We start from the raw sequence: 72089 nt of genomic DNA on the forward strand, positions 1-72089 counted from the left end.
TGAACATATATGTTCAATTCGTATTTCAAATTCTCTTATCATATTGCATTATAAATTGAGGATGTGTCCCAAACTATGGATTACTTATCCACATGTTATAATTTCTAGTCGTGATTTATGTGAAAGTTATTATGCCAAGTTGTGTAGATATTGCGATTGTGATACACCTCCACCCGCATACATTGGAGTGAGGCGGCATGACCGCTTTGTGTGAGAATTATGGTATAGAGATTGTGATTGTGACACACCTCCACCCGCATATATATTGGGGTGAGGCGGCATGACTGCTTTGTGTAGGGATTATGATATTGTGGGAATGCACCTCCACCCGCTTACATTGGGGTGAGGCGGTACGACCGCTTTGTGTATAGTTTTGGTATTGTTGTGGCACCGCCACCCACATATATATATTGGGGTGAGGCGGCATACCCGCTTTGTGTTGGTATTGGTATTGTTGATGCATTTCCACCCGCATATATTGGGGTGAGGCAGCATAGCCGCTTTGTGTAGGTTCTTGGTACTGTGGTTATATATTCACCCGCATACATTAAGGTGAGGCGGTAGGGCCACTTTATTAGAGTTGTGGTATTGTCCGTACACCTCCACATGCATATATCGGGTGAGGCGGCGGGGCCGCTTTGTGTGAAGATGGTCATAGAGGATCTCATCTTAAATCCTATAAATGTTGTTGATAGCTTTTAATAAGCTTGCTATGGTTGAGACAGTTATCTATATTATTCTATTTCCGCACTGGTTCATCATAATTATCTTATATTTCTAAATTCTTAAATTGGTGTTTAGTTTTCATACTAGTACTATTCGACGGTACTAACGTCCCTTTTGCCGAGGGCGCTGCATCTTTAAATAGACGCAGGTGGTTCCACAACAGGAGACATTGATCAGTGATAGCAGTACACCTTCTTCTCTGCTGACTTGGTGAGCCCCACTTCATCCCGAGGTCATGTATCTTTTGTTCTTTATGTATTATGGTTGAGGTATAGTCGTGGCCTTGTTGCTAGCATTATCATTATACTCTTCTTTATCTATAGAGGCTCCGTAGACATATTGTGGGTTGTGTATTGGTACTGGAAAAGACAAACTATGCTATGTTGTGGTTGTATTACTTGTCTATTTGAGACTTTAAAAATGGTGAAACTTATGGTAAGAAATTAGTAATTGCAGACACGACCACTTTATTATTTAATTAAGAAAAACATATATTCCCTTTATTCATGAATGAGTTTGGGTAGAAGAAATCTAATAGGCTTGCTCGGGCGAGTTCACTCGGTTGAGCGCCAATCGCGCTCCACGATTTTGGGGCGTGACAAGCTTGGTATTCAGAGCCTAAGGTTTAAAAGTGTCCTAGGATGTCTCAAAGCCGTGTCTAGTAGAGTCTTTATTATCGGTGTATTGTCGACCATATCTATAATTAGGATGCTACATGGGAATTTAGGAATAATACCCTTCTTTCATGTTCTTGATCGTGCGATAAAAGCTTGTTGTAAGATTGTTCCTCCTTTAACTCCTGAGTTGCTCTAATTTTTAGTACATGGCACCTAAGAAGAAGGCAATACCAAAGAGCCAATGTCACCCTAGGAGTGACAGTTAATCCTATAATTAATGATGCGGCTGAGCACCCGAGGAGTGAGAATATTTCTCCAGCTACTACACTGCCTGACTCTACTACAACTGATCAGGCCGTACCTGTCCCTACCCCTACAAAAGGTGCAACTATTCCTCCAACTGATATTCCAGTTCCACCTCCACCTCCAGCTTCTGATTCTGGTGTGTTTGATATTGATATTAGGGGAGCCATACAAATATTGACACAGGTAGTGGCTTCTCAGGCCCAGATTTCGAGTGTTGGGCCTACTCCTTCCAGTCATCCAGGAGAATCTGCTAGTTCCAGGGTGAACAAGTTTCTTCAGTTAGATCCTCCAGTGTTTACGGGTACTGATCCCGAGGAGGACCCCCGGGACTTCATTGATGAGATGCACAAAACTCTCTGGGTTATGCATGCTACAAAGACGGAGGGAGTAGAGTTGGCCTCCTACCACCTGAAACGGGTGGCCTATTCTTGGTTTGAGTTGTGGGAGGAATCCCGTGAGGAGGGAAGCCCTCCGGCAAGGTGGGGTGAGTTCACATATGCCTTTATGGATCATTTCTTGCCTGTCGAAACTAAGACAGCTCGTGCCGCTAAATTTGAAAGCCTGAAGTAGGGTAGTATGAATGTATGGGAGTACCATATGGAGTTTGCGCGCCTGTCCAAGTATGCTATTCACATGTTGCCCACTATGGAGGCTAGAGTGCGCCGGTTTGTACAGGGCCTTAGCCACTTGGTTATAAATGAGGCCTCTACAGCTGCCTTGAATTCCTATATGAACTATGGTAAGATGGTGGCATTTGATCAAGCCACAGAGACCCGCAAATTGAAGAATAGAATGGAGCGTCAGAGTAGTAACAAGGCCCAGTCCGCGGGCAACTTTGGTGGTTCTTCTGGTGGTAGTGGTGGTAGGTCGGCATTTAGGGAAGGGTCATCAGGACCATCCCAATCATTCGCCCAGTCTTCGATGGGTGCACAGTCATCTAGACCCAGTCAGGGCAACATGGGACCCCATCAGCAGGGTCGACCTGACAGAAAGTTTCAGTAGTGGAGGCTTCTATGCCCTAAGTGTGGGAGGATACACTTTGGGTCCTGTTTCGTGGACCTACTAGTATGCTATGGGTGTGGTTTGCGGGGTCATATTCAGAGAGATTGCTGCTCGTCCCGCCGAAATATGGGTAGAGGCATGGCACAACCAGCTAATTCTGCAGCTACTACATCTACATCACCTCAGCTCGAGGCACCCCAGGGCGTGGTGCAGCTAGAGGTGGTGCACAAAATTCGGGAGGACCCAGCAGATTTTATGCTATACGGAGATGTCGGGAATCAGAGGCTTCTCCAGATGTTGTCACAGGTATATTGACTGTCCAATCTCATGATGTATATGCTCTTATTGATCCCGGTTCCACTTTGTCATATGTCACTCATTATGTTGCTATGGAATTTGGGATAGAACCAGAACAGCTTTATGAGCCGTTCTCTGTATCTACTCCACTTGGTGAGTCTATTTTGGCTGCGCGGGTTTATAGGGATTGTGTTGTCACATTGCGTGGTCGGGACACCGTGGCCGATCTTATTGAATTGAGAATGATCGATTTTGATGTGATAATGGGGATGGATTGGCTTTATTCTTGTTTTGCCAAGCTTGATTGCCGAACCAGAACTGTTAGGTTTGAATTTCCAAATGAGACAGTTATTGAGTGGAAAGGTGATGACGTAGTGCAGAAGGGTAGGTTTATTTCTTACCTAAAGGCCACAAAAATGATCAATAAGGGATGTCTTTACCATTTGGTCCTGGTTACCGACACCGATGCTGAGGCACCTACACTTGAGTCTGTGCCTGTTGTGAATGAATTTCCGGGAGTCTTTCCGGATGAACTCCCTGGGATCCCACGAGACAAGGAGATTGATTTTGGGATTGATGTGATGCCAGGCACACATCCTATATCCATTCCACCCTATAGAATGGCACCGGTAGAATTGAAGGAGCTAAAGGAACAAATGAGAGATTTGTTAGAAAAGGGTTTTATCTGGCCAAGTGTGTCGCCTTGGGGCACACCGGTCCTTTTTGTAAGAAAGAAAGATAGGTCACTGAGAATGTGTATTGACTATCGACAACTTAATAAGGTAACAGTCAAAAATAAGTACCCACTACCAATGATAGATGACTTGTTTGATCAATTGCAAGGTGCCATGTACTTCTCCAAAATCGATTTACGATCCGGGTATCACCAATTGAAGATCAGGGAGCGGGATATTCCGAAAATAACTTTTAGAAACCGGTATGGGCATTTTGAATTTCTGGTGATGTCTTTTGGGCTAACAAATGCCCTAGCCGCCTTCATGGATCTTATGAATCGCGTTTTCAAGCCATTCCTCGACTCTTTTGTGATAGTGTTTATTGACGATATTCTTGTATATTCATGAAGTCAAGAAGACCATGCCGATCATCTCAGGGTAGTTCTGCAGACCCTGCATCAGCACCAGTTATATGCAAAGTTTTCAAAGTGTAAATTTTAGCTTGAATTAGTCATATTCTTGGGTCATATAGTTTCTAGTGAGGGAATTAAGGTTGATCCTCAGAAAATTTCAGCGGTGAAGAATTGGCCGAGGCCTACAACTCCAACAGAGATTCGCAGTTTCTTAGGCTTAGCTGGACATTATAGAAATTTTATGGATGGGTTTTCTACTCTTACCTCTCCATTGACTAAATTGACGCAAAAGGCAATTAAGTTCCAATGGTCAGATGCTTGTGAAAAGAGTTTCCAGAAATTGAAAGCAAGACTGACTACAGCGACGGTATTGACTCTACCAGAGAGTATGGATGGATTTGTGGTATATTGTGATGCTTCAAGAATCGGGCTTGGGTGTGTATTAATGCAACATGGGAAGGTGATAGCTTATGCTTCTAGGCAACTAAAGAATCATGAAAAGAACTATCCAACACATGATTTAGAACTTGCGGGGAGTGATATTTGCATTAAAAATTTGGCGTCATTATTTATATGGGGTCCATGTTGATATATTCACGGACCATAAGAGCCTTCAATATATTTTCAAGTAGAAGGAATTGAATCTCAGGCAAAGAAGATGGCTTGAGTTACTCAAGGACTACGACATCGACATTCTATATCATCCGGGAAAGGCCAATGTTATGGCTGATGCTCTTAACCGGAAATCTATGGATAGTTTGGCTCACTTGGAGGCATATCAGAAGCCATTAGCCAAGGAAGTTCACCGATTGGCTAGTTTGGGAGTTTGTCTTACGGATTCTAGTGAAGGAGGGGTAATTGTGCAAAATAGGGCTGAATCATCGCTTGTTGTGAAAGTTAAAGAGAAGAAATACAACGATCCATTGTTGGTGCAATTGAAAGAGGGGATTCATAAACATAAGACCATGGTCTTTTCTCTTGGCATGGGTGATGGTACACTAAGGTACCAAGGGCGACTATGTATTCCAAATGTGGATGGTCTTCGGGAAAGAATTATGACTGAAGCTCACACTTCTAGGTATTCCGTGTACCCAGGTTCTACGAAAATGTATCATGATCTTAAGGAAGTTTATTGGTGGAATGATATGAAGAGGAATGTGGCGGACTTTGTAGCAAGATGTCCGAACTGTCAGCAAGTGAAGGTCGAACACCAAAGGCCCGGTGGGTTGGCACAGAACATAAAAATTCCAATGTGAAAATGGGAAATGATTAATATGGACTTTGTGGTAGGATTACCGCGCACTCCGTGCAAGTTTAACTCAATTTGGGTGATTGTGGATCGACTCACGAAATCAGCACACTTTTTGCCGGTTAAGTCTATCGATACAGCGGAGGAGTATGCTCAATTGTATATCAAAGAAATAGTCAGATTGCATGGCACCCCAATTTCCATCATTTCTGATCGGGGGCACAATTCACTGCTAATTTTTGGAGGAAATTTCAGCAAGGTTTGGGTACTTAAGTGAATCTTAGTACAACCTTTAACCCGCAGACTGACGGGCAGGCAGAGCGGACTGTTCCGACGCTTGAGGATATGTTGCGTGCTTGTGTTATAGACTTCAAAGGTAGCTGGGATGATCATTTACCACTCATAGAATTTGCATATAACAATAGCTATCATGCTAGCATTCAAATGGCACCGTTCGAGGATTTATATGGTAGGAGATGTAGATGATAGGGCCAGACCTCATGCATTAGGCTATAAAAAAAGTTAAAATCATTAAGGAGCGGTTGAAGATTGCTCAGAGTCGTCTGAAATCCTATTCGGATGTTCGTCGTAGAGATTTAGAATTCAAAGAAGATGAATGAGTATTTTTGAAAGTTTTCCCCATGAAAGGTGTAATGCGATTTGGTAAGAAAGGAAAATTGAGTTCGAGGTATATCGGACCGTACAAAATCATTCAGAGGATCGGTGAGGTAGCATACAAGCTTAAGCTATCACCTAAGATGTCATTAGTACACCCGGTATTTCATGTGTCTATGTTAAAGAAAGTAGTTGGAGACCCGACAGTCATTGTTCCGGTTGAGACTATTTTGGTAAATGAAGAATTGACTTATAAAGAGATTCCAGTTTCTATTATTGATCGGCAAGTCCGAAAGTTGAGAAACAAAGAAATTGCATCCGTGAAAGTGCTATGGCGAAACCAACAGGTTGAAGAGGCTACTTGGGAGGCCGAAGAAGAAATGAAGAAAAAGTATCCTTATTTATTTGAATAACCATGTAATTATGAGTTATGCCTTATGAAAATGCTAAGGGATATTCCTATGAAATATGTATGACTTGTACATTTGGTGTTAAGGGTGCTCCGTTCTGGTAATATAATTACTTGTGAGGCCATATTTGGTATTGTTTTGTATTATGTTACGTTGTTGGATTATGTATATGCTGTTAGGATGTGTTTCTGGGGCTCTCTGACAGGTGGATAGGCCTAATTACAAGGGAAACTCTGGCAAAATTTTTGAAAATTTAGGGAGTTAGTAAAATTTGGGGCTGCTAGTTTGTGGTATAAAACAAACTAAGTTGCATAAGATGCTAATGACGGATTTTACCCTCATTCGAGGACGAATGATCCTAAGTGAGGGAGAATGTAACACCTCGGAAAAATTTCGAAGTACTTAAGTGGTAAGCCCGGTAAATTTTGCAAAGAAAATAATATTTCATGGTGTCGGACTAGGCTTACGTGTTTGAGGATTGTAGAAATTCTTCGCGGCGAGTTTGCGAGCCGCGATTCGGACTTTTTGGGTTGAAAAATGCACCGAAAAGTAAAGAAATATTTTTGGCGGAAAAGTACATTTTGCGGTCCATTATGCGACCGCATAATCACTCTGCGGACCGCATAATGGCCGCAGAGTGAGGCAGTTAATTGGACCAATTGGAAGCAATTATGCGGTCGACTATGCGACCGCATAACTGTTATGTGGTGCATTAAGCGACTGCATAACGGTTATGCGGACCACATAGTGACCGCATACATAGGCAGTTCTTTTGGCTATTTTATAACCAACTATGCGACCGATATGCGGTCCGCATATAGGTTATGCGATCGCATACTTTGTTCCGGAGCTCCATTTTTGGGTTTTTAAAACCCGACCTTATTTCATTAAATATACTCTTTGGGTCATTTTTGAGCTATTATCTGACATTTTAGAGTGAGAGAGGGTGCCCTAAAGTGAGAAGGTGTTCTCCAATATTTGTCCTTCAAATCTTGTCCAAGTTTTGGAAGATTAAGAAGGGAAAACTCACTAGGTCTTCATCCTAGAGGTAAGATTCTACACCCTAACCCTCACTTTTGAATTTTGTGTAGAATTGGATAATTAGCAAGATAATTTCTCGGCAGTAGGGTTGTTTATTTACATGCATGTGATATCAAGGGGTGTAGGAAGATTTTTGAACTACGCATGGTAAATATTGGGTTGTGGGATGATGGAATTCTCCATAAAAAGGGCCTTGAAACCTTAATGCACACCTAGTGTTTGATAAAATGCTCTATGAGCTAGAACCATAATCATCTTCCTAATTTTGGTTAAATTTATTATATTTCTAAAATAGATTGAAGTTGCTAAGAATTCCGGAACATTTAGAGTGTAAGGAAGCTCAAGTGAGGTATGTTGGCTAAACTCTTCTTTAAGAATTGGAATTCTCATTATCCTTGTAAGTTTCGAGATGTTGATTATAAATCGAGTATTCCGATAATTTTTGTGATGAACATATATGTTCAATTCGTATTTCAAATGCTCTTATCATATTGAATTATAAATTGAGGATGTGTCCCAAACAATGAATTACGTATCCACATGTTATAATTTCTAGTCGTGATTTATGTGAAAGTTATTATGCCAAGTTATGTAGATATTGCGATTGTGATACACCTCCACCCGCATACATTGGAGTGAGATGACATGACCGCTTTGTGTGGGAATTATGGTATAGAGATTGTGATTGTGACACATCTCCACCCGCATATATATTGGGGTGAGGCGGCATGACCGCTTTGTGTAGGGATTATGATATTGTGGGAATGCACCTCCACCCGCTTACATTGGGGTGAGGCGGTACGACCACTTTATGTATGGTCTTGGTATTGCTGTGGCAACACCACCCACATATATTGGGGTGAGGCGGCATAGCCGCTTTGCGTTAGTATTGGTATTGTTGATACATTTCCACCCGCATATATTGGGGTGAGGCGGCGGGGCCGCTTTGTGTGAAGATGGTCATAGAGGATCTCATCTTAAATCCTATAAATGTTATTGATAGCTTTTAATAAGCTTGCTATGGTTGAGACAATTATCTATATTATTCTATTTTCGCACTGGTTCATCATATTTATCTTGTATTTTTAAATTCTTAAATTGGTGTTTAGTTTTCATACTAGTACTATTTCACGGTACTAACGTCCCTTTTGCCGGGGCGCTGCATCTTTAAATGGATGCAGGTGGTTCCACAACAAGAGACATTGATCAGTGATAGCAGTACACTTTCTTCCTTGCTGACTTGGTGAGCCCCACTTCATCCTGGGGTCATGTATCTTTTGTTCTTTATGTATTATGGTTGAGGTATAGCCGGAACCTTGTTGCCGGCATTATTATTGTACTCTTCTTTATCTATAGAGGCTCCGTAGACATAGTGTGGGTTGTGTATTGGTACTGGGAAAGACAAACTATGCTATGTTGTGGTTGTATTACTTGTCCATTTGAGACTTTAAAAATGGTGAAACTTATGATAAGAAATTGGTAATTGCAGACACGACCACTTTATTGTTTAATTAAGGAAAACATATATTCCATTTATTCATAAATGAGTTTGGGTAGAAGAAATCTAACAGGCTTGCTCGGTCGAGTTCACTCGGTTGAGCGCCGGTCGCGCTCTACGATTTTGGGGCGTGACAGCGAATACTCCAGATAGGTTAACTCTCTCTCTCTCTCCACTATTTACTTCTGACTGATGCTGGAAAACGAGAGCATTTTGTTGAAGCAATGCAGGTGATAAGCTCTGATAAGTGGAAGCTAGCCATGAAAGAAGAGATAAATTCTCTTCAAAAGAATAAAACATGGATACTTATAGAGTTACCAAAAGGAAAAAGGCATTGCAAAATAAGTGGGTGTACAGGGTCAAGGAAGAGCATGATGGTAAGAAGAGATACAAAACACGATTAGTAGTAAAAGGCTTTCAGCATAAGGAAGGGATTGACTACACCGAGATCTTCTCCCCTATAGTCAAATTAACTACTATCAGGTTGGTGCTAAGTATCGTAGCTGCAGAAAATTTGCATTTGGAGCAGCTAGATGTTAAAACTGCTTTCTTGTACGGTGACCTTGAAGAAGACATCTACATGAAGCAACCTGACGGTTTTCAAGTTTCTAGTAAAGAAAATCTTGTGTGTAAGTTGCAGAAGAGTTTGTATGGTTTGAAACAAGCACCTCGACGATGGTACAAGAAATTTGATGGATTCATGCATAATAATGGTTTCACACGATGCGAGATGGACCATTGTTGTTATATCAAAAATCTTGATAAATCCTATATCATTTTACTGTTGTACATTGATGATATGCTAATTGTAGGATCTAGCATAAATGAGATCAACATGGTTAAGCAATAACTAGCGGAGGAGTTTGAAATGAAAGATTTAGGACCAGCTAAGCAAATGCTTGGGATGAGGATTATCAGAAACAGGTCTGAAGGAACCTTAAAATTGTCTCAAGAAAAGTACATACAGAAGGTACTAAACAGGTTCAGTTTTCATGATGCAAAGACCTCGGAAGCTATCTTAATCTGTCGAAGGACCAATCACCTAAGACATATGAAGAAAGGAAGTACATGTCCAAAGTTTCATATGCTTCGGCAGTAGGAAGTTTGATGTATGCTATGGTTTGCACTAGACCTGACATAGCCCATGCAGTTGGAGTTGTCAGTAGATACATGTCAAATCTAGGAAATGAGCATTAGGAAGGTGTAAAATGGATATTGCGATATCTCAAAGGCACCTCAGGTATGACACTTTGTTTTAAAAAGAGCAATATTATCTTACAAGGTTTTGCTGATGCAAATTTAGGCGGCGATCTGGATAGTCGAAAAAGTACCACGGGCTACGTGTTCACCTTGGGTGGTACTGCTGTTAGTTGGATGTCCAGACTTCAGAAAAGTGTTGCTCTATCTACCACTGAAGCAGAGTACATGGCAATCTCAGAAGCTGGAAAAGAGATGATTTGGCTCAAGAATTTTCTTAAAGAGCTAGGTAAAGAGCAGGACAATTGTGAGCTTCTCTGCGATAGCTAGAGTGCAATTCATCTTGCCAAGAATCCTGTATTTCATGCAAGATCAAAACATATCCAGTTGAGGTATCATCATATCCGAGAGTTGATAAGTGAAAAACTCTTTCCCTGCAGAAGATACCAAGATCAAAGAACCCGTCATACATGTTGACCAAAGTTGTGGGTGTTGACAAACTGAGGCTGTGCACTGCCTCAGTTAGCCTTCAAGACTGATAGCGTGAGGGCGCCACCAGAGAATAGCAAATCTTTATTTTAATTTCTTTCTTGATGTAACATAAGTTTAAGGGGGAGATTGATAGTAGCAAACCTGTTGTTGTATGTGAAAGGAAGAAAAATGGACAAAACAAAAGAAAGAAAAATAAAAAAGAGATGAAATTATGATGTAAGCGCTTACATCGACATCCGTACGATTGAAATAGAAAAAATTGAAACAAAACTACTCTATTTCGTTTTTTTTTCTATTTCCTTCTTTATCCCTTTCTGCATTTTTTATTTAAGGAAGAAAGTGCACCTTTATTCCTTGTAAAATTTGATCTTTGTGATATTTTACGAAGTATATTATTAAAATGTGTAATTTTGGTCCCTTTATATGGAAAATTTGTTATATTTGAATAATTTTTATAATTATATTATCTGAAAATAGAGTAACGATACAATATTAATGTAACATAGTGGTTTACTAATTTAAATAATTCATTAAATTAGTAAAAATTCCTAAATAAAATACACATTTCAATTATCTTTTGAAGAATATCATCCGAACTAAATTCATTCTCCAATTTGGCAATATTTCCGGGAACAAAAGTGCAAGTTTCAATTTTTTCCTATAAAAGAAATTACTACTCCATAAATAAGCAAAAAGCACCAGGATCGCGATCCGCGTCAAAACTATAACCCCAATCGACATCGTTCATTTCCTCTAAAATCTGACGGCCCAATTCCACCCGCGCCGAAATTTCCCCAAAAAGTCTCAAAATTTCATTGTCCTCCCTCCAAACTCCACACACCCTCCTCTTCACCTATATATATTCATTCAATCTTCATCTCTACCTCACACAAAATCACCATTTTCACATCATTCTCAGCTTTTCCCACTCTTACAAAAAATCCTTAAAAAATGGCAAGAACCAAACAAACAGCACGTAAATCCACTGGAGGAAAGGCACCAAGGAAGCAACTAGCAACAAAAGCTGCCAGAAAATCAGCTCCGGCAACCGGAGGAGTGAAGAAGCCCCACCGTTTCCGTCCAGGTACGGTGGCGCTTCGAGAGATCCGTAAGTATCAGAAGAGCACTGAACTTCTGATCCGAAAACTCCCATTTCAGAGACTGGTAAGAGAAATAGCACAAGATTTTAAGACTGATTTGAGGTTCCAGAGCAGTGCTGTGGCGGCGCTTCAGGAAGCGGCGGAGGCGTACTTGGTGGGTTTATTTGAGGATACAAACTTGTGTGCTATCCATGCAAAGAGGGTTACTATTATGCCTAAGGATATTCAGTTGGCTAGGCGGATTAGGGGTGAAAGGGCTTAGTCGCTGTTTTCTTTGGGATTTTGGTTCGTGTTTTAAAGTCTCTCTTATGGTGGAGTTAATGTGTATTTTAGACTTGGGATCTGGGGTTTTAAGTTTTTTCCTTTTGTTTTAATGTAACGAAAGATCTGGAAATGAAAATCAATGTTCGTAAACTTTGGTCCATATTTTTGTTTTTGTTTTTTAAAGCATGGTTATTATCTACTTAAGAGTGTCTATTATAAATAACTTTTCTACTTTTGGATAGATGTAAGGTTTGTGTATACATTACTTTGTGTGATTTTATTGGATTGTTATTATTGTTTGTTATTAATTGCTCTATATCTGTGCATATAGAATGAAATAAATTGTTTCTTGATGGTAAGTGTTACTCCATTTTTTTTTTTAAAAAAATAAAAAATTAAATAAAAGGTTGCTACTCAATAAAATAAAAGGTTGTAACAGAAGGTGTTACTCAATTTGTCTTAATGATGTTGTTTGATTAGGTAGGAACTAGAACATATGGTTTTAAAATAAGTTAATAGATATAAATCATTTTATTTAGTTTAAATTAAGAAGTTTGAAGTTAAATTGTTTTAAAATATAGAAAGATAATTGTATTTGAGAATCACATAAGTTGGGATGATGGAGTACTAGTTTGTGCAGCTATCCATTTGGTCTTCCCTTGTTTTACTCTGAGTTTTGCTGGTGAGTACTGTAATATTGTATACCAAATTTGAATAGTTTTATCTGCTCTGCTAAATCGTAGACCAAATTCAAAAGTGTCCTTTCTATTTTAGGTTTTTGATAGTGTAATCTCAATATAAAGTGATGAACTCATGTTTTCCCTAGTGTATAGATAGTTTGAAATGGCTAAAGCTGTAGATATGCATTGCTCACAGATATGTGTAAATGCACAGAATACATTTAGAGTCTGTTTGGAAAGCCATGTGTAATTACTTGGTTGTGTAATTACTCAATCTGATAATTTCACAGTATAGTAATTACAGGGCTTGTTTGTTTGTCGTGATGAAATTACAATGTAATTAACAATGTCATATTTGGTTGTACTAGTGTAATAATGTAGTTAAATAATTTTTTCAGATTAACATGTAAATAAATTTTACGGTGAAAAAATACTTATGTAATAACAAATATTAAATATTATTTATTATTATGTATTAAATATACATATTTTTTGTAAGAAAATATATTAAATAATTATAAAATAGACTAAAATAATTGGTATTCTCCATATAAATAATTTTATAACTTGAAAGAGAACAATGAAAATATAGCATAATTTAGTAATAACGTATGTCAAATTTCAACAACAAATAAGATAAGCTCATTTGGTCTCTTAACGAAGGTTATTGTAGCAATTACAATGAAAGGAACAAAACTTGGAGAAGCTGTATAAAGCATGGCTGGTCTATTGAAGGATTACGTTCCATGGGAACTAGAATTGATATCCCAAATGAAATTAATGAATCATCTAGCAATAAACTAATTATATGCAACAGGACAACGTCAGATTACATGATGAAAAATGTCATTTGTTTCCTCATATGAAAAATATATTTGAAAGGAAAAAGAATTTGAAAGGTTGCCTTGTAATTACATTCAATTCTTTACTCCCCTTAGAATTGGAGAGTGTAATTATTCCCTCCCAGTTACACCCAATTCTCCACTAACCAAGTAATTACTTAGTCAAATAAATATACCAAGTTGTGTAATTACAACCAATTACACACGAATCCAATTCCCTTGTAGCTTTCCAAACATGCTCTTAATAAGTGCAAAGATAACAGCATACCATGACAAATCCAAAAAACTCTCTTCTGCTTTTGGTTATCTCAAAATATTGGATTTTGATGAGAAGGTAAAGATTTCATTAAAGAGTACCAAGAAAGTATTGGAATGATTGATACGAAGAGTGTTCTTCTCCTCTCTATATGTTGAAGGAGTACATGAGATCAATCGGTGAAGCAAAATCAGTTACAACCTTGTTCTCACTTCTCACACCAAAAGGAAAGATTTTTTTAGACATCTACAGATGACATGTGCTCTGCTAAGAAATCAGAATACTAAACTCTTACTAACCAAAACAATCATCTTCTACTGCAATAGCACTAGATAGATGTTTATAGCTCTAGGCAGTGGAGATTTACTTCTTTCAAGATCTTAAAAACGGAAAACAGGAGATTAAAATCCAATGGTCAACATCTAAACCTCATTTCTGGAACTCAAATTGTTGCTTGAAAGTTCTAATCCAAAGATAGATTCTAGCCAAAAGCTTTGTAAACTTGGTTGTAAGAGGACAAGGCTTGCATTTATGGCCATCAAAGTCTTACACTTTCTCCCTATTTCTGCCAAAAATGCAAATACCTTCAAGAGAAATATTCACAAAGCATCCACATGAACACGAAAAGTACATTAAACAACTGTATTAAGGGATGTCACTTTTTTATCATTTTCTAAGAAAAAAGAGACAATATCAATTATGCACGCATGACGCATCACTTTTGCTCCTTGGAAAAAAGTGTGTAGTTTTGGTTGCTGTAAAAGAAAAAAACACAGATATTTTTTTGATAAGAAATGAAAAATACAGACATGAAACTTAATTAATGTTCTCTGGCTGGAAAATGGAGGATCAGCTCAACCTGCATGCCAAGTTCCCTGGTTAAAGAAATAAACAACACAAGCACAATAAGACGTACATATCCCAGAACCAATAGGCAATAGTAACAGGAAATGGATTAACCTGGCTAGGAATGGGCAGGATCGGAGGAGCTACAACCAATCTCCTTATCAGTTTAACCTTCTTTCCTCTTTCCATTTTATTCATGTATCATCAATTTGTAAATTTCTACAGTTCTAAGAAGACAAAAAACAGTCCTTTGACGGGAAATGCACATGATCTTGCTGGCAGGCAAGTCTAGTTTTTCAAGAAGAGATTCTGCTGAGCAACGATAAATGCCAAAATGGATCCATCCAGTAATACGGTAATTTCATTGTTCTTGATGCCTTGAAGAAGTAACAACTTTTTTGCAATGCAGTATGCTGCTACAACGCACTTTCAGGTGAGAAGGTCTAAGTCTAGAACTTTAAGAAGTGAAGCTCATGTTGCAATTGCAAAGCCTCCGTAGCTGGTCCCTAATTGGTCAGGCATACAGGGCACATAGAGTGTCTTTATCCCCCAAGCCACTGGGATGAGGATAAACTAGTTTGGGGTCTGACTGCCAATGGGTTGCTTTCCACCAAATCTGCTTATCATTACATTAGTGCACAAGCTAGGAAACATGCTGACATTGTTGATGCCAATTTCAACTGGATTTGTTAACTCCACACACCTAACAAGATTAAGTTAAGTTCTTCTTCTGGATGCTCTCACATTTCAGACTTCCCATTAGTCACTATCTCCACTCCATCGGGCTCAATGTCCATCTTGTCACTACTGCGTAAGTGCCAACCAAGATATCCCTCGTATCTTCTTTGAATGCACAAATGCACAAAAAATTTGGTGCCATTTGTACCAGCAGTGTACGAACAACTCTTGCTTTCCGACTGGCCTAACATTTGGGATAACATCAGAAAGAAGGCCTTTAATGACCTTATATGCTGGGAGAATCTACTTCCTTTCTGTTTCTGGAATTTATGGCTGACTAGGAACAATAACTTGTTTGAGAATAAGTATAATCCTACATCGGCCTCCAACACCATTGCCAAAGCTGTCAAATAAATCTTTGTAGCAGGCTAAACAGAGTAGTATTAGACAGCAAGTCACTATACCTGTGAAATGGGAGGCCCCGGAAACTAGTTGTTTTAAACTAAATACTGATGGATCCTCCCTGGGGAACCCAGGAGTGGGGAGTGTAGGTGGGGTTATCAGAAATAGTAGAGGGGATTGGTTAGTGGGATTAGTGAAAGGCATTCCTATTGCCACTAACAATCTTTCGGAGCTGCTAGCTCTCATGCAGGGACTGGAAATGGCAATGAAAAAGAACCTAATACCGCTGGAAGTCACCACTGACTCATTTGACATAATACAAATGCTGAACAATGGTAACCTTATTTACGATCCAATAATTTCCCAATGCAGGTTGCCACTGGAGAGGTTGGGGAAACCAGCTGTTAAGCATAGCTACAGAGCAGTAGTGGACCTCCTCGCAAAGAAAGGAAAAAGAAGGAAACAGGCCACACTTTTTGGTAGTTCCTCCTATGTTTGCTGCAAATGTTATATGGGCAGACATACTAGGAACTATTTTTGAAAGAACTACATCGGCTTGTAATAGTACTAGTAACTTGATTTACAATGCTACTCTACTAGGGAGCAATGCTCTCAGGCTACTATAATTTTGTTATGTATAATTATCCAGATAACCAAAAAAAAGTATAATAACTTTTTTCTTTTCTTTTCCCCCCTTTTTCTTTTTTCTAGTTTGATAACTCAATTAACAGAGATAACCTAAAACCATTTCAAATTAAGAAATACGAATTTTTTTTTGGGCGTTATGAAACTTTGAAGAAAAGTTAAAAGAATTCGTGCAAAGTGATTATAAGTGATAATTTTTTTCAGTTTTAATCTATATATTTGCTCAAACTACATACCAATATTTATATCTTGCTCAAAATAAACTCACGGGCAAGGAGGGAAATCTTGGTTTTTTAATTTGCCTTCCCTTACTGCTTTAGTTTTATAATTATGCCCTTCAAAATATTCACATGTTATAGGCATGCTGGTTTTTAATATGATATGGCATTGCCAAATGGATACTTTTTATTTTTTGAGCAAAAAACCAATAGTTGAATGACTTTTGTTGTCCAAAAAGAAACAACAGTTACTTTAGTAGGTTATTTTCATAAGTTGGATGACCATCCAAGGAATTAACTCGAAAGAACGCAAATAGTTGAGGAGTTTAATTTGTTCTACTTACTTGGATAATGACTTCAAGACAGTCGAATCCCCCTAGCGCTTCGACTTCTTCCTTAATCTTGAGAGCTGAAGCCTTAGGGAAATCAGTCCTTAATCACCTTAATCTGTTTCAGTGCCTGAATATCTTTAACGCTAAACGGGATCTCCTCAAGATCATAACAACTTTTGATAACAAGTTTTTCAAGCACGGGAAATGATTCTGCTGACGCATGTCACCAAGTCAAGCGTACATTATGCAATCTCAACATTTCAAGTTTGTGGAACTCGATATCTCTACCCAGGCACCACTCATCCTGCTCAAAGTTGCTAGGGGTGCTTACTTTTTTTAAGTCATCAAAGGTACTTTTCTCTTCATTATAGTAGATTCCATTTATGGTTACCACCACTAATACTTATAGGGATTAGAGAAGCTATCCATGACAAGAGTATAAGTAGACGACAAAAGATTCCGAAACGAAGCATCATATCTCACCAGTTTCAAATAGCTAGAAACTTTGATAGATACAAAGAAAGTGTTTAACGCAGATTTTCCCACACGCATATTAGGTACAGTATTATATATAATTTGACAATGGAACACCATATTGATTTTACATGGAGTATGTTTTAACTTATTTTTGCACTTTTCAGCTTTTGATTCTCACTCAGCATAACAATTGGAGTATCATTTAATTATTAATATAGCCATATTGGTTCTTGCACTAGTACCAACGTGCACATATAGAGTAGAGCTGCTCTATGGCACCATATTTCCATGTTTCTGATATACTTATTACGTATAAGTAGTGCCAAGTAATATGACTGAAACAAGAAGTAGAATCTTTTGACACAAGCTTGGTTTCAAAGTGACTTGGGTACAAGAGAGTCGTGTTGAAGGCCTGTTGTATTGCAAAATTCCACAGTAGGATAGCTTCAGGATTTACATTCAAGAAGATAAGGGTAGAAAGCTCTTTGTAAAACTGAAACTGGCTACTCTTCAGCTATATTTCAAAAGGTGTTTAAAGCGGACCAAAAAGTGATCAGCCCGTGCCATTTTTACCTTTCTTTGAAGGGCTAAAAGTGGGAAGGGGCGGGGGCAGGGGAGGGAGTAAATTGCCTGCACCATAAGCAGTGCAGAACCAATCATTGTAAAAGAATGATTGCTTCTGCTCTCTTACTTGGATAATGACGTCAAGACAGTCGGATCCTGCTATGGCTTCCACTTCTTCCTTAATCTTGATAGCTGAATCCTCAAGGGATTTATTGCTTTGAAGCACCTTAATCTGCTTCAGTGTCTGAATATCTGCAAAGCTAAAAGGGATCTCCTCAAGATCGTAACAATATTTGATAACAAGTTTTTCAAGCAGGGGAAATGATTCATCTGCAGACGCATGCCACCTTGTCATGTATACATTATACAATTTCAAGATTTCAAGTTTGTGGAACTTGACATCTTCACCCAGGCACCACTCATCCTCCTCAAATCTCAAATCAACTAACTTGAGATATTCTAGATTGGGTAGTTTCGCAATCATGGAAACCGGCACTCTTCTACTTGTATTCCCTCTTAGTTTTAATATCTTGAGATTTGAAGGCAAGTGCAACTTGAAAATGCCACAAGGAAATTGTAGGTCAAGAAATTGAAGCTGGGTAAGAACTTCAAATTTTGGATTGCGAGTTCTCATTTGTGGAGTAAAATCGTACAAGCCACCATAGGTAATCTGAAGTTGTTGAAGATTAGGACACCTCCGCATTACCTCCTCCACACGATCAGCATCATACACAGATATGAAAACTTTCCCTAAGAACCTCAAATTTTCTAGTACAACAGATGATTCTGCAAAGTTCTCCTGCTTATTATTTCCCAAATAATGGAAATCAAATTCTGCCTCGCTGATATGGACATGCCTTAACTTTGCCAATTTCCAGAATGTAGTTGATAGCAATACAGTACCTTCAGAATGGTGCACTACCAAAGTCTCTAAATGGCACATACCTGATACCTGCTGGAAATCAAATCGATCTATACGAATTGATAAGTACCTTAGGTGATTTAGTGATTCTAATGAAGCCACGGACAAACCAAACACTCTAATACAGCTCATATCCAATACATTGAGAAGTCTAAATTCAGCAATCTGAGATGATGCATTCGGAACATAGCAAGTACCATCAAAAGGACAGAAAAATAGTAGTGACCTTAGGTGTTGGTCCAAAAGCTTCAGTGGCTCGTATCCTGGAGATGCACAATCGTAATGATCATTTTGTAGAAGACAGCTCAGCCTGATTTCCTTACAATCTGGTGGTGGAAACTTGGTAAGCTTATAGTTTGTGATATGGAAGCTCACCCCCTTCATCACTGCCATAAACTTTTCTTCTCTACTCCTCTTCAAGCAAAATTCAAGCACTAGATCATGAACCTGACAGTATTTGACCTTACCTTTATGTCCTCTCTTTGAAACCATTACCAGGCTACAACTAATTAGATCCATCAAATAACCTCCAGCAACCTCTTCAAATCTCCTCGATTCAATGCTTTGCACGATACCTTCTGCTTTCCATAAATTTATCAATCGAGACACTTCAATTTCATGGTCCTCTGGAAACATTCCCATGTAAAGAAGGCAAGGTCTTAATTGAACTGGCAAATTATCATAACTGAACTGTATGGTGGCCAGACCATATTCTCCCACCTTACCAACCAAGGAAAACAAAGCATTTGAAACCTCAAGCCACCAAGAGGCTTCCATTTTTTTCCTTGAGATAATTCCAGCCATTAAGATAATTACTAGAGGCAATCCTTTGCATTTTTCTGCTGCAGATTGACCCAATAGGTATAGTTCAGGTGGGCAGCTTTCCTTCGGAAATACTTTTTTCTGCAATAATTCCCAACTCTCTTCTGGTGTGAGAAATGGAAGAAAATAAGGATCAGTATGGTACTTGACCTGCTTAGCTAATTCCTCAAGTCGAGTTGTTAGTAGCATTCTACTTCCCATTTCATCATTTGGAAAAGATAATCTCAACTCATCCCATGCCATGACTTCCCACATATCATCTAAGACAATGAAGTATCTCTTGCCCATTAAACTTTTCCGCAACATATCAGCGAGGTTGCGTTTTTCTTTTAAATTTTCCTTGCGACCAGTTACTTGATTGGATTCCCCAAATAACAACTCTTCTAACGTGCCCTTGAAACCAGTAACTTGTCTGAAAATCTCGAAAAACACCTCTTCTAGGTCATATGTTTGTGAAATGCAGCACCAAGCTTGAGCGTCAAAGTGACGAACAATGATGTCGTCATTATACAACTTTCTAGCACAAGTTGTTTTACCTTGTCCCCCCATCCCAACAATTGGGATGACATCTAGCTCATTTGTTCCTTGAATTAGATGCCGAATTATTCTTTTCATGTCATTCTCAAAACCTACTATCTCCTCATCATTCATAGGATTGCTATGTTGAATTGATAGATGCTTAGGGGGCTTTAATGCAAGGCAGGACTTGGGAGCAGTAAAGTTCTTTGACCAGATCTCAGTCACCTCCACACTAATAAGTTTGATCTCTTTTATGATTGTAGGAAGTGAGCAGAAAAGATGCTGAAGTAAATTATATTGAACAAGAATAGAGTCAATAGCAACTTCAGCCTCATATGCCAGATTGATAATACGCATCTGCAGATCTTTAAGAATTTCATATTCATGTTCAAACTTTGCAACATCTCCAAGAAATGATCTTAGTAGTGAGAGCTCTTCCTTTAAAATACCAATATGAGGCTTCATCATGGTCGCTAAGCTAGATTTAGAACTCAACATCTCGTTGAGTTTATCTAGGAGAAAATCCATAAAGCCCAACCCACCAATTGCCGGAAACTGAGATGGAGAGAATTTCAACATTTTGCAGTGCCTTTCTTCCATTTCTGCCTTTAGATGTTCAATTTTCTCCAGTATCTGTGCCACGCCAATATTAATCTCGCTGGTCTTGCCCTGGATTGAAGAGCTTTCAAGAAGCTTTTCAGCAACAACAAATATATCACCCACAAGATCTACAACCTTTTCCATGACCTCATCCAATGTCTTACCATTAATAACACTATTCGGCACATTTGCAAGCAAAATCAACAAGAACTCTACTACCGCATCAATCTTTTGTGCAGAGACATTGGTCTGAAAATCCTTGAGCTTTTCATTTTTGAAATACTCCATCCAACTTTGGAGCAGATATGAAAAACGATTCAGATTGCCTGCATTCTTTAATCTTTTTAGGGACTCTAATGTATCATCAATCTCGTTTTGAGCCATCTCCCTTGGATAAGGTAAAAAGTTCCTGCAAGTCAGCAAACTCATGTATTACTCTTCACTAAAAGCATCATGTTTTCGTTTTCTTTTTGAATGTATCTTCAATTTGGAATATATGCCATTATTCTTATGGAGAAACAAGTTCTCTAAACATCAGTTTTAATTACAATATTGTCACTCTAAGTTGTAACTTACTTATTAAGAGGCTTTTCATGAAAATCTAAAAAGAAAACAAGTTCCCTTAAACCATGTAACTAGTTAACGTTTTATATATGTCAGAAAGCACTTGGAAATATGGACTTCAAAAATTATAAATGGGGAAGCTTCGTATATGGACCTTCTAAAGCAAGTCAAGTTTGTGGTGTTTTGGGGGAAAATTGCCACTTTACTACTGCAATTTGAAAATAAGCCACAGTTCCAAAAACTAACAGAAATTTAGCCCTTTTTTAACATTTGGATAAAAATACCCCTAACTAAAGCGAAGACCTGCTTCTTCGTCTTTTCTGTTTTTTCCGAACTCCAGGACGCTGTCTGGAATTGAGCTTTTGTAACTTAAAACTCCAGGACACGTCCTGTAAGTATAAGCTAAAATGGCACATGTCCTTGAGTTTAGTTTTTGTAACTTAAAACTCCAGGATTGTGTCCTGGAGTTCGCCTATTGACTGTCTAGATCAAACTCTTCCTAAATATTCAAGTTCAAAAGAGATTGCAAAACTTGAACTTGGCCTTTTGTCCCAAACCCTACCTAAAGTACCAGCCACTACCAAAAGTTAGAGGCCCAAAACCCCAGCCCTAATGATTAAATAAACCACTCCAAGTCAGGAAACACAATTACTCAAAGACCATTGCAGCTTATTAAATCATCAAACTTTACAGCATATCCATCAAACACCAGAAACCTCTCCTCAAACATTGATATAACACGCCGTAGAAAATGGCACAACGTAACATAGTAAAAAAATTACTGATGATATTGAAAGAAGCAAGGTCATTCCTGTTGAAGAATCCCACATATGTTGGTGAAGGCTCAAGGAATGGGTGGTCTCTTATACGACCTGGGTAAGCTTGCTTCTGGGATTGAGTTAGACCTAAGGTCTATTTTATTAACAATCTTCCCCCACGGCGGAAATAAATGCCATGGATATCAATGAGGTACAAAAATATTACCTGCAAGTAAGCAGCATGAATCCTGCCCTTACTAACCCCCGCAGCTTGAGCAGTATGGACACCATACCTGAAAATAAATCCCTGCACGCAAGGCAACAATCTAAATTGAAAAACAGGAAACATTCAGTTTACAACAAGAAAAGGACACACATTTAAGAGCATCGAATCCTACAAACAACAACCACAAAGGCCCGGAAAAACTATCAAATATAGTCTCAAGCACCAACTATCAAATATAGGTTACATAGTTTTACATTTAATGGAGTTTCGAACTAATTAGTAATTGTGCCAAAAGAGTACTTGATCCATAATTGCATAATTCTCTGTAGAAACAATGTTCTGGCTCTTTGTACTATATTGGGCAAAAACTCTAAAAGGAGTGGACTATACTGTCAGTGCATAAAAACATGTTTATCGTCATGCTTCGTATTTTCATCATGGAATAGAAACATACACTCACTAGACCAAATTTAATGTAATTATAAGGAATTGGCTAGGCATTCATCTCCTTATATATTGATTGATTTTTGTTTCATTACCCCATTGTTCATTATCTTCTGACTTCTAATATGCCAATGCTATTCAATGAGCTTGTGTGTCTCTCCTCTACCTTGGAAAAAAGTGAAGTTAGGTCGGCGACCTACTTCACTTTTGTACTTTTCATTCTTCTATATAAATAAAAGTTGGCATGTTTGCCTTTCTCTAAATGAAAAAACGAAGGTAATATGGTCCATAGTTGAGAAGAAAAACATTTTCACAACAAGATAGTCCATAGTTGTTAATCAAGGTGAAGGTACAATCACTTAAATGTCATATTCTAACTTATAAATACCAAGTGAATCAACTTAAATTTCAAAAAGAAGCTAAGTAAACGGAAGTTCTGCTTCAGGCTCACAATTAATTAAACAAGTGTGAAGAATAGTCGTCGTCTTTTTCGCCTATCTTGTATTTCCAACTTATCCTGTAAAGTAGCAACATAGATGATAATTATAATTAAAAATGCTTAGCAGATTCCTCCCAGAAAGGTTAATATTGCATTTAAACGAAGATGCACTAATAAACATAGCAAGAGTTTTGTCAAGAGAGACAGTGCTATTATAATTAACTGAAGGCAAATGGAACTTAAAATACAAGTACAATAGACATCATAAAATATGAATACACAAGATCTTACTAAGTTGAGGCTCAGACTACAGCTCCACTCTAACTCTAACTCAAGAATCTACATTCACTTGGATATCGCCATATCAATAGAAAGTTAGGTCAAATATAACTGAAAAAGATAATTAGGATCACTAGATTTAGCACATAAATAAATTGTTAGATCAAGAAAACGAACGATGAAAATATTCAAATCTGAGCAAAGAAGACTAATTGACAACTCTAGTAGGAAAATGGTGAAGAAGTTTTTCCTTAAGTATTCTTAAAAGACTTGAAAGAATGCCAAAAAACTATGGTCAAGCAAAAGCTCAAAAGTCACCTTCAATGATCAAAAATCGAATCTGCTATAGCGGATTGTGTTCGTATTAAGTGAAGAGGTTGATAATAATAGTAACTCGGAGTATATTCAACGGCGCAGAGAGAGAATGTATGAGCTCTTATTTAGTTGCTAATGGTGGAAAAATATCCATTTCCATTGGCCTTAATGAAAAACATACTGTATATTATATGGCTCCAAACTCCAAACTCAATGATTAATTAATATGCATTATTAAATTTAGTGCTACTTTAATTTACACATCCCACAAGTTATCTGCCCAACGGTTATTTTTGTAGAAAACGACAAATTACAGAAATGATTTCACTTTAGATGTCTAGAGTGACAAACATCTTTTATAGTATTCTTTTTTGGTATCTTATAATGATTTGCCATTTTTGAAACTAGAGAATAAAGATATTTTGTAGTGCTTCTGTCTGGATATATTGCCTTGCATGACAAATTTATATAGTACGTGTTATCAAATGTATATTTTAATTTGTAATACATATCACTGGAATAGTGCCCGATAGTGGAGTTTTCTGATTTTGGTCCCTTAAAGTAGGATATCTTTTTATATTTAAATTATTTTTAGAACTAGATTATCCTAAAAATGGATTAATCGTACAAATTTAACATAATACCAGTGACTGAATGATTCATTAAATTTGTAAAAATCCATAAGTAAAGATCAAAAGTACAGTATTTGATTAATTGAAGGTCAAGAATACTTATCCAAATATCACAAAGACTAAAATGAGTACTAGTATATTCTCCGGGACTAAAAGCACAAGCTTCCCTCGTTTAAAAGGAAAAACAAAATGCGTTAGAAAACCAAAAAGCACCCGGATCATGATCCGCGTCGAAAGTGTAACTCCAATCATTACCGTTCGTCCATTTCCTCTAAAATCCGACGGTCCAGTTCCACCCGCGCCGAAAATTTCCCCAAAAAGTCTCAAAATTTCATCTTCCTCCCTTCACATTCCACACATATATTCAGTCACCCTTCAACTCTTTCCCCACACAAAATCACAACTTTCACACCATTCTCAACCTTTTCCACTTTTACAAAAAATCCTTTAAAAATGGCAAGAACTAAACAAACAGCACGTAAATCCACTGGAGGAAAGGCACCAAGGAAGCAACTGGCAACAAAAGCTGCCAGAAAATCAGCTCCGGCAACCGGAGGAGTGAAGAAGCCCCACCGTTTCCGTCCAGGCACGGTGGCGCTTCGAGAGATCCGAAAGTACCAGAAGAGCACTGAACTTCTGATCCGAAAACTCCCATTTCAGAGATTGGTAAGAGAAATAGCACAAGATTTTAAGACTGATTTGAGATTCCAGAGCAGTGCTGTGGCGGCGCTTCAGGAAGCGGCAGAGGCGTACTTGGTGGGCTTGTTTGAAGATACAAACTTGTGTGCTATTCATGCTAAGAGGGTTACCATTATGCCTAAGGATATTCAGTTGGCTAGGCGAATTAGGGGTGAAAGGGCTTAGTGAATTTTTGTTTGGGTTTTGGGTAAATTTTGCTTAGTCTTTTGAAGAGGTTTTATGGTGGAATTAATGTGTAGGTTGGACTTGGGATCTGGTGTTTTAGGTTGTCTTTAATGTAATGAAAGATTTGGAAATGAAAATCAATATTGTGGTAAAAAGCCTGTCCATATTTTTGTTTCTTGAGCTATTCACTTGTCTCTTCCCTTTTTTAGTCTGAGTTTTAATGGCGACAACTGTAATTTAGAATTGCAATTTTATTTACAAGTCTAAGAGGCAGGTTTATTGTTATGTAAATGAAGCAAAACTTGGTTATATCAGAATGTCATTTTGAACAGAGTTCTTTCCAATATGGGAACATAACTTTATTTGCTCAAGTACAGGATTAGGAGGATAAGGATAGGTAACATAATCACAATGTAAAATATTCAAGATAAATTTAACAATGAAATGGGGGTTTCCAATAGAAAAAGGGCATATGGTCAAATATTGGACCACATACAGCTGTTCAGACTCTGCTAATAAATCATGTACTGAACTCTTACTAACCAAAACAATCATCTTCAATTGGAATAACACTGTCGAGATAATCTAAATTATGCATTCCTCTTGATGTTTATAGCACTAGGCAGAGGAGATTACTTTTTTTAAGAACTTGAAAGGGAGGTTGGAGATCAAAATCCAACGGTCAGCATCCAAACCTCATTTCTGGAATTCTATTTGTTGCTTCAACAGTGGCATCAAGATGTGATGAATATTCTAATCCAAGGATAGCTTATAGCCAATGGCTCTGTAAATTTGGGTAGAAGAGGATAAGGCTTTCATTAATGGCCAGCAATGTCAGCACTTCTATCTCAGACGAATTTCCAATCATTCAGAGCACATGTGACTTCCACTGGAGGCATATTTATCCCCGTTTTGGCCAAAAGATCAAACACCTTCAAGAGAAGATATTCACAAAGTATCCACATGTGAACATGAAAAGTACATCAAATTGACAAGTTTGAGAAATGAGAATGGTTTAATGTCTGAGAATTTGAAAGGATTGCCCTTGTCCAATATTGGAAGTGATACTCAAGGTGAACAGAAGTCTGGATAACAAGACTCAAAGGAGTCTTTTGTCGCGAATACAAGAAAACTCTAGCTTTCATTCCCTGTCTTTAACAAAATTTCACTTCGTCCAACCCTCTCCTTTCCCTGCACAACAAAGAAAGAGACAAAGTCAGGCTCCTAAGTTCCCCATACTTTCTAGGTCTCGACGAAAAAGTTCCTATTTATCACTATCTCTATACGTGTATAAGTCTGCTAGCATATGAAATACATAGACTCTATAGCAAGAAGCAAACAATTGAATGAAGGAAAAGGCGTCAAAGAGTTCAAATTCATTATAACCGCCTCACCTCTTTCCCGGTGCCCAGAGCCAAAACCCACTGGTTGGCACAGGAATGGGAGAGCGCTTGAGAGGATTAATGGGAAATGGTCAATCTTGCTAGGAATGGGCAGGAGGAGCTACAACCAAACCCCTTATCAGTTTAATCTTCTTTCTTCTTTCCATTCTATTCATGTATTGTCAATTTAAGAAGAGGAAAGCAGTCTTTTGACTGGACATGCACATGATCTTGCTGGCAGGCACGTCTAGCTTTTCAAGAGGAGGTTCAGATTCAACAATGATAAATGCTAAAATGGATCCATCCAGTAATGGTTATTTCATTGTTCTCAATGCCTCAAGTAAGAAATCTTATGCAATATGCTGCTACAACATACATAGTTAAGATAGTCTGAGGAGGATAAATAGCATAAATTCAGATATTATACTTCTATATTCAGGAAAAAGCATCATTAATGGATAGATTTCAAATAGCAAGGATATTTGATGCTAGCACAAGAAAGTTGCATCAATGTCTTTGACATTATTAGACTTAGGTCCTCTTGCCGCACTTGTGCCATCTTCTTTATGATTTAGGAGCTAGGATGTTTCAAGAAGAATCTTTTGATTGGAACTAAAGCACCAAACAACATTAAAATAACAACGTTCAAACCTATGCTTTTCTTTTAAAAGGAACTCTTTGAATAAATATACAAGATTATATCTACAACCTAACTAAACTGAGAGAAGTAACAAACTTTGAAACCCCCCAAAACAAACTCAACAGAAAAATACTTCAGCCCACAGTAATAGATCACATTTTCTGTTTGATCAGTAAAGTAGAACTTCTGGATAGTGTCTGTCATAGCCCTAGTTTTGGTAAATACAAAATTGAAAAGGCCTCAACTTTTACATCTAAAGGTGCTCAAGAATGCTGAAGTAGTGGAATCCTACATGAAGAATCCACAACAAATCACATGGCTATACCTTTGCTGTATATACCCACGTTTCAAAATTGATCCGAGTTTTTACTTAGAAAAAAAGAAGAAGATACGTTACATTAAGAATGACACGAAGAGTATACCATATGAAGATGGTGTGAAATGAACTATGTAAGTGGCATAATCTCTTTATCCCTCTGTTTCCTGAGAGGAGAGAATTCAGTCCTTAAGTCTCATGACCTTTCAACAGCAAAAAGACAGGTGTACAAAATAAATTGAGCAGAATTCTGCTGATATATATATCTTCAAGCAGAAGTGGCCAATCTTTATCCGAAAACAAATTAAAAAAGGAACGAAAGAAAGGAGTTGATGTTAACTGCTTATTTTGGGTCATCCTCTAAGCTTTTCTTGGGTAGGGCAACATGGAGAGACATAAGGAGATAAAATAATAATCTAGATTAATCAGTATATATGGAAAAAGCAAAGGAAATATAACTATAAATTTTGGTGCTCATAGCAACATACAACTCCCCAAGGCTCTATTGCCTATGGACATAATACGATCTGCATGTAATACTGATAAGCCTGTATCACTGATGTTAATATGGATATGTTTACTTCTTCTGTTGCTTACGGAGCATTGTCATCAAACAGAACTTTGTAAAACCGCTTCCTCTCTTCCGGATCAAATATGCCACCTAAATCTCCTCCTTCCTTATCTTGTTCTGATGAAATTTCGTCGCTTTGGCTCCTCCTTTTCTCTGGCTTTGGCATTATCATGCCTCTGTTCCTCTTCTTTTCTAAATTCAATAGATAATGTCTGCGATTATATTCATGGAGTCCCTCCTGCATTAATTCTCCAAACTTCTCCTTGACAACAACAAGAGGGTCCTTTTCGATCAGTTCTGACCCATTATATGCTTCCCTGAGGAGAACTGTATAGATCTGGTATCTGTTAGAAACATAGAATATTCCAGGATGTTTGAGCAGAAAAACATTTAATTTCTCTGGTAAACATAATTCCCTTCTAAAATGGCCCAATTTGAAAATTGATGCCTTTTTCCACAAGGTCAATGACAGTAACTCATGCACTACTCCCACTGTTCTCTTGTCCATTTCCTTTGAACCATCCACTAAACCATCAAGTCCAAGATAAGGTGAAATATATGGAGTAGAATTAAAATCTTCAAATCTTTCCCATGATTTGACCCAAGTCGGAGGCAAGGAGCACGGGAAACCTGGCTCTCGACCATCCTTTATGGCCTTTCTTTCGATTGCAGAAACTGCTAAATCAGGGTTCCAGGCTGTGAGCTCAATCTCCATCGAACTCCGCCTCCCGGTGTGGTTAACAACTCTAAATATTTGAGGGTACTTGGGTACAATCCTGAGCAAATAATCATCAGGAAATCCAAAATTCCTCCTCAATTCGTTAAGTTTCATAATATTCAGCCTTTGATCACAGCTCATCATCAACAACTTTGTTAATCGCTCAGCATATATCGGTTCCTGCATATCCTTAACAGACTCTTCCTCTTCAGTCAAAAACATCATTCTTTTAGTCAGACCACAATAGTACTCATCATTCTCAAGGTAGACTTCAAAGCAACAAGGATACTTTTTCAGCCAATTTAGAGCTTTGCCTTGAAGATCAAGAGTGTTGAACTTCTTCTGCAGGTATTTTACTGATGCAACCTGGTTAGGACATCTCATAATAATGTTCTTAATCTGATTATTCACTATCCATCGACGATTTCTATGTAATGCACCTTCAAGATCTGGATCTTTCTTCATTGACCAAAGAGAAAACCTTCGCCGAACACAAATATTAAACATTGTATCCCACAAACTCAAGTACCCATTTCTCTGGCTTTTCACATAAATCTGAGTTGCCATTCCTAATCACCACTTACATATATACCAACTAGCAGGGGCGGATGTACATATGCAGTATGAGCTATGAGTTTAGCAGAACCCAGTAACTTTGGCTCAGACTCTTATATGTACAAATATCAAATTTGGAACCCATTAACTCAAATGGACATAGGGTTCAGTGGGGTTCTCGAACCCATAAAGTTCAAATTTAAATCCGCCTCTGCCAATTAAGATGTAATTACTGCTTCAGACAAGTAAATAAAAGCTATTATTTGAGAACCTCATTACTTTAAATAGTAGAATAACATCAAAACATCAACCAAATACTCCGCCAGTACCGCCACGGAGAACATATGAAATCAAATAAGTTTCACTTAAGGGCTACTATCCTGAACCCAATTGCTTAAATTTGTAGAATCATAAGAAAATATGCAGCAAAGATGAATTCTTGCTTGCTAATAAGAAATGAGGATGTCAGTAGATTTATCAATCAACTGAAATTTTATAAAACGGACCTTTATAAGGAAGGAAAAGCACAAAAGCAATTTCTGTTCAATTTTCTTATGGGGCTAGCGGCTTTCAGTAACAGACATTTTCATTTATCTCTCTCTTTCTTGTTTTGCCTCACACACCTCGGACAACATCATAGTACGCCTTTTGACAAATTACAGATCACAGTTTTTCTTCTACTACTACTAATACTCAAAATCCCTTGTATTTCGGCCATCCTAATTCCTAATTTAGACGTATGGTTGGTAAACGAAGCGGGTCAAACCGGATATGATGACGTTTTACTGGGGCAAGTGCACAGATACCCATGGCCTCGTGAGTCGTGACCCCCTATTTAAGGCATAGCCAAAATTTATAAATTTTTGTAAGTTTAGCCATTTCAAATTCAACTATATGCATGCACAATCGAATTTGCAAAAAATCGGGTTGGAAATTACAAATTTGCCTAAGTTTGGCAAAAAGTCGTTTGTGCAAACAAATTTCTGACAGTTTTGCCTGAACTTCAAATATACACAACTGAAGTTGAACTACAATGTTTGACATTTATGTATGCCAAAGCCAAAAAAAATCCCCTAATTTGCTTTCTTATTTACGGTTACAGTGTGGGGTCCATCCCATGAATGTGAAAGACAAACTTCCTTTGTCATAAAGTACTACCAAATCTATAGAAAAAAAATGTGATTTGGGTTGACAGATTTTTATTGCTTTCAAAAGGTGAAAGTTTGACATTTCTATTATGATGATGTCATCTATGATGCAAGTAAAAAGAATTGGACGTCTATAAATAGATAGCTCCTGATTCAGTTAAAGATACACAAACAAAGAGAGAAAAAAGAGTGATGTTTCACAAACAAGGTATAAGAAAATAGTATGTGAGAAAAATAGAGAGTGAGCGATATTGTAGTGAGTTGGGAATATCAAAAGAGAATTATTTCTTTTGCGTATTGTTGTGATCTTTGAAGTATTTTACTTGAACCTATAAAGTGTAAAATTCCTTACTATAGTAATAACAGTTGCTCGTCTCGGGACCGTGGCTTTTTCCTTATTCAAAAGGATTTTTCACGTAAAAATCTTGGTGTCGTTGTCACTCTTTTATTCTTGCTAATGACCGTATCTCGGTGCTACGTTATTATTCCTCTTTTATTACTGTGAATATTATTTCTGTAGGGGGTTTATTCGCAACAACTGGTATCAGAGCACATGTTTTGCTCGTTCACAAAAATACTATTCACTGTCGATAGTACTATACTTAGTGAAAAATAAAAATGTCCGGAGTAAAGTACGAGGTAGCAAAATTTAACGGAGATAGCGGTTTGTTAATATGGCAAAGAAGGATGAGAAATCTGCTCATCCAATAAGGATTACACAAGATACTAGATGCTGATGCCAAAATGCCTGATACCATGAAAGCTGAGGATTGGGCTGATTGGATGAAAGGACTGCTAGTGCAATCAGGTTGCACTTATAAGATGATGTAGTAAATAACATCATTGATGAAGACACCGCACGTGGAATTTGGACAAGGTTGGAAAGCCTATATATGTCCAAAACGCTAACAAATAAATTGTACTTGAAGAAGCAGCTATACGCCCTACACATGGGTGAAGGTACGATTTTTTTGTCATATTTAAATGTGTTTAACGGATTAATCACACAGCTCACCAATCTCGGAGTGAAAATCGAGAAAGAAGATAAAAGCCATCTTGCTGTTGAACTCATTGCCATCTTCGTACGATAATTTGGCAATAACCATCCTGCACGGTAAGACTACCATTGAGTTGAAAGATGTCACATCGGCTCTTCTACTCAATGAGAAGATGAAAAAAAAGCCTAAAAATCAAGGACATGCTCTCATCACAGAAGGTAGAGGCAGGAGTTATCAAAGGAGTTCGAGCAACTATGGTAGATCTGAAGCTCGTGGGAAGTCTAAGAACCGATCCAAATCAAGAGCTAGAAATTGCTACAATTGTGATCAACCAGGTCACTTCAAAAGAGATTACCCAAATCCAAGGAAGGGCAAATGTGAAACTAGTGGCCAGAAGAATGACTACAACACAACCGCCATGGTGCAAAATAATGATAATGTTATCCTCTTTATAAATGAGGAAGAGGAATGCATGCACTTATCAGGTCCAGAGTAGGAATGGGTGGTTGATACAACAACATCTTACCATGCCACACCGATAAGAGATCTTTTTTGCAGATATGTAGCAGGTGATTAAGGCCTTGTGAGAATGGGTAACACAAGTTACTCAAAGATTACGGGGATTAGTGACATTTGTATCAAGACAAATGTCGGATGCACATTGGTTCTGAAGGACGTGCGACATGTACCTGATTTGCGGATGAATTTGATCTCGGGAATTGCTTTAGATCGAGATGGATACGAGAACTATTTTGCAAATCAAAAGTGAAGACTCACCAAGGGATCATTTGTGATTGCAAAGGGAGTTGCTCATGGCACGTTGTACATGACAAATGCAGAAATATGCCAAGGTGAATTGAACGCGACACAAGATGAGATTTTTGCAGATTCGTGGCACAAAAGAATGGGTCATATGAGCGAGAAAGGATTGCAGATTCTTATCAAGAAATCATCCACTTCTTATGCCAAAGGTACAATGGTAAAACCTTGTGACTACTGTTTATTTGGTAAGCAGCATAGAGTTTCATTTCAGACATCGTCTGAAAGAAAATTGAATATACTTAATTTGGTATATTCTGATGTTTGTGGTCCAATGAAAATTGAATCGATGGGCAGTAACAAATATTTTGTTACTTTTATTGATGATGCTTCACGAAAATTATAGGTTTATATTTTGAAAACCAAAGATCAGGTGTTTATGTTTTCCAGAAGTTTCATGCTATGGTGGAAAGGGAGACAGGCCAAAAGCTAAAGCGTCTCCGAAGTGACAATGAAGGTGAGTACACTTCAAGGGAGTTTGAAGAGTACTGTTCGAGCCATGGGATCAGACATGAAAAGACAGTTCCTGGAACCCCACGACACAATGGCGTAGCCGAAAGGATGAACCGCACCATTATGGAGAAGGTGAGAAGCATGCTCAGAATGGCTAAACTACCTAAGTCATTCTGGGGTGAAGTAGTTCAGCCAGCCTGCTACCTGATCAATAGGAGTCCATCAGTTCCGTTGGCGTTTGACATCCCAGAAAGAGTTTGGACCAACAAGGAGGTGTCCTACTCGCATCTGAAGGTGTTCGGTTGCAGAACTTTTGCACATGTACCAAAGGAGCAGAGAACAAATGTTACACCCCATGTTTTCGTACGTAAAAGTACACCATGAGTAAATTGATGAAAGCTCGAAAATGAGATATTACATCCCGCATTTTCGTACATTAAAGTTTCGTCGAAGTTTGACATTTTGGGATAAAATACGGGCCGAGCTAAAATACCCGATATTCATGGACTAGTACCATACAAGGTACCACATGGCCATGATGGTAAGGTGTATAAAGTGTGTTAAAAGTGAGTAGTATTTTAAATAATTTAAGATAATTCTTAATTATATGGATAATTAGTTAATTATTAGATTAGTGAGAGATTAAAAAGTTAATTAAGAAATTAGTGAATAATTAATGATAATCTTGGATACGTTTAAAGAGGGCAACGTGGCAGCAAGATATATCAAATTAGTGACTCTTAATGTTGTATGGTAAGGTGGCAAAATAAGAGAGTTAGGTGGCTAAGTCATTCTAAGTGGGTCCCACACCCACCAAAAGTTAAAAGCCCTCTCTAAATCACTTAAGAGATGCAACAAGTTCTCTTAAGAAAGAAGCTTCAGCAAGATCTTAAGAATTAAGAAAGAAGCCTTAGCAAGTTCTTAAGAATTATATGATGTGATAGCAACATACAAAGTTCATACAAGACCACATAATACAATAGTAACGTGAGTTACTTCAACAATTCATGCGAGATTGTGTCTTAACAACGTGAGATCACATATACATTTAACAAAGGAAAGCCACTGTAAGTCTTAGGAACGTGAGGGTCATATATCAAAACGTGAGATTTTGCAATTATAAGGGAGTACAATGCAATCTTTCTCAAGAATATCATACGGATATTTCCCTACTTCGATCCGCCATTACGCGTTATCGCAATCAACGATATTAAAGGAATTGTCAAGAGAATCAGTTCAGGTATGTTAAGGCTATCCCTTCTTTTTTTTGGCATGATCTATACGACACGAATGAAATGAGCAAATGCACAACTTCCATAAATGACTCTATTCATAGAAATACTACAAATGCTTATGTTCTTGATTTTTCATGTGAATTATTATTATATCTTCTATTCATGGGTCTCAGAAAAATACCTATTTGATAAAATTTATCCGACAGGCATATTATTTTTATGACATTCCTAGAAAATCTTATTAATGTATTTCTTAAGGCATATTATTTTTATGACATTCTGAGAAGATATTATTAACGTACTTCTTATGCATTTCATGCATTTATACATATACATTGACCCATGACCAGATGGCGTTATATACGCGTATATATGTATATTATATGTATATGGAATATGGGAAAAGGTTATGGCGTTATATACGCACCACCACCTGATCAGCTGGTATACGTTGATGATTTGCCCACAGTGGCCGAAATGATGTGATGGGATGCCCTCAGAGGCTTGATGATGTTATGAACGCATATACCTATGCATGGTATGACATTTATACGCATATTCATGACATTATAAAAATGAAATGATTCACAGAGCTTTGCAGACGTACATGTCGAGTCTTTTACTCCATGTTTCTCTCATGTCTATTATTTACTGATTTTCATTCCTTACATACTCGGTACATTATTTGTACTGACGTCCCTTTTGCCTGGGGGCACTGCATTTCATGCCTGCAGGTCTCGATAGACAGGTCGAGAGTCCTCCAAGTAGGGGATTAGCTCAACGGAAGATGTTGGTGTACTCCATTTGCTCCAGAGTTGCTTGTTTGGTTAGTATAATTTAGACATATGTTGTTTGGTATGGCGGGACTCTGTCCCGACCCTTATGAAGATTATGTATTCTTAGAGGCTTGTAGACAGATGTCATGTATGTAAAAGATTGTATGGCCTTGTCGGCCTATGTTTTGAGTTTATAAATGATCATGTTGGCCTATTAGGCCCGTATGTCATATGTATATGATGATGTAATAAGAAAGATACGTTACGTTGGTACTCGGCTGAGTAAAGTACTGGGTGACCGTCGCGGCCCATCGGTTTGGATCGTGACAACAAAGTTGGATGATAAATCTGTTCCGTGCATATTCATCATATATGGAGATGAAGAGTTCGGATACAGATTGTGGGATCCTGTAAAGAAGAAGGTCATCAGAAGCAGAGATGTAGTCTTCCGAGAAAGTGAAGTTGGAACTGCTGATGATATGCCATAGAAGGCCAAGAATGGTATAATTCCTAACCTTGTTACTATTCCTTCTACTTCTAACAATCCCACAAGTGCAGAAAGTAGGACCGACGAGGTTGCCGAGCAGGGAGAGCAACCCGGTGAGGTTATTGAGCAGGGGGAGCAACTTGATGATGATGTCGAGCAAGTAGAGCACTGTAACGACCCGACCAGTTATTTTAAAAGTTATACCCCCATTCCCTTAGTTACTGCTCATTCTGTAATCTATAATTGATATATGACTTGCCGGAGTAATTGGTTTAGGTCCGATGAGGTTTTGGAATGAATTGGAATACTTAGTTCCAAGTTTTAAAGCTTAAGTTCAAATAGTGACCGGATGCCGACTTATGTACAAATGACCCCAGAATAAAATTTGATGATTCCAACAGTTCCGTATGGTAATTTTGGGCTTAGGAGTGTGTTTAGATTTTTATTTGGAAGTCCGTGGTTAAATTAGGCTTGAAATGGCTAAAATAGAAAATTTAAGTTTGAAAGTTTGACTGGGGAGTTCACTTTTTTATATCGGGATTGTAATCCAGTTCTAAAAATTTTCATAGCTCCGTTATGTCATTTATGACTTGTGTGTAAAATTTAAGGTCAATCGGACTTGATTTGATAGGTTTCGACATCGAATATAGAAGTTAGAAATTCTTAAGTTTCATTAAGCTTGAATTGGGGTGTTAATTTTGATTTTATTGTTGTTGGACCTGATTTGAAGACTCGACTAAGTTCGTATGGTGTTTTAAGATTGGTTGGTATGTTTGGTTGAGGTCCCGGGGGCCTCAGGTGAGTTTCGGGGTGAGTTTTGAGTGAGTACGGGCTTTTCGACACTCTAATATTGTTCTGGGGTCTTTGGCAGTGCGGACCGCACATTTTGGGAATGCTGAGGCAAAAGGGAAGTGCGGACCTTAGGGGAATTGTGCGGACCGCACAATTTTATGTGCGGCCACACTTCAGTCCACAGATGATTGTGCGGACCGCATAATTTTGTGTGCGGCCGCACTCAGGAACTCTCATATTCGATGGTCCGACTTCGGAAGCTTATATCTTTTGATTCACAAGGAATTTTGAGATGATTCAAAAGAACAAAATTGTAGCCCTTCGTGTCTAGTTTCTAGAAAGGTAAAGAAGTCATCATTTGGACATATGTAGAGAACGTTATGGCCAAAATACTAAAGCCTGGCAGTGCAGTCACCAAGAGAGTGCGGCCGCACAAATTTTGTGCGACCGCAAGAGCTGGGATGTGCAGCCGCACTTGGAATTGTGCGGACCGCACATGGTGAGTTCAGAGAATGTACTATATAACCGAGGCCTAGGGTATTATTCCATTTTTGGGACCTAGAGTGCTCGGTTTGTGACGCTTTTTCGTGGGGTTTTCAAGAAATTCATCGGGGTAAGTGATTCTAACTCAGATTTGGTTAACATACATGAATATATCATTGTTTTCATCATCCAATTAGTATCTTGAGATGGAAATTTGGGGGAAATTATAGAAATTTCATAAAATGAATTTTTGGGATTTGAATATCGATTCGAAGTCAGATTTGAGTGGAACTAGTATGGTTGGACTCGTAATTGAATGAGTTATCGGATTTTGTGAGTTTCGCCGGATTCCGAGACGTGGGCCCCACATGCAACTTTTTGAGCTAATTTCGGGTTTTTATTGAAAAATATAGTATTTTCTTATGGAATTGATTCTATAATTTTTGTTGACTATATCAAATTAATTATGACTAGATTCGAGTCGATTAGAGTCGAAAAATTGAGGAAAAGGCATACTACTTGATTAAATTGGAGCAAGTCGAGGCAAGTGACTTGTCTAACCTTGTGTGGAAGAAATTTCCCCTAGTATTGATATTGATGTGATAATTGTAATGTGATAAAAGTCGTGTATACGAGGTGACGAGTGTGTACACGGGTTAAATGTGAAAGATTATATTTTTAAATTGTGTAGATCACTGTTGCATATTAATTAAATTATTAAATCTTGTTATATTCTCCATCATTGATCTGATTTATATACTTTAAATTTGCTTGACTTTCTCCTGATTATTGTTTTTACCTGTTTAGCTAAAATTTGGTTTCTTTTATTTTGTGCATTATTTGAAGGTGTAATTTCTTTAATTTAAATATTATTAATATGAAGTATTTGATATTTTAAATTTGGAACTGAGGCAACGTATTAAAATTTTTTAAATATTATTTTTGCTGAGTTATTTAATTTTCGAATATTTTGTGAGATTTTTGTACTCATTGTGATTGAGCCGTGAGCTCCCTGTTGTGGAAAATATTGTTGATGTTGTTTATTTTGGCAAATTGAAATATTTGGGCACTTGAGGAGCAAATTGTGATATATTGTGATATTGATACGCATGCGGTGGTATAAGGTCTTGTTGTTGAAACGCATGCGGTGAGATAAGGGTAGCTTAATACGCGTGGCTAGTAGGGGAACTACTAGAAGTTATGCGGTGTGATAAGGGTGGCTAAAACGCGGGATGCTATTTCGAAAAAATTGTTTTTCTTTAAAATTAAATGTGAAGGCTCCCGCTGTGATATAAGAAAATGAGATATTATGAATTTATTTATGATTTGGGACTACAAGGCAGTACCTCGGGAGTGCCCTTGTTGATATTGATTTATGGCCGCAGTTGCCTTTGATTATTGTTGTGATTTTCTTAAAGTTGAAAATAATTCTGTTTTGTTTCCACGAGGTATTATTTACCATTATTTTGCGTAGTTAATTGGTGACATACTACTTACTTGATTCATTTCCATTGTCATTTCATTTTTATTATATTGTTAAATATTTTACTTTGTCTTTTATTATTCCAGTAGGGCCTGACCTGACCTCGTCACTACTCTACCGAGGTTAGGCTTGGCACTTACTGGGTACCGCTGTGGTGTACTCATACTACGCTTCTGCACATCTTTTTTGTGCAGATCCAGGTATATCCTACCAGTCCAGACATCAGTGGGCTACCTGTGTACGGAGACTTCGAGGTATATCTGCCAGTGTCCGCAGACTCCGGAGTCCCCTTCTATCTTTATTATGTTGCTTCCTTATTTTCCTTAGACCCTGATATATATAGATACGTTGAGGATAAATTCTTAGAAGCTTGTGACTTAGTTCTACCGGGTTTTGGGAGTTGAAATGATGTAAATTTGAAGATTATTTATTTCAGATTTCTATTGTTATTTTGCATTGATAGGCTTACCTAGTCTTAGAGATTAGGTGCCATCAGTACATCCTACGGAGGGAATTTGGGGCCGTGACAAGTTGGTATCAGAGATCTAGGTTCATAGGTGTTATGAGTCACAAGCAGGTTTAGTAGAGTCTCGCGGATCGGTACAGAGACGTCTGTACTTATCTTCGGGAGGCTATGGAACTGTTAGGAAAATATTCTCTTCTTTGATTCCTTATCGTGCGCACCGTTGACTTCAAAGTTCTAAACCATTGTCTTTCTATTCTCTCACAGATAGTGAGGACACGCACAATAGGATCCGATGATCAGACACCCGTGCCCCCTATTTGAGCCGCAAGAGGTCGGGGTCGGGGTAGAGGCCGAGGAAGACCACGTGGTGCAGCCAGAGCACCCGCACGAGATGCTACAAAGGAACCACCAATAGCTCTAGTTGGAGAACATGCACCTGAGACGCCTGTTACCACTCCTGCACTTCAGGAGACTCTTGCCCAGTTTTTGAGCATGTTTGGCACTCTAGCTCAGGCAGGGTTAATTCCACTTGCTCCTGCCACATCTCAGGCCGGGGGAGGAGCACACACTCCCGCCGCCCGTACCCCAGAGCCACGAGCCCAAGTTGACCATGCCCCAGAGGTTATACCAGTGCAGCCAGTTGTCCCAGTTCGGCCTGAGGGTAGGACAACAGTTTCAGAGGGGGAGCAACTCAGGCTTGAGAGGTAGAAGAAGTACCACCCTCCCACATTCAGCGGTTTAGCTTCAGAGGATGCTCAGGGTTTTCTGGAGGAATGTCATCGTATCCTCCGTACTATGGGTATTGTGGATTCCAGTAGGGTTTCTTTCATGTCATTTCAGCTTAGAGGAGCAGTCTACCGGTGGTGGCAGGCATATGAGTTGGATAGTCCGGCTGAGGCAGCTTCACTTACTTGGACTCAATTTTCAGATATGTTCTTAAAGGAATATATTCCTCAGAGTCTTAGAGATGCATGGCGCGCAGAGTTTAAGCAGCTACGCCAGGGTTCTATAACCGTCTCGGAATATGCGGTCCGATTCAGTGATTTGGCCAGGCATGCACCATTCTTAGTTGCTACCGTTTGAGAGAGGGTTCGTAGATTTATTGAGGTTCTCCACCCTAGTATCAGATTTAGTATGGCCCGAGAGCTAGAGATGGACATCACATATTAACAGGTGGTGTCAATTGCTAGGAGATTGGAAGGTATGCGAATCCGGGAGAGGGAAGAGAGTGAAGCTAAGAGACTCCGAGATTCTGGCACATATAATAATTTTCGTGCCCCAGCTGTAGCCCGTCATGGTAGAGGTTATGTGATCCGTCCTATTCATTCAACACTTCCAGCTTCCAGTAGTATTCCGGCTACTCCCAGACCTCAGATTCTATATTATGCACCGCCAGTATCTTCTGTACCTCCTGTACGGGGTGCCTTCAGCAGGCAGTCTAGTTGATCAGGCCCGAGCCAGTCCCAACAGCCACGTCCTCCGAGGGCTTATTTTGAGTGTGGTGACACTCGTCATATCATGAGGGATTTCCCCAGACTTAGGAGGGGTGCACCTCCACAAATTTCTCAGGCCCCACCTATTCCACAGGGCCCTTGGGCTTCTCAGGCCATGATTACTGCACCAGTTGCCACTCCACCTGCACAACCAGCTAGAGGTGGAGGTCGGACAGGTAGAGGTCGCCCTAGAGGGGGAGGCCAGGCCAGATATTATGCCCTTCCTTCTAGGACTGTTATCACATGTATTATTACTGTTTGTCATAGAGATGCATCAGTCTTATTTGATCCAGACTCCACTTATTCTTATGTGTCATCTTGTTTTGCCCCGTATTTGGGCGTATCCAGTGATTCATTGAGATCTTCTATTTATGTATCTACACCCGTGGGTGAATCTATTATTGTGGACCACGTGTATCTGTCGTGTTTAATTGTTATAAGTGGTTTTGAGACCAGAGCTGATTTATTATTGCTCAGTATGGTGGATTTCGATATTATTTTGGGCATGGATTGGTTGTCGCCCTATCACGCTATTCTTGATTGTTACACCAAGACGGTGATGTTGGCTATGCCAGGTCTACCATGGCTAGAGTGGAGAGGTACCTCAGATCATGTTCCTAGCAGGGTTGCTTTATTTCTTAAAGCTCAACGAATGGTTGAGAAGGGGTGTGATGCGTATGTTGCCTATGTGAGAGATGTTAGTATTGATACTCCTACCGTGGAGTTAGTTCCTATAGTAAAGGATTTTCCTGATGTATTTCCAGCGGATCTTCTGGGTATGCCACCCTACAGGGATATTGACTTTGGCATTGATTTGTTACCGGGCACTCAACCCATTTCTATTCCACCATATCGTATGGCCCCAACAGAGTTGAAAGAATTAAAAGAACTGTTACAGGAGTTGCTTGATAAGGGCTTCATTCGGCCCAGTGTATCGCCTTGGGGTGCTCATGTCTTATTTGTGAAGAAGAAGGATGGTTCTATGCGGATGTGTGTTGATTACCGCCAGTTGAACAAGGTTACAGTGAAGAACATGTATCCATTGCCACATATTGATGACCTATTTGATTAGCTTCAGGGTACCAGAGTGTTCTCTAAGATTGATTTGCGTTCAAGCTATCATCAATTGAATATTCGGGAACCAGATATCCCGAAGACTGCTTTTAGGACTCGGTATGGTCATTATGAGTTCCTTGTAATGTCATTTGGGCTAACCAACGCCCCAGCAACATTTATGCACTTAATGAACAGTGTATTTTAGCCCTATCTTGACTCCTTCATCATTGTATTTATTGACGACATTCTGGTGTATTCCCGGAGTCAGGAGGATCATGAGCAGCACTTGAGAACTGTGCTTCAAACTTTGAGAGAAAAGAAGTTATATGCAAAATTTTCAAAGTGTGAATTCTAGCTTAATTCAGTGGGATTTTTGGGTCATATAGTTTCGTGCGAGGGGGATCAAAGTAGATCCAAAGAAGATTGAGGCAGTGCAGAGTTGGTCCAGACCGTCCTCAGCTATGGAGATTCGGAGTTTTCTTGGCTTGGCGGGGTATTATCGCCGATTTGTAGAGGGTTTCTCTTCTATTGCTGCACTTATGACCAAATTGACCCAGAAGGGTGCTCCGTTCAGGTGGACTGAGGAATGTGAGGAGGGATTCCAAAAGCTCAAGACAACTTTGACTACAACCCCAGTATTGGTATTACCTACAGGTTCAGGGTCTTATACTGTGTATTGTGATGCATCGTGTATTGGTCTCGACGTAGTGTTGATGCAAGACGGTAGGGTGGTTGCCTACATATCCATACAATTAAAGGTACATGAGAAAGAATTATCCGGTCCATGACCTTGAGTTAGCAGCTATTGTTCATGCCTTGAAGATTTGGCGGCATTATTTGTACAGTGTCCATTGTGAGGTCTACATCGATCGCCGGAATCTACACCATCTGTTTAAGCAGAAGGATCTTAATTTGCGCCAGCGGAGATGTTTGGAGGTGCTTAAGGATTATGATATCACCATTCTCTATCATCCCGGGAAGGCCAATGTAGTGGCCGATGCCTTGAGTCGTAAGGCAGAGAGTTTGGGCAGCTTAGCATATTTACCGGTAGCAGAGATGCCTTTAGCCTTGGATGTTCAAGCCTTAGTCAACCAGTTTGTCAGGTTGGATATTTCCGAGCCGAGCCGAGTTTTGGCTTGTGTAATTTCTCAGTCTTCTCTTTATGATCGTATTAGAGAGCGTCAGTACAATGACCCCATCTGCTTGTCCTTAAGGATACAGTTCAACATGGTGATGCCAAGGAAGTCACTATTGGAGATGACGGTGTATTACGGATGTAGGGTAGGCTATGTGTGCCTGATATAGATGGTTTGCGTGAGTTGATTCTCCAAGAGGTTCACAGTTCGTGATACTCTATTCATCCAGGTGCTACAAAGATGTATCAAGACCTGAGACAATACTATTAGCGGAGGTGAATGAAGAAAGACATAGTGGAGTATTCAGCTCAGTGTCTCAATTGTCAGTAGGTAAAATATGAGCATCAACGGCCAGGTAGATTGCTTCAGAAGTTAGAAATTCCGGAATGAAAATGGGAGCGGATCACTATGGATTTTGTTGTTGGGCTTCCACGGACTCAGCGAAAGTTTGATGCAGTTTGGGTGATTGTGGATAGGCTGACCAAGTCAGCTCATTTCATTCATGTGATGACTACCTATTCTTCTAAGTAGTTGGCTCAAGTCTATATTCGCGAGATTGTCAGACTTCATGGCGTACCGGTATCTATCATCTCTGACTGGGGTACGCAGTTTACCTCACGGTTTTGGAGGGCTGTACAACGAGAGTTGGGTACTCGTGTGGAGTTGGGTACAACATTTCACCCTCAGACAGACGGGTAGTCCGAACGCACTATTCAGATATTGAAGGATATGCTTCATGCGTGTGTGATATATTTTGGGGGTGCTTGGGATTAGTTCTTACCACTTGCGGAGTTTGCTTACAGCAACAATTACCAGTCGAGTATTCAGATGGCTCCGTATGAGGCCTTATATGGTAGGTAGTGCCGGTCTCCAAGGGGTTGGTTCGAGCCGGGCGAAGCTAGACTATTGGGTACAAACTTAGTTCAGGACGCCTTGGAAAAGGTTAAATTGATTCAGGATCAACTTCGTACAGCCCAATCTAGACAAAAGAGTTATGCGGATCGGAAGGTTCGTGATGTTACATTCATGGTTGGTGAGTGGGTCCTGCTCCGGGTTTCGCCTATGAAGGGGGTGATGAGGTTCGGGAAGAAGGGAAAGTTGATCCCTAGATATATTGGACCTTTTGATATTCTTGAGAGAGTTGGAGAGGTGGCTTACAGACTTGCACTACCATCTAGTCTCTCTACAGTTCATCCGGTATTTCATGTTTCTATGCTTCGGAAATATCACGGCGATCCGTCTCATGTGTTAGACTTTAATTCAGTTTAGTTGGACAAGGATCTATCTTATGTTGAGGAACTCGTGGCTGTTTTGGAAAGGCAGGTTCGAAAGCTGAGGTCAAAGAATATTGCTTCCGTGAAGGTGCAGTGGAGAGGCCAGCCAGAAGGAGAAGTAACTTGGGAGACCGAGTAGGATATGCGCAACCATTATCCTCATCTTTTCACCACTTCAGGTATGTCTCTATGCTAGTTCGAGGATGAATGATTGTTTTAAGAGGGGGAGGATCTAATGACCCGGCCAGTCATTTTAAAAGATGTAGCCCTATTCCCCTATTTACTGATCATTATGTACTTTATAACTGATATATGAATTGCCGGAGTAATTGGTTTAGGTCCGGTGAGGTTTTGGAATGAATTGGAACACTTAGTTCCAAGTTTTAAAGCTTAAGTCTAAATAGTGACTGGATGCCCACTTATGTGTAAACGACCCCGGAATAAAATTTTGATGATTCCAACAGCTCCGTATGATAATTTTGGGATTAGGAGTGTGTTCGGATTTTTATTTGGAAGTCCGTAGTTAAATTAAGCTTGAAATGGCTAAAATAGGAAATTTAAGTCTGGAAGTTTGACCGGGGAGTTGACTTTTTGATATTGGGATCGTAATCTAGTTCTGAAAATTTTCATAGCTCCGTTATGTCATTTATGACTTGTGTGCAAAATTTGAGGTCAATCGGACTTGATTTGATAGGTTTCGACATCGAATGTAGAAGTTAGAAATTCTTAAGTTTCATTAAGCTTGAATTGGGGTGTGAATTGTGATTTTAGTGTTGTTGGACGTGATTTGAAGACTCTACTAAGTTCGTATGGTATTTTAGGATTGGTTGGTATGTTTGGTTGAGGTCCCGGGGGCCTCGGGTGAGTTTCGGGGTGAGTTTTGAGCGAGTACGAGCTTTTCGACACTCTAATATTATTCTGGGGGTCTTTGGCAGTGCGGACCGCACATTTTGGGAATGCTGAGGCAAAAGGGAAGTGCGAACCTCAGGGGAATTGTGCGGACCACACAATTTTGTGTACGGCCGCACTTTAGTCCGCAGAGGATTGGGCGGGCCGCACAATTTTGTGTGCGGCCGCACTCAGGAACTCTCAGATTCGATAGTCCGACTTTGGAAGCTTAATATCTTTTGATCCACAAGGAATTTTGAGATGATTCAAAAAACAAAAATTATAGCCCTTCGCGTCTAGTTTCTAGAAAGGTAAAGAAGTCATCATTTGGACATCTGTAGAGAACTTTATGTCCAAAATACTAAAGCCTGGCAGTGCAGTCACGAAGAGAGTGCGGCTGCACAATTTTTGTGCGACCGCAAGAGCTGGGATGTGCCGCCGCACTTGGAATTGTGTGGCTGCACATGGTGAGTTCAGAGAATGTACTATATAACCGATGCCTAGGGTATTATTCCATTTTTGGGACCTAGAGAGCTCGGTTTGTGATGATATTTCGTGGGTTTTTTCAAGAAATTCATCGGGGTAAGTGATTCTAACTCAAATTTGGTTAACATACATGAATATATCATTGTTTTCATCATCCAATTAATATTTTGAGATGGAAATTTGGGGAAAATTATAGAAATTTTATAAAATGCATTTTTGGGATTTGAATGTCGATTCGAAGTCGGATTTGAGTGGCACTAATATGGGTGGACTCGTAATTGAATGTGTTGTCGAATAGTTCTGAGTTTCGCCGAATTCCGAGCCGTGGGCCTCACATGCGATTTTTTTGAGTCAATTTCAGATTTTTATCGAAAAATATAGAATTTTCTTATGGAATTGATTCTATAATTTTTGTTGACTATATTGAATTAATTATGACTAGATTCAAGTCGATTGGAGTCGGAAAATCGAGGAAAAGGCATACTACTTGATTAAATTGGAGCAAGTCGAGGTAAGTGACTTGTCTAACCCTGTGTGGGAGAAATTTCCCCTAGGATTGTTATTGATGTGATAATTATAATGTGATTAAAGTCATGTATACGAGGTGACGAGTGTGTACACGGGCTAAATATAAAAGATTATGTTTTTAAATTGTGTAGATCACTGTTGCATATTAATTAAATTATTAAATCTTCTTATATTCTCCATCATTGATCTGATTTATATACTTTAGATTTTCTTGACTTTCTCCTGCTAATTATTTTTACCTGTTTAGCTGAAACTTGGTTTCTTTTATTTTGTGCATTATTTGAAGATAGAATTTCTTTAATTTAAATATTATTAATATGAAGTAGGGCCTGACCTGACCTCGTCACTACTCTACCGAGGTTAGGCTTGGCACTTACTGGGTACCGCTGTGGTGTACTCATACTACGCTTCTGCATATCTTTTTGTGCAGATCCAGGTACATCTTATCAGACCACGCATCAGTAAACTAGTTGTGTACGGAGACTTCGAGGTATATCTGCCAACGTCCGCAGACTCCGGAGTCCCCTTCTATCATTATTATGTTGCTTCCTTATTTTCCTTAGACCCTGATATATATAGATACATTGAGGATAAATTCTTAGAAGCTTGTGACTTATTTCTACCGAGTTTTGGGAGTTGAAATTATGTGAATTTGAAGATTATTTATTTCAGATTTCTATTGTTATTCCGCATTAATAGGTTTACCTAGTCTTAGAGACTAGGTACCATCATGACATCCTACGGAGGGAATTTGGGGTCGTGGAAAGCACCCCGCTCAGGAAGTATAACAACTTCAACCTCTGAGGAGATCAGAGAGGCCAAGGGTAGAGTCATGTAGGTACCCTTTCACAGAGTATGTCCTTATCAGTGATGGAGGGGAGCCAGAAATTCTTAAGGAGGTGTTGTCTCATCCAGAAAAGAACAAGTGGATGAAAGCCATGCAAGAAGAGATTGAATCTCTACAGAAAAATTGCACGTACAAGCTGGTTGAACTTTCAAAGGGTAAAAGACCACACAAATGCAAATGGGTCTTTAAACTCAAGAAAGATGGAAATGGCAAGCTTGTCAGATACACAACTCGATTGGTGGTAAAAGGCTTCGAGCAGAAGAAAGGTATTGATTTTGACAAATTCTCACCTGTTGTCAAAATGACTTCTATTCGAACAATCTTGAGCTTAACAGTTAGCCTGGATCTTGAAGTGGTGCAGTTGGACGTGAAAACTGCATTTCTTCATGGAGATTTGGAAGAGGAGATCTATATGGAGCAACCAGAAGGATTTGAAGTAGCTGAAAGGAAACACATGGTGTGCAAACTGAATAAGAGTCTTTATGGGTTGAAGTAGGCAACAAGGCAATGGTACAAGAAGTTTGACTCATTAATGAAAAGTCAAACTTACACAAAGACATATTCTGATCTATGTGTATACTTCAAAAGGTTTTCTGACAACAACTTTATTATTTTGTTGTTGTATGTGGATGACATATTAATTGTAGGAAAAAACAAGGGGCTGATCGCAAAGTTGAAGGAAGATTTGTCCAAGTCATTTGATATAAAGGACTTGCTCCCAACACAAAAAATTCTGGGTATGAAGATAGTTCGAGAGCGAACAAGTAGAAAGTTGTGGCTATCTCAGGAGAAGTACATTGAACGTGTACTGGAACGCTTCAACATGAAGAATGCTAAGCCAGTCAGCACACCTATTGCTAATCATCTAAAGTTGAGCAAGAAGATGTGTCCTACAACAATGGAGTAGAAAGGGAACATGGCTAGAGTTCCTTATTCTTCAGCAGTCGGAATCTTGATGTATGCAATGGTATGCACCAGACCCGATATTGCTCATGCTGTTGGTGTTGTTAGCAGATTCCTTGAAAATCGTAGAAAGGAATATTGAGAAGCAGTCAAGTGAATACTCATGTACCTAAGAGGTACTGTAGGAGATTACTTGTGTTTTGGAGGATCTGATCCAATCTTGAAAGGCTACATGAATGCTGATATGGCAGGTGATCTTGATAATCGTAAATCTACTACAGGATACCTGTTCACATTTTCAGGGGGAGCTATATCATGACAGTCGAAGTTGCAGAAGTGTGTTGCACTCTCTACAACTGAATCAAAGTATATTGCCGCTACTGAAGCTGGCAATGAGATGGTTTGACTGAAATGGTTCCTTCGAGAGCTTGGACTACATCAAAACGAGTATGTCGTCTATTGTGACAGTCAAAGTGCAATAGACCTGAGCAAAAATACCATGTATCATACAAGAACGAAGCATATCGACGTGAGATATCACTGGATTAGAGAAAGAATAGACGATAGATCTATACAGGTCAAGAAGATCCATACAAGCAAGAATCCTTAAGCTATGCTGGCCAAGGTGGTACCAAGAGACAAGTTCGAGCTATGCAAAGAATTTGTCGACATAAACTCTATGTGAAAAACTGGAGATACCTCTTTATGGTGCATGAGACTGGAGGGGAAGATTGTGGGTTCCATCCCATGAATGTGAAAGGAAGACAAACTTCCTTTGACATAAAGTACCATGCTGCCAAATCTACAGGAAATGTGATTTGGGTTGGCAGATTTTTCATTGCTTTCACAAGGTGAAAGTTTGACATTTATATTATGATGATGTCATCCATGATGCAAGCAAGGAGAATTGGATGTCTATAAATAAATAGCTCCTGATTCAGTTGAAGTTACACCAACAAAGAGAGAAAGAAAGAGTGAGGTTTCACAGACAAGGTATAAGAAAATAGTCTGTGAGAAAAATAGAGAGTGAGCGATATTGTAGTAAGGTGAGAATATCAAAAGAGGGTTATTTCTTCTGAGTATTGTAGTGGTCTTTGGTGTATTTTACTCGGACCTATAAAGTGTAAAATTTCTTGCTACAATGATATCAGTTGCTTGTCTCGAGGCCGTGATTTTTCCCTTATTCAAAATGGTTTTCCACGTAAAAATCTTGGTGTCGTTGTTACTCTTTTATTCTTGCTAATTACTGTATCTCGGTGTTATGTTATTATTCCTCTTTTATTACTGTGAATATTATTTCTATAAGGGTTTATTCGCAACAAACAGAACCAATTTCAGAGCTACCCCTGAATTTTCGTATACAATTTTGCATAATTTTATTATATTATTTGGTTCATATTTTTAAAAGAGTTAATTATCGTATAAAACTTAGCATAACATATTCAATGTTTGGTTTAGTATTTTAATTTTCTTCCTACATAATATTTGCAACTTTACGATAGAATCTTTATATTATTTTATGTGGAGTAGAATATAGAATAAGAATACAAATATTTATTGTACCTGAATCAAATTGTTAAACCGACGAAACTACCTTCACTACTTCAAAATCATATCTTTTCATCGTTTGTAAAATATTGAACTCCTTACACTGCTGAAATATTATCTTCTTCGGGCTTCAATCTTTCTTGTGGAATCATCCTAGTTGGGTGGAGTTAATCACAAATTATATTGGATTCTAATAAACATGCCAACTCATGAGAAAAACACATCAACTATCTTTTTTAAAAAAAAATGTTTACCCACATTATGACTATGATACCCTAAACAATATACCATAAGCAATGAAACATGCAAAGAAGCTGTAAAATGAAAGCTACAAACAAAGAGAAAAAACACATTTTCAGAATTGTATATTCCAACTTCCAAGTCTTAATAGACCAGCAAAACTTCCAACTATCTCATCCTACCTATCTTGTTGAATTGGCCAAATTTTTTTGCCAAATTAACAAATATTGCCACATTATGAAAAATTGAATCAACTATCATTTTTCCTAAATTATAACTATAAAAATATGCTCGAAGCAATTACAAATGGAAGGAAATTGTAAAAAGAAAGCTACTAATAGAGAAGAAACATTAAAAAAATATTTTAAAATTGTGTCATGCAGGTCGACAATATTTTTTACTATCATCATCCTACCTATATATCATTTGAATTGGACACAAGATATGTATGATTGTCAAATCTTCCCCGATTATGAAAAAGAGCATCAACTATCAGTTTTTCAAACAAATAATTTGCAAAAAAACTAGTATTAACTTGGCATGATTCGAAATGTGGAGTATGAAGGAAAATAAAATTTAACCGCTTTTATAAAAATAGCGAAACAATACAACTTTGCAAAAATAACAAATGAAACAGCTGGAGAACATTTCTCATCAATGCAAAAAAAAAAAGTGACTTCTATCTCCTCCATTTTTGTCATTCTCAGAACCGAAGAAGTATGCTCAAGCATTGCAGAGCAAATAATATGAGAAAGATAGCATATACTCAGTAATCAAGCAAAACCATTTTATATGAGAAATAGATACATAATTAAAACTTATTTTAATAAGATAGGTAGAATGAAAATAGTACTAAAACTAGGCAATAGACTTGTGAACAGATTAAATAGATAGAATGAAGATAGTATCAAGCCTTGCAAATTGAATGCTTGAGCGAAATTCAACATAGAAGTATCTCCTCCGTTTCTATCCCTAAAACTGAAGCAACCATGCACCCCATCATAACCCCCAACAGTCTTCCCGGTGTGCCCATTAAATTCCTCTCCTATATACTTCATCTTAGTGGGCAGAATTGTTTACCCTTAAAACAGTCCAATTGAATTTATACGTGGTTTCTAGACAAGTGAATTAATTCGATCCTAAAATAATAAAAGAATTGAAGAAATACGCAATACTTAGCCTTGAGATGAAGATGAAATAGTAGAAACAGTAAATCTGGGAGCAAGGCTTCCGGGCACAACCGTAATGAAATCGAACAGTAAGAAGATAAAATTGTACAGAGCTTTGAATAGATTATAGCGTAAGTTTGCAAGAAAATTCGTATCCTTTACAATGATAACAAAGCTCACTATTTATAGCTGCACCTAGGGAACAAGGTCCTAGGATCATGCCCTTCTTTAACGTCAATTATGAGGGCCATTGAAGAATGTGTAACATTGAGCATAAATGACAAATTCTTTATAACCGACAATGTACTAAATGTTGCAGAATATTCTCCATTAAATGCTACCGGTGGCATATATTTATTACATCTTTATGAGCATCGTTCTTCCCGGTAACAAATGGAACTGTTGTCTTCGGTTTTAGCTATCCTCTGTCTTCGTCTCCACGTGTCATTCTCTTATGCTATTACTTAGCATAGCATATTTTTACCCTATACAGATAGCCCCCTGTATAACGACCTCACCGGTCATTTTGAGAGTTATAACCCCGTTCCCTCATTTACTGTTTATTTTGTACTTTATAGCTACTATGTGACTTGGCAGGGTAGTCGGTTCGGGTCCGGAGAGGTTTCAGAATGAGTTGAGATACTTAGTCTCAAGGTTGAAAGCTTAAGTTGAAAAGGTTGACCGAATATTGACTTATGTGTAAATGACTCAAGAATAGAGTTTTGATGGTTTTTTAGCTCCGTTGGGTGATTTTGGACTTAGGAGTGTGTCCGGATTGTGATTTGGAGGTCCGTAGTTGAACTAAACTTGAAATGGAAAAAGTTAGAAATTTGAAAGTTTGACCGAGAGTGGACTTTGTAGTTACCGGGCTCAGGATGGGGTTCCGGGTGGAGTAGGTCCGTGGTGTCATTTGTGGCTTGTGTACAAAGTTTGAGGTCAATCAGATGCGATTTAATAGGTTTCAACATCGTTTGTAGAAGGTGGAATTCCTTAGTTTTATTAGGTTTGAATTGGGGTGAGATTCGTATTTTTGATGTGATTTGAGGGCTCGACTAAGTTCGTATCATGTTTTAGGACTTGCTGGTATGTTTGGTAGAGGTCCCGGTGGCCTCGGGTTGAGTTCGGATGGGTAACATCTCAAATTTGGAGTTTGAAGGAATGTTGAAGCTCACCAGTTCTGGTGCAATCGCACTTGCGGAGTGGTGATCGCATGTGTGAGCGGAGAAGCTCATATGCGATTTTAAGGGGAGTGTGCATTGGTCGCAGGCGCAAGGGAATTTTCCGCACGTGCGTGGCCGCAGATGCGGCGACTGGAGCGTAGAAGCGAAATTGGTTATGTGAGCCAGGTCCGCAGAAGCGGCAATGTGGCTCGCACAAGCGAGTCCGCATGAGCGAAATGTTGGTCCGCAGGAGCGGAGGAAAGCACAGAGGCGGAAGAAGGGTCGCTTCTGTGACACCGCAGAAGCGGGTAAGTTGCCGCATGTGCGAGAAGGCCTGGGCAGTGTATTAAAACGAGGGTTCCGTAGTTTTCTTCATTTTTAACATTTCAAGCTCGGGATTAGGCGATTTTGGAGAGGGATTTTGAATGGATTCTTGAGGTAAGTTACTTGTGGTTAAATTTATTCAATAATTATGCTTCCCCATTGATTTTTCCACCTAGATTGCGTGGTTTTGAGGTGTAATTTTGGGAGTTAAGGCTAGGGATTTGGAGAGTTTAAATTTGGAATTTAGGGGTCGATTTGGTGTTAGATTTTGGTAAATTTGGTATGGTTGGACTCGTGGTTGAATAGGCTTTCGGATTTTGTGACTTTTATCGGATTTCGAGACGTGGGCTGACTTTAGAGTGCACCGGAGTTGTGTATTCATGTTTGGGTTGTGCTCGGGCTCCTATAAGCCCAGGAATGACTTTTAAGCTTCAAGCTTCAATATCTAACATGTGGTAATATTGCTCGGAAGATAGAGATGGTCCATAATCAGGAGCATGAGGAGAGGGAGGCTAAGAGGCATCGTAGTTCGGGTGGTTCCAGTGGTGTTCCTTCTGGGGGACAATCCTACCACAACATGGGTCGTCCTTATAGGCCCACTCAGACGACTCGTCCAGATCATCGCAGTGCATCAGTTAGCCATGGTTCTTACAGTGATCGCTCTGTCCAGTCTTCATTCAGTGCACTACTAGGGCAGAGTTCTCACCATCCCACGTCTGTTCAGGTTTCTACAGGCAGTTCCTCGGGTTATTAAGAGCAGCAGCTCCGTCAGAGGAGGGGTTGTTTTGAGTGCGGGGACTTGGTTCATATCAAGAGAGATTGCCCTAGATTGTTGAGTTGGGCTCCACAACAAAGTTCTCGTCTGATGGTACCAGCACCAGCAGTTACACCACCCACCCAGCCAGCTTGGGAAGGGGCTCAGGAAACTAAGGGTCGCCCAAGAGGGGGGGGGGCAATCAGGTGGCGGTGAAGCCCAATTCTATGCTATTCCTTCTAGTCCAGATGCCGTTGCTTTAGATGTAGTGATCACAAGTATTGTCTCAGTGTGCCACATATATGCTTCCACATTATTTGACCCTGGTTCTACTTATTCCTACGTGTCCTCCTATTTTACTCGTTATTTGGATATGCCCCGTGAGTCCTTAGTTCCACCTGTTCATGTATCTACGCCGGTAGGCTATACTATTGTTATGGACCATGTATATCGGTCGTGTGTAGTGACTATTGGGGGATTGGAGACCAGAGTTGATCTCTTATTGCTTAGTATGGTTGATTTCGACGTGATCTTGGGTATGGACTGGTTGTCTCCATGTCATGCTATTTTGGATTGTCATGCTAAGACCGTGATATTGGCGATGCCGGGTTTGCCAAGGATCGAGTGGAGAGGTTCTCTAGATTATATTCCCAGCAGAGTGATTTTTTATTTGAAGGCCCAATGGATGGTTGGGAAGGGATGTCTGTCATATTTTGCCTTTATGAGGGATTTTGGTGCTGATACTCATACTATTGACTCTGTTCCGATGGTGTGAGATTTTCCGGATATATTTCCTGCAGACCTGCCGGGCATGCCACCCGACAAAGATATTGACTTTGGTATTAACTTGGTGCCGGGCACTCATCCTATTTCTATTCCTCCGTATCGTATGACACTAGATGAGTTGAAGGAATTGAAAGAACAACTTCAGGAACTTCATGATAAGGGGTTTATTAGGCCTAGTGTGTTGCCTTGGGGTGCACCGGTTCTGTTTGTGAAGAAGAAGGATGGTACTATGCGGATGTGCATCGATTATAGGCAGTTGAACAAAGTTATAATCAAGAACAAGTATCCTTTGCCGCGCATTGATGATCTATTTGACCAGCTTCTGGGAGCGAGGGTATTCTCTAAGATTGATTTGAGGTCTGGGTATCACTAGTTGAAGATTCAGGACTCGGATATTCTAAAGACGACATTCAGGACCCGTTTTGGTCACTATGAATTCCTTGTGATATCTTTGGGGATGACAAATGCCCCAGCATCGTTCATGCATATGATGAACATTGTATTTCAACCTTATCTCGACTCGTTCGTCATAGTGTTCATTGATGATATCCTGGTGTATTCACGTAGCCAGGAGGAACATACCCAACATTTGAGGATTGTGTTGTAGCGACTGGGGGAGGAGAAACTTTATGCCAAGTTCTCCAAGTGTGATTTTTGGCTTAGTTTGGTGGCGTTCCTGGGGCACATAGTGTCCAGTGAATAGATTAAAGTGGATCCGAAGAAGATAAAGGTGATTCAGAGTTAGCCCAGACCGTCCTTAGCTACTGAGATTAAGAGATTTCTCGGCTTAGCCGATTATTATCATCGCTTCGTGGAGGGTTTCTTGTCTATGCTTAACCTTTGAGAAGATTGACCCAAATGGTGCTCTTTTAAGGTGGTGGGATGAGTGTAAGGAGTTCTTTTAGAAGCTCGAGACTGCCTTGACCACAACTCAAGTTCTAGTTCTACCTTCAGCTTCTGGTTCTTATACAATGTATTGTGATGCTTCTCGGATTGGTATTGTGTGTGCCTTGATATAGAAAGGTAGAGTAATTTCTTATGCTTTGCGTCAGTTGAAGCCTCATGAGAAGAACTACCCTGTTCATGATTTGGAGTTGGCTTCCATCGTTTATGCATTAAAGATTTGGAGGCATTATCTCTACGGTGTGTCTTGTGAGATATTTACGGATCATCGGAATCTCCGGCACTTGCAAAAGGATATAAATTTGAGGCAGCAGAGATGGTCAGGGCTGCTAAAGGACTATGATATTACCATTCTGTATCATCTCGGGAAGGCCAATGTGGTGGCCGATGCCTTGAGTAGAAAGGCGGTGAGTATGGGTAACCTTGCATTCATCCGTGTTGGTAAGAGACCTCTTGCAGTTAAAGTTCAGGCCTTGGCCAACCAGTTTGTGAGAATATATGTTTCAGAGCCCAGTCAGGTTCTAGCTTGTATAGTTTCTTGGTCTTCCTTATTTGATCGCTCAGAGAGCATCAATATGATGATCCCTATTTGCTTGTCCTTAAGGACACGGTTCAACATGATGATGCCAAGGATGTTACTATCGGGGAAGATGGGGTATTGAGGACGTAGGGCCAGATTTGTGTGCCTAATGTAGATGGGCTACGTGAGTTGATTCTTGAGGAGGCCTATAGTTCGCGGTATTTCATTCATCCGGGTGCTGCAAAGATATACCAGGATTTGTGACAGCATTATTGGTGGAGGATAATGAAGAAGGACATAATGGGGTTTGTAGCTCGGTGCCTAAACTATCGTAGGTGAAGTATGAGCGTCAAAGACCGGGTGGATTGCTTCAGAGGCTTGAGATTCCAGAGTGGAAATGGGAGAATATCACCATGTATTTTATAGTTGGGATCCCACGGACTTTGAGGAAGTTTGATGCTATTTGGGTGATTGTGGATCAGCTGACCAAGTCCACGCACTTCATTCCAGTTGGGACTACTTATTCTTCTGAGCGGTTGGCTGAGATTTACTTCCGCGAGATTGCCTTCACGGTGTTTCAATATCCATCATTTTCGATCAGGGCACACAGTTTACATCGCAGTTTTGGAGAGTCGTGCAGCGAGAGTTGGGCACCCAGGTTGAGTTGAGTACATCATTTCACCCTTAGACGGATGGACAGTCCGAGCGCACTATTTAGATATTGGAGGATATGCTACGCGCTTGTGTCATAGATTTTGGGGGTTCTTGGGATCAGTTTCTGTCGCTCACGGAGTTTGCCTACAATAACAGCTACTGGTCAAGTATTCATATGGCTCCGTATGAGGCTTTTTATGGGAGACAATATCGATCTTTGGTGGGTTGGTTTGAGCTGGGTGAGGCTAGGCTTTTGGGTATTAAATTGGTTCAGGATGCTTTAGACAAGGTTAGATTGATTCAGGATCGACTTCGCATGGTGCAGTCTAGGCAGAAGAGTTATGCCAATCGAAAAGTTTGTGATATTGCTTACATGGTTGGGGAGAAGGTACTTCTCAAGGTTTCACCCATGAAGGGTTTTATGAGGTTCGGAAAGAAGGGTAAGTTGAGCCCTCGGTATATTGGGCCGTTTGAGGTGTTTTAGAGTATTGGAGAGATGGCTTACAAGCTTGCCTTGCCACCTATTCTGTTAAGTGGCATCCAATATTTCATGTTTCTATGCTCTGGAAGTATGTTGGCGATCCGTCTCATGTTTTGGATTTCAGCATGTTTCAGTTGGGTGGTGATTTGACTTATGATGTGGAGCCAGTGGCTATTTTGGGTCGACAGGTTCGAAAGGTGAGGTCCAAGGATATAACTTCAGTGAAGGTATAGTGGAGAGTTCAGCCAGTTGAGGAGGCTACTTGGGAGACCGAACGTGAGAAGCGGAGCAAATATCCACACCTATTTGAGACTCCAGGTATGTTTCTATAGCCGTTCAAGGACGAACATTTGTTTAAGAGGGGGAGGATGTAATGACCCGGCCGGTCGTTTTGAGAGTTGTAGCCCCGTTTTCCCATTTACTGCTCATTTTGTGCTTTATATCTGCTATGTGACTTGACGGGATAGTCGGTTCGGGTCAGGAGAGGTTTCGGAATAAGTTGAGACATGTAGTCTCAATGTTGGAATCTTAAGTTAAAAAGGTTGACCGGATGTTAACTTATGTGTAAACGACTCCGAAATGGAGTTTTGATCGTTCCCTTAGCTCCGTTGGCTGATTTTGGACTTAGGAGTGTGTCCGGATTGTGATTTGGAAGTCCGTAGTTGAATTAGATATGAAATGGCGAAAGTTGGAAATTTGGAAGTTTGACCGAGAGTAGAATTTTTGGTTACCGGGCTTGGGATAGGGTTCCGGGAGTTGGAGTAGGTCCGTGGTGTCATTTGTGGTTTGTGTGCAAAGTTTGAGGTCAATCAGACGTGATTTGTTAGGTTTCGACATCGTTTGTAGAAGGTGAAATTCCTTAGTTTCATTAGGCTTGAATTGGGGTGCGATTCGTATTTTTGATGTGATTTGAGGGCTCGAATAAGTTTGTATTATGTTTTAGGACTTATTGGTATGTTTGGTGGAGGTCCTGGGGGCCTCGGGTGGAGTTCGGATAGGTGACAAATCAAATTTGGAGTTTGAAGGAATGCTGAAGCTCACCAGTTCTGGTGCAATCGCACCTGCAGAGTGGTGATCGCAGGTGCGAGCGGGGAAGCACAGATGCAATTTTGAGAGGAGTGTGTAGTGGTCGCAGGTGCGAGACAATTTTCTGCACCTGTGTGGCCGCTGATGCGGTGGATGGAGTGCAGGAGCAAAATTGGCTATGGGAGCCAGGTCTGCAGAAGCGGCAGTGTGGGTCGTAGAAGCAAATCTATTGGAGCAAAATTTTGGTCCGCTGGAGTGGAGCGGAGGAAAATGCATTGGCGGAAGAAGGGTCGCTTCTACGACACCGCAGAAGCGTGAAAGTTGCCGAAGTTGCGAGAAGGATTGGGCAGTGTATTAAAATGTGGGTTCCGTGGTTTTCTTCATTTTTAACATTTCAAGCTCGGGATTAGGCAATTTTTGAGAGGGATTTCAAAATAATTCTTGAGGTAAGTCACTTGTGGTTAAATTTATTCAATAATTATGCTTCCCCATTGATATTCCCACTTAGATTGCGTGGTTTTGAGGTGTAATTTTGGGAGTTGAGGCTAGGTATTTGGAGAGTTTAAATTGGGAATTTGGGGGTCGATTTGGTGTTAGATTTTGGTAAATTTGGCATGGTTGGACTCGTGGTTGAACGAGCTTCCGGATTTTGTGACTTTTATCGGATTTGGAGACGTGGGCTCAGGGGCCGGCTTTAGAGTGACTTTTTGAATTTTGATTAAAAACTTGGTATTTTCTTATGGAATTGATTCCTTTAGCTCGTGTTGATTGTATCGAATTGTTTATGGCTAGATTCGAGGCGCTCGGAGGCCGATTTGCGCGACATGGGCTTGCTAGCTTAGTGATTCTAGTTGCTTGAGGTAAGTATCATATTTAAACTCGGTTGAGGCACCCGTAGCCTGAATTGTTGTGATGGCCACGTGCTTTTCGGTGCGTCCATATGTGGGGATGATCCCATGTGCGGGCACCAGAGTTGTGTATTCATGCTTGGGTTGTGCTCGTGCTCCTATAAGCCTAGAAATGACTGTTAAGCTTCGAGCTTCAATATCTAACATGTGGTAACAATTTATGCGATCTAATTGAGCCATGATGAGTCTACTTAGAGGTTTAATCCCTAAACGAACTTAATAAATGCTTTCCATTGATGAAATTTTCGGATTGAGCTACGATAGCACACTTTGCACATGCCTACACTTTAGCATGTTATTTACACCAGTCTAGGGATAGGAGAATCTTATTTCATTCCTTATATACTTGTACAATTGCTTTATTGATTCTGTATGATATTTTGGACTGGGTCCTGTGGCTATGCCGGGCGGATTATGTTATTGGCACGTGAGTTGTTCATGCAACACGTGAGTTGTCCGTGCAGATCCACATATTGATATTATTGGCATGTGAGTTGTATGTGTAGCACGTGAGTTATCCGCGCGGATCCATATATTGATATCATTGACACGTGAGTTGTCCGTGTCGCACGTGAGTTGTCCGTGCAGTGTGTGGAAACTATATTTCCTTGATCATTTATCTGATTTAATTGTTTTCTTTCCCCTACATACCATAATACTGTTGAGCAGGGTAGTTGAGAACCAGTGCACATGCACACACGGATATTCGTGTCACGAAGCCTTATGAGCTAGCTTTAAATCTTATACTATGTTAATCAAAAAGGATAGAATTGTACTGATTTAACTAGTGACCTCAACAAATTAAGCTTCTCTTACCTTGCCTTATTTATTTGCGATACTTATTGAGTTGTTTGAAATCACACTTCACCCTACACTTCGTGTGCAGATCGAGGTGTTCCCAACCACGGTGGGTGTTGATTATCTAAACAGCTTGATCATTCAGAGATTTCGAGGTAGCTGCCCGACGTTCGCAGACCTTGACTTTCCCTCCATATCTTTCAGCTTTATGTATTTAGTTTTAATTTTTCATAGACAGTATTTTCAGACTTGTGGTGTAGACGCTCATGTACTCAGTGACACCCTGATTTTGGGAACTTCCGTATTGAGTTTTGACTTTCTATCCAGTTTGTGAGAGTTTAATTTATTTAAATCTGTGCTATTTCATTTTTCATTTAAAAGTGTTGGAAATATTTTTAGGTGTCGGCTTGTCTAGTATCATTTTAGGCTCCATCACGACCGGTTAGGTTTTGGGTCGTGACACCCTGCTTTCCGGTGACATAACTTTGTGTCACCGGAAAGTTGGTAGAAACATTCTTTTTGCGGGAATTTCTCTGATCCCCTCTGAAAAGATTCTGACGGTTGATTAGATGCACGTCTCTCCATATTTAATGCCTCGAACACATGTCATCCCACGATTCAACATAACCTTTGCTAGTTATCGAGGTAATTATGGCTATGTCAGCTAAACCTTTACTTATACGCATCAATCTCCTTCATTCATACCCCATAATTCTCCAAACTCTCTTCATTCAATTTGTACTATGTTCTTCAACCTTTCTTTAACTCTCTTCAAATGAGAAAAACTTTTCTTTCTTCCATAACATACAATGACTTCTTCTTCAAAAAATACCGGTTCCTCAAAGAACAAAAACAAAGCCGATGATGCAGCTCCTCCTACAGTGAGCACCATCATCCCTAGAAGTCTTGTCACAACTAAAGACTTCGAAGAGAAATTTCCTACTGTTAGCCCTCGTACATGGGCCGTTAGCAGATATCCTTCTTCCATCCGTCCTTTCAGCATTCCTGTTGTGAAGGAAGATTATCATTGCCAGGATTTAGACATTATTGCTCTTGATCTGGTAGAGCGAGTAACCTTACCTAAGAAGGGTTTTACGTACTTTATACTTATCCCTTCACTTTGGGAACATTTTCTCTGAGAGGAGAGCTTGACTCCGTTATTGCGGAGTTTTTCCTCCGCTAGCAAGAATATTTGCGTAGGTGAGTCCCTCCGTATGGAGGACAATTGCTTGCCTTCAGCGCCTGTATGAAGAAATGGGGGTTGAGCTATCCCTAGCTCATGTGATGAACCTTTAATCCCCAAGATCTTCTATGGGGGGGGGGGGATGATTAACTTCAACAAACAAAGGCACCAAGCACTGCTATCCAACATGGATGATGATAACGATTGTGGGTGTATGGAACTGTTTGTTTCAGTTTCCACCAGTAAAATCATCCCGGCCTCGGCTCCTTCCTTCCCGGAATAATGGAACCGCACTCGTAAGTATACAGTGTTCTTCTACTCTTGTTAAAGATCCTTTCCTCATCATTATTAACTTTTCTTCCTTTACTTGCCTCAACAACTCAGTGGGTTCCCCCTAGGGTCAAGGGCTTGAACCAATGGGTTCAAATATTTTTAGACGTTACTACGCCCGAAACCTGCTCATGGAAAGAGCTATCCCTGAAATATGGGTAGAAGGCCAACACTCATGGTACATTTAACTCATCATGTCCTTACCTTTTCTTATGAGAAACGTATCTGATTCTTCTCTCATGTTGAATATAGGTCTACCCTAGGGCTCAGTTGTCATCCCTAAGGAGGAGATTGCGGTGAGGCTGCTGCAGAAAGCTTTTTCATAGATAAGCATCTCCGGGCCTGCTTCTGGTGCAAGTGCTTATTCTCGGAGTCCCTCGCCGGAGAACAAGCAACCAAAAAGAAGGCGTTCCTTCGCAGCCGGGGGAAAGAATAAGAGGGCGAAGAATACTGCCCCCGAGTCGTCTCCGGAAGCCATGGTGATGAGCCCTCTGCCCGGGCCGGTCATAGATATTGTGATGATTGATGATGATGGAGAAGCTAGGGAGGATGGATCTTCCCTACATAGAAGACGACGACCTTTCTCAACTCAACATACCGCTCAATCTATTGAGTTAGTTATACTAACCGAGGACGATGTCTTAGCACTCTGGGGGAAGTATGAAATGGTGGAAAATGCCAACTACCGCTTCCGGATCCTAGTCACTGCACCCGATATTGTGGGGCTGAGTACCGGGTGCCTACCATCTTTGGTTTTTGAGCAACCAGCAACCAACACTGCGTTTGTCGTAGGTGCTTCTCACCCTTCAACACCATCAGCTTCATCTCCATCTTCACCAACTCTTCCACCAGCAACTACTACGTCATCTATATGTTCACCAACTCTTCCACCAACAACTACTACATCATCTTCACCGGCCGCATCTATCTGAGAAGAGGGTGTTCTTCTCCCCCAGTCCCCAGGTAATGGGAATTTAGGGCAAAATTATGCTGCCCCCTCAGAAGATCCGCAAAGGAGGAAGAGCGTTACTCTCTCGGTCTCCACCGGATGCAATTTGTTATCCCGGTCGGTGGAACTTGCTAACTATGTGAAGCCTTTGGCTTCAGAAAAAGATTGGGAAAAGATACAGGCTCTCTCGGGAGAGTGCTTGTTGAACAATGCCATGCACACCGCCGTAGCGGTACATTCTTCACTTCTTTTGTCATTTCTTCTTTCTTTGACAGAAAATATCCTAAGTTTGCCTTTCTTGTTTTTAGGCCAATTTCCTTACTTCCGAGGGCCTCCAGAGGTTGATTCGGGAAAAAGAAGAACTTACCTCCGCATAGGATCAACTTTTGGCCGAGCGGGAGCAAACTACTGCTCGCCTATCAGAATTGGAAGCTAAAGCTGCTGAGGTCGTTGTATTGGAGACTTGTTTGTAGCAAAGTGAGCAAGAAGAGGAAACCCTTAGCCAAGAGATTGGCCCGCTGAGCATTCAATTTGATGAGGCCAAGGCCAAATGGACTGAAGTCTATAGTACCGTTCTTGCTGGTATCGATCGTGAGGCTGCCTCCGCTGAGAGATTGACCAACCTAGAGGCAGTCTTGAACTCCAAAACTGAAGATCTTGCTGCTGTGGGGGTGAAATATATCTAATTGGAGGAGAAGTACAAGAATACCATTGAGCATAATAGAATTTTCAGCCCTATTGTCCGCAAACTCGATGTTAGCCTCAAGTCCATTAGATCCGTGTGGGAAAATCTCTTTGCCAAGGTTAACCAACTTAAAGAAGAACTCAAGCGCCGAACGGCTTCCCTTGTTGTTGAAAAAACGTATGTTATATACATTATAAGGGGAAAAACCTTGGAAGAGGCTAAAGTAGGTATCATTGACTTTGATGCCAAAATCGCTAAAGCCCGTGAGCTAGAGTAAGTTGCTAAAAGGGGTCTCCCAACCGGGCCTGATGCTTTTGGTTCTTCTGGTTCCGGTTCCGAAACCTCGAGAACTGGAGAGTAAATGGAAGGCAAAGATGTTGAAGGGAAAACTGATGAGGGCCAAGACGTTGAAGGGAAAACTGATGAGGGCTAAGATGTTAAGCCATCAACGGATCTACCCACTTCGCCTGGGGGTGCAGACACTTCTCTTCCTCCGGGTTCCGTAAATGCAACAATTTAGCTTTTCCTTTATTTTCCCAACTTTTGTATCCATGCCGTTTCAGCACGCTTATTGTGAATAAGAACATCTTTTGCTCAAGTATTGCATGAGTATTTTTTCATTTGAATATTTATGCAAGTTTTAATCTTTGCATTCTTATTTGCTTAAGTGTTTTGCGCAAGTTTTACTGTTTGCGTCTGATTATGTAAGGCCTTGGGTGTATTTTCCCAAAAGCATTTGGATTTTGGGCACAAGTTCTTCCGAAATCAACCCTTTATCATCAGGGTTTTCATAAGAGAGGGCCCTCTTATGCTTACGGTACTCTTGAAGAGGACGTCTCCTGTTCATTACGGCACTAGCATTTGAAGTACTTATTTAACTGTTATATGATAAAATCAATTCATCGTTCAGACAAGAAACAAGATAGAAATAAAAGGACTTTACTTTATTCCTTCCATTTTCAAAAAGCACATAAGCATTCGTTATGCTAAATAGAAATTACCATTTCTTGTGGCTATGTTATATAACTTGTTTCTACGGGTTGGCTGAGCAGTCCCCGGTCCTGATGACTGTAAGGCCCCGTAAACTTGTTCCTAAAAACCCGGATTCCATGATGCCGAAGTATGTGTAGAGGTTAATAGTAGTAGGGGCACAACACATCCATCCAGTTCTGCAGCTGCTATATCTTTAACACCCCCTCCAGCTCGAGGTACTCCGGCACTAGCAGGGCGTGGTATAGCTAGGGGTGGTGAGCAGAGTTCAGGAGGACCTAACCGCTTCTATGCTATGAGTGTTTTCCAGAGTGCAGAGGCTTCTCCAGATATTGTCACAGGTATATTGACTATCCAAACTCATAATGTATATGCTCTTATTGATCCCGGTTCCACCTTGTCCTATGTTACTAATAAGTAGGGATTTTAACCTATTATTTGCTCTATTTGACTTGTGTTTTAGGCAAAATATGCTTGAAGGTATTCCTGAAAACTAATGAAATATGCTTGCTTGCAGGAATTATTCAAAATGAGCCAAAGGAATCAAAATCAATTCACAAAGGAGTCAAAAGTTGAATAAAAACCAAGACTGGGCAAAGAGGTCTGAAGCGCGGACCGCACAAATAATGTGATTTTGGGCCAAGTGATGAGCGCGGACCGCACCAGAAATGTGCGGTCGTGAAAGTCCCTGTGCGGACGCAATTGAAATTACACGGTCCGCGATAACTGAGATTCAGAGAGCTTACAATTTGAGCAAAAGAGAGAAATACGGACCGCACCAGAATTATGCGGCCACGGAAGTCCCTTGTGCGGCCGCGATCAAAATTATGCGGTCCACAAGATGAAGAATCAGACTCAAGAACGTGGACCGCATCACTTTTATGCGGCAGCATAATATGGAGCGCGACCGCTCTTAGAATTACGCGGTCTGCGAAAGTTCAGCTCAACCCAGATCCAAAAGAGAAGAACGCGGCCCACATTAGAATTATGCGGCCGCAAAAGCAAGAGTGCGTCCGCACTCAGAATTACGCGGCCGCACAACTTCCGGAGGGGTATTTTTTTCAGATATTTTAAGTTTAGTATAAATAGAACTTTTTATCATTTTTAGGGTATGTCAGGTTATGTTATGTTTTGTATGAGCACCTGTGACGGCTGGTTTTACTGTTTTCGAAAAATATTTGTACTAGATCCACTTCTTAACATTAGATTTTTATTCCATAAATTAATATTATGGATTTTATCTTCATTTCATCTTTAATTCCTGGTATTTCCATGAGTAGCTAAACCCATAGCTAGGGTTGTGACCCAACCCTTGTGTGGGTATTTAATGGGTATTTGATCTTAGAGCTTGAATGTGAATGGGTTAGTGATATTTAGCCTAGTTCTTTCTAGAACACAAGAATTAATGGTTGCAAACATTGATTCATGCCTTTATGACTTAGTTTCTACTTGAGAAAGAAGGACTAAGTTTAGGAAAACTAGGCTTAACAAGGAATTGGGGTGAACTCAAAAAATTGATAGCCCCTATTAAAGGGTTAAACCTAGAGATAGTAATACCCAACTTGAGCTAATATCACTTGATTTGCATGAATACCCATTTGGACTTGAAAAAGCCAAATTGGGCAAAATCACTCAAACTATCGAGAGGTATAGAGTGAGTACCCGGGTGTGATAGCTATATTACAATCCCAACTAATCAAGCTTGCCCCAGATTTTGCTACCCGTTAGATATCCACCTAGGTAGAAGTCACTACCCTAGTCTCTTTAAACATTTGAAAAACAACAACAAAAACATTGTCCTTAGTTTCAATTATTGCAATCTTTAGAGTAAAGTTAGAAGTAGAAAAACCAATCAAGTTTGTGGAAGTGCAATTAAAGCCAAAACTTGCTATTAACTTAGATATACACCTAATCTCATATTCTAACTCCCTGTGGATTCGATCCCGACCTTTGTTGGGTTTATTATTGCATCGACCGCCTCACTACTAAATTGTGGTGTAGGTTTGGAAGAGATCAATTTTTGGCGTCGTTGTCGTGGAGTTAAACAGATTTAGCTATATATCTAGGTATTTGTATGTTTGTCTTTATTTCCTTTCGAGTCACTAATTTTGTTTGTGAATTTCTTTTAGGTACAAAATGTCCCTTAACAACGAGCCCCTCAAAAATTTACCATTGGTTGAGGAGGTAGATGACGATCAAGTGGATGAGGTTCATCACGAGCCTCAAGTAAATAGGCGAGGTCAACCGCCTCCACCAAGAGCAGCGCACCGGGTGTTGCCGAATGAGGCCTATGCAAGTGCAATAGTCCCGCCCCGGATTAGGGCGGGCAACTTCCAAATGACCAACATGATGCTTACACTGCTTGAGCAGCGGGGTTTCTTCACCGGAGTTCCACACCAAAATGCCTACAAACATCTTAAGGTTTTCGTCGATACTTATTGGGGGAGCAAGCAAACAATTGTCACCGAGGATGCACTGCGGTTAAGGTTGTTTCCCTTTTCTCTACGGGGAAAGGCTTTGGATTGGATAGAGAGATTGCTCAATCATTCCATCCACACTATGTATGAGTTGGACGAGAAGTTCATTGCCAAATTCTTCTCTCCAGAGCACATGGCTACACTAAGGGATGAAATTTTAGCTTTCAAACAAGAGCCCATTGAGCCATTGTACGGGATTTGGGAAAGATATCGCACCATGGTCAAAGAATGCCCGAACAATGATATGACCGAGGCCATGATCCAACAGACCTTCTACAGATGGATCAACAGAACAAATCAGCGTGTGGTAAATCAACTCGCTAGGGGTAACTTCATGAACACGCCTTATTCTGAAGCTCGGGAAATCTTTGATGAGATGGCGGACACCTCTTCGGCGTGGAAAAGTAGAGCCAATGTTCCTCAGGGTGGCCCAAATATTATTCACCTACACATGGAGCTACATGATCATGGGCAAGCTATTGCGGAGTTGACAACCACCATGAACCAATTGGCTAAGGCTCGGCTTCAATAGGTTCAAGGGTCGAAACATGTGAATGTTATAGAAGGGGTGAACATGATGGTAAACAAGAGATGACAACGAGGTCAACAAGTACAAAACCATCCAGAACAATTTGGGCAAAGTAATAGTGGGTATAATCAAGATGATTCATATGATGAGCAAGATGAAGAGGTTCAATATGTCAACAATTATAAGGGTCAAAGAAGCTATGCTCCAAATCAACAACAATGGAGATCCCAAGGAAACCAGGGAAACTGGAATAACCAAGGCCACCAAGGAAATTGGAGTGGTGGCAACAACAATAATCAAAGCAATTGGGGTAATCAAGGCAATTGGGGAGGAAATAATCAAGGTAATTGGGGTGGCAACAATCAAAGCAATTGGGGGAACAACAATAATCAAGGGGGTTGGAACAATAGCAATCAAGAAAATCGGGGGTCGGGTTTTCAGAGGCCCCCGATGTATCAACAACCAAACAACCCGCCTCTATATCCGTCGCAAGGTCCTAGTTTTCCAATAGTGAAATGGGACAGACTGAAAACATGTTTAAGAAAATGATGGAGAAAAACGCCGACTCTGATGCCCAATTAGCCTCCCACAATACTTCCATCCGCAACTTGGAGGTGCAACTTGGCCAAATTTCTCAAGCTTTAAATACTCGCCCAAATGGAGCACTACCTAGTGATACGATGGTGAACCCGAAAGGTGGGAATACGGGGCATGCAATGGCCGTGCCAACAAGAAGTGGGAGAGGTTGAGTTGCTAGTACCTTAAACCAAAGAAGACATGTGGGTGATGATGTGTTGGTGCAAGATTATGGTGAGCCAAGCAATGATGTCCAAGCTAATGAAGAAGCTAGGATTGATATTGATGAAAATATGGAGGAGACGCAAGAAGAAGTGAACCCGTCTAGGGAGCACGTGACTGGCATGCCGGAACCGGTACTGCCAAAGGCTTATGTACCAATGCCAAGGCCTCCTCCTCCATACCCTATAAGACTTGCAAAGCAAAACAATGAGAATCAATTCAAGAAATTCATTGATATGATGAAAAGTTTGTCCATAAATGTGCCGTTAGTTGAAGCCTTAGAACAAATGCAGGGATACACCAAGTTCATGAAGGATTTGGTAACAAATAAGAGATCATTGAACTGTGAAATGATCAAAATGACACACCAAGTGAGTGCTATGGTGCACTCCATGGCTCCAAAGTTGGAAGACCCTAGTGCTTTCACAATCCCGTGCACTATTGGGAGTGCCGATTTCGCCAAAGCTTTATGTGATTTGGGGGAAAGCATTAACTTGATGCCCTATTCTGTGTTCAAAACATTGGGGATTGGGAAACCAAGACCCATATCTATGAGGTTGCAAATGGCAGATCGGACAATGAAAAGGCCATTGGGTATAATTGATAATGTGCTAGTTAGGGTCGACAAGTTCATCCTTCCCGCAAATTTTGTGATACTTGACTGTGAGGTTGACTACGAGATGCCAATCATTATGGGGAGACCTTTCCTTGCTACAGGGAAGGCCTTAGTTGATGTGGAAGCTGGAGAGCTCACCTTCCGGGTGGGCGATGAAAAAGTGGTGTTCCATGTTTGTAAATCAATGAGGTAGCCAAATAGCAACGAAGTGTGTTCGTTCATGGATCTTGTGACCGAAGTAATTGTTGATGACACAAGTGTTATGATAAATGTGGAAGACACCTTGGAAATTATGTTGCTGAATCATGATGGGGATGATAAAGAAGGCTTTGTAGAATGTGTCAATGCTTTGCAAGGAATGGGATCATATACTTATAAGCCCCAGAAACTTTGCATGGATCTCGAAAACCGGAAGACTCCACCAACAAAGCCTTCAATCGAGGAGCCTCCCACTTTGGAGTTAAAGCATTTGCCTTCACACATCAGGTATGAGTTTCTAGGCCCTTGTTCCACTTTACCTGTTATTCTTTCCTCGTGCTTAACTAAAGTGTAGGTAGATGCCACCCTTGAAGTGCTTCAAAGGAGGAAGAAAGCAATATGTTGGACATTGGAGGATATTCAGGGTATAAGCCCCGCCTTTTGCATGCACAAAATCATTTTGGAGGAGGATGCCAAACCCTCCGTGGAACATCAAAGACGATTGAATGAGGCCATGCAAGAGGTAGTAAAGAAAGAGATCATCAAGTGGTTGGATGCCGGGGTGGTTTACCCCATTTCCGATAGTTCGTGGACCTCGCCAGTGCAATGTGTCCCAAAGAAAAGGGGCATGACTATGATCACAAATGATAAAAATGAATTGATCCCCACAAGAACTATCACCGGGTGGAGAGTGTGTATGGATTATATAAATCTCAACAAAGTTACGCGGAAATACCATTTTCCACTTTCATTTCTTGATCAAATGTTGGATAGGTTAGCCGGAGGTGCTTATTATTGCTTCTTGGATGGATATTCCGGATATAACCAGATTCTTATTGCACCTGAAGACCAAGAGAATACCACCTTCACTTGTCCATATGACACTTTCGCATTCTCGCGGATGCCATTCGGGTTATGCAATGCACCGATAACTTTTCAGCGGTGCGTGATGTCCATCTTCACCGATATGGTGGAGGACTTTCTTGAGATTTTCATGGATGGTTTCTCTTTCGTGGGGGATTCCTTTGAAGAGTTCTTGGATAACTTGAATAAGGTATTGGCACGTAGTGAAGAAACTAACTTGGTGCTGAATTGGGAGAAGTGTCACTTTATGGTCAAGGAGGGCATTGTCCTTGGTCATATGATTTCCAAGAATGGTATTGAGGTTGATAAAGTAAAAATTGAAGTGATATCCAAACTCCCTCCACTACTTCCGTAAAGAGAGTGAGAAGCTTCCTAGGTCATTCAGGGTTTTACCGCCGATTCATCAATGACTTTTCTAAGGTGGTAAACCCCTTGTGCAAGCTCTTGGAGAAAGATGTCAAGTTCCTTTTCAATGAAGATTGTATGAAGGCATTTGAACTACTCAAGTATAAGTTGACTACCACTCCTATTATCATCGCGCCAAATTGGAGCTTACCATTTGAGCTCATGTGTGATGCAAGCAATGTAACAATTGGTGCGGTATTGGGGCAACGAATTAATAAGATCTTTCATCCGGTATACTATGCTAGAAAGACCATGAATGAGGCTCAAGTCAACTATACGGTGATCGAGAAAGATTTCCTAGACATTATCTTTGCTATGGAGAAGTTTCGCCCGTACCTAATGGGTACAAAGGTAACTGTTCACACCGACCATGCGGCACTTTATTATTTGATGAGAAAGAAAGACTCTAAGTCAAGGTTGATGCGGTGGGTGCTTCTATTGCAAGAGTTTAATCTAGAGATTAAAGACCGAAAGGGTAGTGAGAATCAAGTGACGGACCACTTGTCCCGATTGGAGGAGGAGGGGAGGCCAAATGATGGCCTTGAGATCAATGATTCATTTCCTGACGAACAACTCCTTTCCATTTCTATGATTGGGATGCCATGGTTTGCCGATGTGGCCAACTATCTTGTGAGTGGCATTATTCCGAATGAGTTCTCCTCAAACCAAAGGAAGAAGCTCAAACGGGACTGCCTGGACTACTATTGGGATGAGCCATATCTCTTCAAAAGTTGTACTGATGGTGTTATCCGAAGATGTGTACCTGAAGAACAACAACTGGGTGTTCTTGAAGCCTGCCACTCTTCTCCCTATGGTGGTCACCATGGTGGGGCGAGAACTGCTACAAAGGTCCTAAGCTGTGGATTCTATTGGCCTAGCTTGTACAAAGATGCTAGCGAGCTCGTTAAGCATTGTGATGAATGTCAAAGGGCCGGTGGGATCTCCAAGAAAATTGAGATGCCTCTCACCACCATTCTAGAGATTGATATTTTTGATGTTTGGGGCATTGATTTTATGGGTCCGTTTGTGAGCTCATGTGGGAACACCTATATATTGGTAGCTGTGGATTACGTGTCCAAATGGGTTGAAGCCGTGGCTTTGCCCAACAATGAAGCTCGGAGTGTGTTAGCATTCTTGAAGAAGAATATATTCACAAGGTTTGGTATTCCAAGGGCCATCATTAGTGATGGGGGTTCACATTTTTGTAACAAAGCCTTTGACACTTTACTCTTCAAGTATGGTGTCACTCATAAGGTGTCAACCCCCTATCACCCCCAGACAAGTGGACAGGTTGAAGTCTCTAACAAGGAGATAAAGAGTATTCTATCCAAGACTGTCAATGCAAATCAGATTGATTGGTCAAGGAAACTTGACGATGCTCTTTGGGCCTATAGAACAACTTACAAGACTCCAATTGGTACGTCTCTGTATCGGTTGGTGTTTGGGAAAGCATGTCACATTCCGGTGGAATTAGAGCATAAAGCCATGTGGGCGTTGAAGAAATTGAACCTTGAGTGGGATGTAGCTGCCAATCTTCGGGTGGAGCAATTGAATGAACTTGATGAGTTCCGGTTCCATGCTTACTCCAGTTCGTCCTTGTATAAGGACAAGATGAATTACCTACATGATAAGTATATCCGAAACAAAGAAGTCAAAGAAGGTGACCTTGTTATTTTATTCAACTCTCGGTTACGGATATTTTCGGGAAAGCTTAAGTCAAAGTGGAGTGGTCCTTTTGAAGTGGTACATGTGACTCCTTTTGGTGCTCTTGATTTGAAGAATAAGAATGGTGAGATCTTTAGAGTCAATGGGCACTGGGTGAAGCACTACCTTGGTAAGGTTGATGATGGCCACGTTGTGGCATTGCTCCATTTCAATTGAATGATGGTAACATGAGTCGTTCCGCGACGTTAAATCGGGCGCTTCTTGGGAGGCAACCCATATGTTTTTCTTTCTTTTGATTTTCTTGTTAGATAAGGCATTGTTTTGGACTAACTGGTTGTGAAGTGTATGCAGGAATTGGGTGTGCAGTGTAGAAAATTGACAAGACAAAAATTGGCTAAGTGGTGAAATTGTGCGGACCGCACCAGAATTATGCGGCCGCACAATTTTGTGTGCGGTCACACAACTGAAAGATGGAAAATGCCAACTCTCTGAAGTTTGGCCTAACAAAATCCCTTAAGGATTCGTGGCCGCGATCACAATTTCGCGGACCGCACATATTGCGTGGCCACAGCCAGTTTTATGCGGATCGCGCTACTGAATCCGCTGCTGAGTTAGAAAAGGTAAAGAGTGCGGACCGCACCAAAATTATGCGGCCGCACTCAGGTAAGTCGGTGGGCCAACATGGTCGAGTATAAATAGGACTTTTTGAGACTATTCACACTTTACACACTCTGACCTCTCAAACTAGACTAAAGCAGTGCACTCTTTCTTGTTTTCAATCTCATACCATATTCATCAATTGTTGATTTCCTACTACATTTCATTACTGGTATGTTAATTTCAATGAATTAATTTCATCCTTTTCTTTTCTTTTCTATTTGTTGTAGTTTTCTTTTCATCTAGGGTTAAATTCATTCCAAAAATGTCGAATTGATGCTTAATTCTTGTTTAGAAGCATGTGGGTAGTGTTTGAATGCATAATGGGGTCTGGGGTTAGTAGCCTTTATTCTTTAAATGCCACAAATCATGGCTAATTAGTGAAAACCCTAGTATTAATCGTACTTCAGTGCCGCTCTGATTTGAATTTCATGGCCGCACACATTTTTGTGCGGTCTGCGCTAGGGTATGCGGATGCATACAATATTGTGCGGTCCATGATACCCTAGGTTGAAGTTACTTGTCATTGCTAAGTTTGTGCGACCGCACTCAATTTTGTGCGGTCCGCGGTTGGTTTTTGCGGACGCACTCAATTTTGTGTGGTAAACTTCAGAGAACCAGTAGTCTAAACCTGGGATCTCCGCAACCGCACTCAATTTTGTGCGGTCCGCAATAGGTATTACGTGGCCGCACTCATTTTTGTGCTGTTCGCACTGCCTTGCTCTGAGAAGCAGTGTCTTTTTTTCAACTGTAATTCAATAACACATGTTGAACCCCAATTCTAACTGACTTTCACTACTTGTGTGTTGCAGACAATGGTGTGTTCTCGTGGTCGAAGTGATACTTCCAAAGGGAAGGCAGAATCCTCCCGAGGCCGGGGTAGAGGAAAACCTAACATGCCACTATCAGTCCAGAAAGTCTTGGGCAAAAAGACTACTCTCAATAGACCACCTCCTGAATCCTCAGACACTAGTGAATACCTCCCATCCAGGGAAACTTGTGAGGGGGATTCTGTACAACCAAAACCGAGGGCACAATCACAATAATTCCACGATAGACTCCGTCTAGTCGATGAACCTACCTCCTCCTCTAGTTCTTAAGATGGCTCAGAGGGAGGTAGTCAGGCATCTGAACCATCTTCCCCACCTGCTACAACACCTACCACAACAGCTACCCCAATCAATTTAGATGACGATGATGAGGTCCCGGATGACGGGAGAGTGGGTGACACAATTATGGGAGGCCTGGATAGATCAAGGAAGCCGGAGGTGGGGGCAGATAGATTTGTAAGTGAGAAGGCGTATGCAAAGTTTC

General features: G+C 40.1%; 4 protein-coding genes across 8 annotated transcripts; 2 read left to right on the forward strand and 2 right to left on the reverse strand.

Annotated features, from left to right (window-relative positions):
* Nucleotides 1-11407: 11407 nt before the first annotated feature.
* Nucleotides 11408-12051, forward strand: LOC107816835 (histone H3.2). Its single transcript, XM_016642581.2, has one exon. It carries the CDS (start codon nucleotides 11489-11491, stop codon nucleotides 11897-11899), a length of 411 nt encoding a protein of 136 aa, XP_016498067.1. The 5' UTR covers nucleotides 11408-11488; the 3' UTR covers nucleotides 11900-12051.
* Nucleotides 12052-17679: 5628 nt separating this feature from the next.
* LOC107816834 (putative late blight resistance protein homolog R1A-3) lies at nucleotides 17680-23887 on the reverse strand. Of its 4 annotated transcripts, XM_016642574.2 has the most exons (4): nucleotides 23733-23881; nucleotides 23427-23525; nucleotides 22253-22333; nucleotides 17680-21113 (listed from the first exon to the last, which is right to left on the reverse strand). In XM_016642574.2, exons 3-4 carry the CDS (start codon nucleotides 22315-22317, stop codon nucleotides 17831-17833), a joined length of 3348 nt encoding a protein of 1115 aa, XP_016498060.2. In that variant the 5' UTR covers nucleotides 22318-22333; nucleotides 23427-23525; nucleotides 23733-23881; the 3' UTR covers nucleotides 17680-17830. The 4 variants fall into 4 exon arrangements, with proteins under 4 accessions (XP_016498060.2, XP_016498063.2, XP_016498061.2 ...); XM_016642577.2 differs by lacking the exon at nucleotides 23427-23525 and having other exon boundaries at nucleotides 23733-23887; XM_016642575.2 differs by lacking the exon at nucleotides 23733-23881 and having other exon boundaries at nucleotides 23427-23542.
* Nucleotides 23888-24722: 835 nt separating this feature from the next.
* Nucleotides 24723-25380, forward strand: LOC107816836 (histone H3.2). The gene has a single exon (XM_016642582.2). The coding sequence runs from the start codon at nucleotides 24815-24817 to the stop codon at nucleotides 25223-25225; it is 411 nt and encodes a 136-aa protein (XP_016498068.1). The 5' UTR covers nucleotides 24723-24814; the 3' UTR covers nucleotides 25226-25380.
* Nucleotides 24751-30395, reverse strand: LOC107816837 (protein WHAT'S THIS FACTOR 1 homolog, chloroplastic). 2 transcript variants are annotated; one of them, XM_016642583.2, is made up of 2 exons: nucleotides 27670-30395; nucleotides 24751-26416 (listed from the first exon to the last, which is right to left on the reverse strand). In XM_016642583.2, the coding sequence occupies exon 1, from the start codon at nucleotides 29417-29419 to the stop codon at nucleotides 28157-28159; it is 1263 nt and encodes a 420-aa protein (XP_016498069.1). In that variant the 5' UTR covers nucleotides 29420-30395; the 3' UTR covers nucleotides 24751-26416; nucleotides 27670-28156. The 2 variants fall into 2 exon arrangements, with proteins under 2 accessions (XP_016498069.1, XP_075082543.1); XM_075226442.1 differs by having other exon boundaries at nucleotides 26620-30395.
* Nucleotides 30396-72089: the final 41694 nt, after the last annotated feature.

Source organism: Nicotiana tabacum, chromosome 12 (genome assembly GCF_000715075.1).
Source record: "Nicotiana tabacum cultivar K326 chromosome 12, ASM71507v2, whole genome shotgun sequence".
NCBI lineage: Eukaryota > Viridiplantae > Streptophyta > Magnoliopsida > Solanales > Solanaceae > Nicotiana > Nicotiana tabacum.

Coding starts and splice junctions, on each gene's coding strand:
- LOC107816834 (XM_016642577.2), bottom strand. CDS start 22,317: ATGGTGTCCATACTGCTCAAGCTGCGGGGGTTAGTAAGGGCAGGATTC. Junction 21,114..22,252: donor TTCATGCTGCTTACTTGCAG/GTAATATTTTTG, acceptor GCTGACTTGCAG/GAACTTTTTACCTTATCCAA.
- LOC107816835 (XM_016642581.2), top strand. CDS start 11,489: ATGGCAAGAACCAAACAAACAGCACGTAAATCCACTGGAGGAAAGGCA.
- LOC107816836 (XM_016642582.2), top strand. CDS start 24,815: ATGGCAAGAACTAAACAAACAGCACGTAAATCCACTGGAGGAAAGGCA.
- LOC107816837 (XM_016642583.2), bottom strand. CDS start 29,419: ATGGCAACTCAGATTTATGTGAAAAGCCAGAGAAATGGGTACTTGAGT.